At 33.2% G+C, this 72089-nt stretch overlaps 1 long non-coding RNA gene and 1 pseudogene across 1 annotated transcript; both read left to right on the forward strand.

The window, feature by feature from the left end:
• Window positions 1–7531: 7531 nt before the first annotated feature.
• On the forward strand, window positions 7532–17262 carry LOC141521276 (uncharacterized). The gene is made up of 4 exons (XR_012477879.1): window positions 7532–7670; window positions 9131–9237; window positions 16779–16827; window positions 16945–17262. It is a non-coding gene; the product is annotated as an uncharacterized LOC141521276 (long non-coding RNA).
• Window positions 17263–41658: 24396 nt separating this feature from the next.
• LOC141521280 (serine/threonine-protein kinase PAK 1 pseudogene) lies at window positions 41659–43261 on the forward strand (annotated as a pseudogene).
• Window positions 43262–72089: the final 28828 nt, after the last annotated feature.

Below are 72089 nucleotides of genomic sequence, written 5' to 3' on the forward strand. Positions count from 1 at the left end.
ACTTTAGATTTTTCTTCTTCCATCTGGTGTTTAGGGACTTGTTTCCTGAAGGAATATGGCAAAGGTCTGGGCTGGGCATCACTTATCTGCCCCAAAGTAGCTACTTCCATCTGTGTCAGCACAAGGCAGTTTCCATCTCTTTCTTCCAGACTGATCTCTCATCCAAAATGTAGAGAACCTCAGGTACAAAGAGAAGCAACCTTCTTTTTGACTTCAAGACCTCTGTTTCCTTCTCTTTCTCTTAAGGGAAAAGAAGGAGGAAATCCAATGGGAAATGAGATTTCCATTTCCTTCTGTGCTATTTTCTGCCAATTCATCAATCTTCAAAGGGAAGAGGGAAGCAATATCACCCATCTGATTTTTGGACCATACTTACCTTCAATCTCTTATTGCACTTTTCTCTAGAATCCTTTGGGAAGAGGAGTAATCTTGTCTATTCATTTAAGATCATTCCCAGACATAGCCACATCCATTGATTCTGAAGCCCTGTAGGTCTTAATCCAAATTTCATTCCCTACTCCCCAAGAGCTGTTTCCTTATTGTCATCCCTCTCAACCCTCTCATTCAAACGTTCTAAACAAATACCACTCATCTCTTCCACTGTGCTCTATAGAATGTCTATTTCATAGGCAGCAAACTTTCCTTCATTAAAAAAAAATTTCCTTTATCATTTTATCTGAAACCTGACTCTCCCTGCCTTTTGGGCCTAAACTTCTTGGAAATACTATCTTTTTTTTAAAAAAGTGAATAAAATTGAAAAGAGTGAATGTCCTTTCCTTACAATCTAGTTATTGACCTGAAAAAAAATTCCACTGAAGTTGCTCTCACCAAAGTTACTAGTGATCACTCAGTTACCAATTCCAATGACCTTTTCTCAACTCTCATTCTCTCTGACTTCTCTGTGACCTTTGACTCTACTGATCTATTGCTCACCCTCTCCTCCTTAATATTATCTTACCTCTAGTTTTTTAGGACACCACTCTCTCCCAGTTTTCTTTCTACCTATCTGAACTTTCCTTATCAATTTTCTTTGTTGAATTGTCAACTAAGTACATTTCCTCTAATTATGAGTGCTCCACAGATTCTGTCTAACCCTCCTCTCTTCTCTTTTATGTTACTTCAATTATTTATTTCATCAATTCCTATGAATTTTATTGTCATCTCAATGTTGATGATTTTAAAATTTCCCTATTCTATCCAAACCTCTCTATTGACCTTCAATCTCACATCTCCAATAGCCTTTCAAACATTTCAAAGTGGATGCTAGTAGACATCATAAATTTAGCATGTTGAAAGCAAAACTCAATATTTTTTTTCTTTCTCAAAGCTCTTCTGTTCTTACTATTAATGATTATGGCAATATCCCAAGTTTCTCAGGTCTACAACTCTGGAGTCATATTTGACTTAATCACTATCTCTTAACCTGTCAAGTCCAATCTCCTGGCACGATCTATTGATTTTTAACTTTCCATTATCTCTGGAATACATTTCCTTCTCTCCTCTGAAACTGTTACCACTCTGGAAAAGGTCCTCATCAGCTAAGCACAAAGTATTTCAACAGTATAGTTTGCTGATGGGTCTGCCTGCTATAAGTTTCTCCATACTTCAATCCATCTTCCATTCAGTCACCATTTAGAAAAATGCGATTCTCCTAAATTGCAGACCTGACAATGTCATCCTACTCAATATACTCCAGTAGGTTTGAGATTCATGGATTGTTCAGGCAACATTAGTGCCTCTGGTGTGAAAAATTGTTGAGCCCTTTTTGGAGCTGCTAATCCACATTTGGTTTCCATCTGACACTGAATTTTCAGAGGCGACTCCAAGAATCTGGATCAGGATCAATGCCCATAACCTGACATAACAATTTAATAGTTAAGCAGGGTTAAAAGAAACTGGCAGCCATTGTCAAGTTAGAAGGATGTCTATACCAAGCTAGTGAAGAATAATTTATTCCAATGGCTATGAAGGTAGCTTAGGTTAGTGTTGTGGAATACTTAGTAGTACTTACACATCAAAGTAGTCTGTAGCATCCCCTGTCATTATCAGTCATCTCGACTTTATCTTGCCATTGGATTTCCACGACTCTGCAAGACAACTTGAGGCTGATAACTTCATGCATCTCTTCAACACTGAAATCCAGTTCACACACAAGTCAAGTAATTACCCTCTGATGTCATTGTTTCTTATCAAAAACAAAGGATTATCAATAACAAACAAATTGCTTTCAGGATCAAATATAAATTGCCATATATATATATTTGCAATGTTCCTTTCCAGATATATATATATATATATATATATGAATTTATATTTGATTCTGAAAACATACACACACATATATACCCATATATATATATATATATATATATATATATATATATATATATATATATATATATATATGGAAAGGAATATTACAAATGGAATAAGGTTAGAAAGAATATTGTTATTATAAAGAATTATATAGAGCATATATATACATTATATATATCTATCTATATATATATATATATATATATTTACTCTACATAATTGGAACTCCTACTTCTCTTTGAATCAGTGATATTAGTCTCCTAGCATTCCAAGAATGAGGGCATTCAGTATCTCAGCACCAGGTATTTTCTCTAACTTTCTCCAATGCTAGATATTTCTCTTTGTGTTGAACTACTGACTCTCCTATTTCCTTTAAGTCCCAAATAAATCTCATCCTCTATAGAATATCTTTCCTATGCATCCTTGATTCTAGTGCCTTCCTTTCATCTATTTGTTTCTGATATATTCGATTTATAGATTATTTAAACATGTTTGTTTGATTGCTGTGTCCTCCATTAGACTGTGAGCTCATTGATGATAAGAATTGCTTCTTCTCTCTCTTTTTGTAGCCCTATCACTTGGCATAGTTCCTGGTCTATAATGAGCATTAAATTAATTTGTATTGATTGACTTCCTGATTGTTTTGATACTCATGTCAACCCTATCATGTGAACAGATAAGCTATTGTTGTCCTTATTTATTCTTATTTTAGAGGTAAGGAAACAGAGACTTTGAGAGAACAAGTAATTTTTTCCAGATGATATGGTAGAACAAGAAGTAGATACAATGACTTCTGATTCTTGCTCTAAGCCTGTCCTATAAATGTTTATTATACCAACTGAGCACTCTTTTAAGGTGGAATACATGATAAGGATTAATCAAATAAAATCCTTCCTTCTAAAGAAGGTATTTTAAGCCTATTAAAATATATGCATTTTTAAAATAAATTAATTTTGCAATGATTTCCTACAATGCAACTATCAAAACTTCTGGTCTATCATGCTAGGTTTCAAAGTTTTCCTGCATCCTTTTAATCTCCCAAACTCCTTCAAGATGTATCTCTTTTATTCATATTATATCACTGTTCAGAATACTTAAATAATTCTGTTTTGTTTATCTTTATCACCAAATTCCTTCCCCAAATCCCAATTTTACTTTCCAGATTCCACTGACCCCCAGTTACTTCCCTTTATACTCTAACAAAAATAGTCTACTCCCAGTATTGTGAAGTAAGTCTGTGCTTTTCTAGTCCCACACCTTTGGTCACTTCATTCTTTATAATAACTATATTCTTTCTAACCTTTTTCTGTTTGTAATATTCCTTTCCAGATTGACTAGACTAAAATGCCACTTTCTCTTCGAAATACTTCTGGATCTCCCCAACAGGAAGCAATTTCTCCTACCTATGGATTCTCAAACTAGTCTTATCAGTTTACTTTGCCTTATATTAATTTGTGTCTTATCTCTAACACAATATTTATTCATTTATTAAAACAATGGAAAGTTTACTGTATTTGGAATCAGAGGAAGAGAGTTTGAATCCCAAATCGGCCTACTTATCAGTTGAATGATCCTAGGAACATCACTTAACATCTTTAACCCTTAGCTTCCTCATTGGTCCAATGAAGAAGTTGTACTAAAGGATCTTGGAATTTCTTTACAGCATCAAATCTATGATCCTATGCCACCTAATTCTCCAGTTCTATCTTTATACCTTCTCAGCTTCAGTACAGGATGTAAAACTGCTTATAGACATCTTCATCTATATAGCCTTGTCTTACCACAAACACAAAAGTCATTAAACAATTTAATCCATAATCTTTCCTCCAAACATGTTTCTATTTTTGATTTAACTATTTCTGTGATATCACAATTATACTAGTTTAATGTTTTGAATTGTTCAAGCCTTCCTTTACTCCTTTTCCTTCTACTATCCCCACATCATAACTTACTCAAATACTGTTGATTCCTAATGTCTCATGCCACCATATCTTTCTTACTATTTGCATTGTTATCACTCTAGACCAAGCCCAGATGCTTACAATCTTGACTATATCATTAGTTTTATAACCAGTTTCTCCCAAGTCCTTCCTCCTCCAAATTTATATACAATGTTAATACATTTCTCTTCCTAAAACAACAATTCATACATAATATCCTCCCAGCTCAAAACATTTCAGAATCTCCCATTCCCTATACGACTGAATCCAATCCAACAGACATTTATTGATTATTTTTCAATCGCATGCTAAATTAGGGCATGAAATGCACCTGAACAGAGGGAATGGAGGCACAGATCAAAGTGCAAAACTCTTCTCATTAGGTGAATATAATGCATGTTCAGGGAAGAAGACCTAGTCTGGGCAGTTCTGAAGATTAGACTTTAGGGAGTGGTTTATATGGTTTTACAACAAAGTTAGGACATGGGGCATTTTGGGACCTTCTAGGGAGAAAAAGAAACAGAGCAGAGAATAGGAGTGCAGAATATGCAAAAACAGAATTGTCTAAGTTATATCCATTTGGGTCTGGTATGAACCAGTTTGAAACAGTCCTGTGGTTGCATAGCAAAAGCGTTGCAGGTTCACCCAAGGAACTCAAGGATCATAATTATGTAAACTTAAGTAACAGCCATTCCATTTCCTGATTGATGCTCATATTATTTTGATCTCTCCTGGATAATAAGGGAGCTCCAGGAAATCAAGGTAATTAGTAAATCCATTATTCATTCCATATTGACATGCATCAGTATATTTATATTTTGTAAGTTAGTATTCAAGATATCATTTGTACTCTGTTCAACCATGGAAACTTCTTCTAATAATTGCTTAAAGAAAATCTTTAGCATCTATTTCATAAGGATGGCTCAAATATGCAATTTCCATTCTTGCCTTCTTACTGTTGCTCATGCTGTTCCTGTTATTCAACATACTGTTCTTCCCACCACTACATTTGTTGAAGTTCTAATCTTCTTTAAAAAGTCAAAATAAAATTTCAACTCTATCTTGAAGACTTCATCAATCAACTCAGTCTAGGTGAAACATTGATTCACTTCATTATAGATAATTTCTACTATTTAATTTTAAAATTTTACATTATTGATATTAAGATGAAATCTCAGGCTAAATCATTTATACCTTGGTGAGATAACCATAGAACCAAGCAACTGGTACTACAGAAAATTGATTTTTCCTGTTTACCTTAGAATCATCATCTTTGAAGGGAGTAAAACACACAAATCAAGTTCATGGGACAGTGATTGATAACTCAGAATGCCTGCTCATTCATTTATACTGACTGACAAATGGAATTACCAAGCAAATACACACATCAGATGGTCAGCACATTTTGCTTAGAGAATTCTATTTAGTAAATTAAATTAATACATGAAGACTACTTGGGAAATAAAAATTCAAAGTAAAGAGAGTTGGTTTTTCAGAATAGAAAATAACATCAACTATGATAATCTCACTTACCTTACTATAGTGCTATAATTGGCATGAAGTTCACATAAACTCAGATTTATTATAATATATATATATATAATATATATATATATTATATATATATATATATATATAAAATGTAGAGGAAAAGTGGAAAAATTTAATGGCAAGTTCTCAGATTTGGAGTCAAATTCTCTTTCTCCCACTTATTACCTGCATGAACTTGGGCAAGTAAGTCTATCCATATAAATCTCTGGTTGTTCTTCTATAGAATAAAGATTTATACTATATGATCTAAATGGTACTGTCTAGTTCTGTATCTGAGGACATCTTACCCTGGAAGATACCTGAGATACATTGATATATTATTTTTCTTCTATTTTTCCTTTTAAGAATTGTAAAAAACCATCACCCTAGGGTTTATGATGCCTTTTACTTAGAATACTTTCCAATATTCATGTGCTTTTTCATTCATCCACAAATATGCATTAAATTCTTATTTTTATCTAAGGAAAGAAGCAAAAATATAATGACATATATAGATTATAGCTCTACATACAATCTCTAAGCTTTAGATAACTGATAAACATTCTGAAACTTTAAAATAATTCTCTCAAACTTCTATCTTTTATCCTGCAGTTTTCTACTCCCACTAAACTTACTTTATACTACTCTATTCTTGTTTTATTTTGACTTATTCTTTTCTCTGAGTCCACTTTCTCTATCCTTAATGCAGTTGCCTCTATACCTGCCTTTGTGTTCCACTAGTTTCTATCTTGAAATTGCATCTCTGACTTTTCATCTATTTTTCTTTGTGTTCTTTTTTTTTTTTGCAAGTCAATGGGTTTAAGTGACTTGCCCAAGGTCACACAGCTAAGTAAGTATTGTGTCTGAGTCTGGATTTGAATTCAGGTCCTCCTGACTCCAAGTCTAGTGATCTATCCACTGTACCACCTAAATGTTCCTTCTTTGAATTCTTAAATCTGGTTAACCTCTATCTTAATACACATTCCAAAGAAGCCCTTAGGGGAAAAATCAGAAAATGAATTTGACTTACTCACTAAATATTTGCATTGATTATATAAATATAGATTCCTTATAATACTCCTGATTGTATCTGTCTTAAACTTTTCTTCCCTCCTTTCTGCTTCAGCCACCTGCTTTCATTCGATGACATACTTATGATATATGGAGAAGACTGAGGCCATCTGATGTTAACATCCAAAGTGACCCTGTTTCATTTCTCAGAACTTCATAGTATTTTCAGTAATTTTCTTTACCTTCCTCCTGGTCAAGGTCAATCTCTCCCTGTGTTCTTGATCTCATTTTCTACTAATTCTCTTCTAACCACTTATTTTCTCTTTCTCTTTTCCTGACTTCCCAATCTTTATGTAATTTCTTAATGTGGAATTTCTTAAAAGTCTCTTCTTTGACCTCCTTTCCCCATATTTTTTTGGAATCTCTATATATAGATGACTCCTCAAATCTCTCTCTCTCATATATATATATATATATATTTATATTTATATATATATACCTATAGATAGATAGATATAGACATAGACATAGATAGATGTATAGAGATATATTTATATATGAATATATAAATATATCTCTTATGCATATAGATAGATATGTAATATTGTTTTGTTTTGTTCTTTTCATTCTGAAAGAGCACTATGACATCAGAAAGGTGAAGCTATGACTACAAATGAATTTGATTCAAGTAAGTGAGAGTTGTGCAACCAACCTCGTTCTCTCTTCTGGAGTCATCTAAGTGTAATGGCAAAATATAGATCAAGGCAAAAGAAGATAGCCTGGATGTGGTGGGAGATCTTGATCTTTTTAAACTAAGGTCTTTTCCAGCCCTCAGTTTGACTGAGGCAACGTCCATTCAGTGATTAAAGTTAGGTAAGAAATGAAAGAAAGATTGACTTCTTTTATCTAATCAATAAAATCATTCTGGGAGAGAAAAACCCTCAAGATTTCTGTCTAAAACAGAAACAATTACTATTAACACTGAGATAAAGGAACAGATTGCATTCAGGGAGAGGTTGAGTACCTTGTTCTTATTAGTAAATAAGACAAATAACATGCAAACCTATATCTTTATTACTCCAAATCAAGCATAGCATCCATTACACTGCTTTATATTTTTAAATGCTTAAGGTATATTTATCTAATGGTATGTGAGACTAAGGTGAAAAATTAAGAGAGGGTGACTATTTCTTTTGGCTCTCACCCTAAGAGAGTCACTCTCAACTTCACCCATTTCTCCTCCCTATGGGCTAGACATCTCCCCTTAGTCACCACTCTTGAGAGAGGGCAGATATGGAGAGAAAAAAATGGATAATACAGTATGGTTCAATAACACATTCCACCTAACTCACCCTACCCCACCCCCCAGAATGCAATGAAAAACAGCTCCCTTTAGTCTGAGAAATAGGTTGTATGTATGTGTGTATTTATGTTAACATATACACACCCACATAAATGTCTCCAGGTGTTTATATGACATCTTTGTGAATCTCAAACGAGGAATGTTCAAACCTCTCTAAATGTCTTTTCTCTCTGTTCAATCACTTCTTTAAATTTTACTATATGTCTGCCATATTATCATTATCCCTATCTTCATCACTCAAAATCTTAAGTTTTCTTTTCCATTCATCACCTTTTATATTTAACCAATTAAAATGACAAGTTAAAGTTCTTTCCAATGTATCTCTCTAATGCCAGGCTCATAACTTGCAGATTATAACTGGAAATTGGTGCATTGCTCCCTGTTAAGCTTCATAGATAGAAACTATGTCTTATCTCAACTCTATTTTTCAAGTATCATCTAGCAGAGTCCTATGAATGGAGTAGATACTAATAAATTCTTGTTGAATGAATGTTCATTATATTAAAGGAACCAAACATTATAGAGTTGGCACCTGAATCCATAAAAGAGAATAAGATTGCAAAGACAGTGGATATTTGGCACTCTTTGGTAATCTTTATTTTGTTGTTGTTTGCTGTTTTTGATTTTTGCAAGGCAATGGGTTAAGTGATTTGTCCAAGGTCACATAGCTAGGTAATTATTAAGTGTCTGAGACTTGATTGGAACTCAGGTCCTCCTGACTCCAGGGCCATTGCTCTATCTACTCCACCACCTAGTTGCCCACTTTGGTAATATTTAAAAATAAAAGATTTATTGGAAGGGTGGGATCATAAGTTGAGAGCTGTCAAGAATTTGATAACTATTTTACAGATGAGGAAACTGAATCACAGAAAAATTAAATTATTTACTAAATATTATGGAGTAAGTATTTGTGTGTAGAATTTAATCACAATTCTTTTTGACTCCAATTCCATTGCCTTCTACTTTTTAGAGGGAGGAGAGTGTCAAGAGAAGATATTAATACAGATAATGCTGGGGTACTTTGAAGAAATCCAAAGAATTATGTCCAGAGGCAAAATGAGGAGATAACTTGTCTGGGTATGCTTATTGAATGTTGGTCTGAAAGGAGCTCTTAATTCTTCTCTCCAATCAGAAGGGTCTCAGTGGCAGAGGGTACTGATGATGTGAGGTAATTATCAAGGCTGACATTAATGTTCCTGGAAACATGATGGAGAAATCCGAAAGAGTGATGTAGGAAATGGAGTAATGACTGACCTTTAGTGACTAAAAGGCATATAATAACTTATTGTAATTAATTTTTTGAATTGTAATAGGTCTCATACATTGAACTAGATTTTAAGTATTTTACTGATTGGCCCAATGCTTTATATCTCCAACAATGATTTTGGAAAATCATGAAAAATAAGAATGAATTTTATATACATGAAAATGTCTTTACACAATCATAAAATTTTAAATTGAGAAAAGTCCTTAGCATTCATCTAATACAATGTTTCCCCTAATTCATGATGGCAATTTTTTCTTGGTAACATCACAGTATTTTGGAAAAAAATATTTTGACCAAGTTAGGTTTTCATGTCCCTAAAATCTAACCATGTACATCTTTTCACTACTCATACCTAGGTATAATGCCACATAACCAAAGTAAAAAAAAATTAAAGCTGGTAAATATGTTGACAAATAATATCAATATGTCAATAGATATTAGAGGAGAGAATCTAAAATTAGGAAAAATTTTGGAATTCTTCATCAGGGTGGAGGGAAACTATTTTGATGTTGGGTTTCTTCTGACTGTATTTTTATTTGAGGAGGTTGATAGCTGGGATGAAATTTGGGGAAAAAAATCATTAGAAGGAAGATCTCCAACAAACATAGTTGATAAATGCATTCTACATTTATACCAGATAATCTACTTCAGTTATTTCATCTATTATTATTTTGTATCATCATCTGCCAGTTTTAGATGAATCGCATTTTGCAATTAGGGATGGGTGGAAAAAAATACTAAAAACAAACCCACTGGCTGGAGAAACTGGCAGATGATGTCAGAACAATGTAGCCTGCTACACCTGGCCATTAAGTCGGACAATTAACCTGCACTGCTATAATTTTCCATTTTCATATGAACTCAAGTAAGCACACACTGATCTCTTTCTCTGAATTGTCAAAGCAGATGTTGGTATAAAGCTGGCTTGACAGGTATAAAAATATGCTGAATTATCCATCAACTAATTGCAGCAGTTGGCTGGCACAGAGGTCAGTACAGAGTTGCCAAGCAGACAGTCACATAAACAGTTTATCATTTTTAAAAAAGAAAATAGATGGACTTATATCACTAGGTTTAAAAGGAAAATCTACCATGTTGCACACAAAAAAATCTTGGTTCCTTTGCCAGGCTGACAGCAGAGGAATTAAGGGATTCAGTGTCCTGAACCTATTTAATCTATTAATTCCCATACTGAAACCATTAGCTGGGTTACATTTGCTATAATTATAAAATGACTTTTTCTTTCCCCACATGTGCTTAATTTTCAGGGATTTTAGTGCCCATGAAGTCATTCAACTGACAGCCACAGAGCCTGAGACCTGTTTATTGGCAGATTACAAAGGGCAGGGCAATCATCACCTTTACCATACATATTTGTCTTTAGCTAGAAGAGAGCTTGACCCAAGGGAAGTGTTCTTATTTTATAAATTAAATGGTATTCGCAGTGACTGGAAATATTTTCCCCTTGCATATTGTTCCCATATACCCTCGTGTTGATTTATTCTAATTTTCATTTTCATTTTTTTCTTTTTTCATTTGTTCTTTTCAAGGCAGTGGGGTTAAGTGACTTATCCAAGGTCACACAGCTAGGTAATTAAGTGTCTGAGGCCAGATTTGAGCTCAGCTTCTCCTGACTCCAGGGCTAGTGCTCTATCCACTACACCACCTAGCTGCCCATTCCTTTTAAGTTTTTTTTATACCATAATTCATTATGCTGTTGATAGAGTATTTGCCTAATAATTTAAGATATTATATTTTACAATCAGATCAGAAATTGTGTGGGAGAGTAACTTCTACTTTTTTCACACTGCCTGAATACTCTTTCTCAGTGGATTGGATATATTTTACGGAGTATGAAAAGGGGATCTTATAATTTTAAGTCTTTATTCTAAGGCATAACTCCTGAAAATCTTCGAGTCAAATTTCTAAAACAGACAGAGATAATAATGTAAGAATATATGCAAATATACACATAAATCTTGGCAAGTCGATGGTTAGTGGAAAGAAAATTGGTTCTGTTGTCAGGAAAACCTGAGTTCAAATTAAGCTTCATACACTAGATGTGTGGCCTTGGATAAATAATCAACTTTTCTTTGTGTCTGTTTTCTTATCTGTAAAATGGAGGCTTCTTACATCTGGCATATAGTAAATCTTTTACAAATGATAGTAGTAGTAGTAGTAGTAGTAGTAGTAGTAGTAGTAGTAGTAGTAGTAGTAGTAGTAGTAGTAGTAGTAGTAGTAGTAGTAGTAATGGTAGTAGTAGTCATAGTAGTAGTAGTAGTAGCAGATGATATTTATAAATTTTCCATATAATATATATTTGTAAGAAATTTGATTAGTGGAACAGCTAGCTGATGTAGCACATAGGGCACCGACCTTGGAATCAAATCCAGCCTCAGACACAATATTTATTTAACTGTGTGACCTTGGACAAGTCACAACCCCAATGCCTTGCAAAAAGAAATTTTATTAAAGATTTGGATGATACACATATATAAAATCATAGTCAGAGATCTAAGGTCATATGACTTTTTCTTCAATAATCCACTGATAATATTACATCAAAGTTTCATTGGTTTATCTAAGGCATTTTTGACTTAATACTTTCTACTAATATTTAAGTAATCTTACTTTTTCCTCAAATTTCAGCGAGGTCAAAATGGACATTTCCTTTATTTTCTATTATTTCCCCTGGTTTATTATTATCATAGGGATATTGCAGGACTTCAATGAAATTAAGGTCTCTTCCTTTACTATCTTACAATCATTCAGGTATTTCATATAAATAATATCATAAACAGAAAATGTCATGCCAGGAGACCAATCTATTTATGGCAAGTTTTACCATTCTTAGTCATTTCTGGAAAGCAAATTTAATCCATTATTGAAACCATACTTACAAGCTTCCTTGTACAAAAATATGATCAGATCTCATACTCCGTCATTCAGAAATCATGATCAACTCCATACCTTCATGAACTGTTGAACTGCAATATTGGAACTTATAGTAAGGATAGATTTATAAAGTCAGGATAAAAGCCAACCAGCCAATATAATTCTTAGTTTTTATTTATCATGTTATAATTTTGACTTATAATAATTTGACTTGGATAATCAACTGAGATGTCAAGAAACAGAATATGATGATTTCAGATAAAGAATATGCAGAAAAATTCTAGCTGATAACTAAGAGGATTTTTATTATTTTAGTGTAAAGGGTACAATTTTGCTCACTTTGAAGGTGTTTCATACTTTAAAATATAGAAATCCATATCCTTTGGGATTAACAGGCTAACTTAAAATCCAAGAAACATTTAATGATATTAAATATGAAAAAGACAAGACAATGGAATTGTTTTTAGATTAAAACAAGCATTTAGTACTAAGATTTTACTAAGTACTAAGATTTACTAGGATTTAAAGTTATCTAGTATTATCATAGGAAGATAAAGAACTAGAAATAGTAGAGAAATTCTAGGATAGATTTATAACAGTTTCTGAGAGGAAAATAAAATATATATCCTTACAAGAAGAACTTAAATAACATTATATTAAAAATATGGGCATCTAAAAGAAAAGAAAACTCTCATCATGAGGGAAATATTCATTCTATATGCATAAGGAACAACATGATAGAAAAGGGACTAATAATGATCATGATTAAACAATAATACTGTAAAAGGAAGCAAAAGCAGAGTACATCTATGCCACAAGAACTATCGTAAAAGATTTTTAATGATAGTGAAATAAATTTTAGTTAATCCTTCTTCACTGAAGCTTAAATATGGATCCTTATTTTTTCTCTTCAGTCATCTCAGTGGAAATTATTATTTACATTTGTCATCTGTTGTGTTTTGCCTTCAAAGAGAATCTTCATGACTATCATTTTATTCATTCATCATATATTTATCTATATCTATTGTTTTTGAAAAGAAAAAGAAAAAGTCAAAGTGAAGTCTTATTGCCTGGAATCTAAGATTCCTGGCTTCTACTCCTGTAATCTCAGTATGTAATATAGTGAGAATGTTCAGGAATCCTTCTTTCCTAGACCAGGTTTGAAATCTCTGGAAAAATAAAATGTAAAGGCTTCATTTCCCCAGTGAGGAAGTCTTTGTCACGGCACTAACATAAAATTCAGAGGTAGTTTCCACTCACAAACCTTGCCTCTATGCTGAAAATGGAATTATGCATAAACTCAAGAAGACTGAAGAAAAGTCAGACAGAAAAAAATAAAAGCATGAGTGCACGAAGATGAGAACTTTTTCTCCTTGAAAGAAAAGATCCTTGGCATCTCCAAGAATCATGTAACCATAAGTCTGGCAGCAGATAAACACTCTCTACTAGAGATGAAAATGAGGAGTTTTTTGACCAAAACTGGATAGTACAAACATGCAAATTAGTGATAATGAAGTACAGGGTAACATTGAAAAAGAGCATTACCAGCTTTGATATTCATAGAAACTGTGAATTTTCCAGACTTTTCAGGTCTAATGGAAGGAAGCTAATTCTCTATCTATAATGATCATTCCTAGGGGACCTCAACCCCAGATGTTGTTACAACTGAGATCACTATTTAAGGTCTATGGGAAGGTATGGTCAACTATAAGAGGGAGTTGTTTGTCTATTTAATAACTCAAAGTTCTTTCCTCTTGTATAGGATTCTACATTTGATACTTATTATTTTGTGTAGTTTGGTCAACTAGGTGGTTCAATAGTTAGAGTGCTAGACCTGGAGTCAAGAAGATTCATTCTCCTGAGTTCAAACCCAACCTCAGACTCTGACTAGCTTTGTGATCCTGGGAAAATCACTCAACCCTGTTTGCCTCAGTTTCTTCATCTGTAAAATGAGCTGGAGAAGGAAATGGAAAAATCACTATAAGATATTTGAAAAGAAAACTACAAATAGGCTCATGAAGAGTAAGATATGATTGAGCAACACGATTTGGGGCTATAATTTGAAAGTTAACATCTGGGGCTGGGAAGAAGGTTCATCAGAGGAGAAGGAGAATTGAATTCAGTCTTGAATAAAAGCCATTTTTAAAAAATTTTCTCTTCAGTAAAATTGATTCTATCTTATATTCAATGATCTTGATTTGTTTTTCTTTTTAGCCTGAGCACTCGCAAGGGAGCTAAGGCCTCTCTTAGATATATGCCAAATTTTTGTCTCCCTCCCCTCCAGGAAAAACTCTGGAAGATATAGTCTGATATTCTTGGGTAGGACAAAATCAAAGAGACTAGAGATGAGCTTCTAAGATTGAACCCACTCAATGTCAGTCAACAAAAATTTATTAAATGCTCTCTATGCACTAGTGAATCTAGAACACTAGGCCATTTAGCATTAGGTCATTGGTCATAATTATAATACATTCCTTTCCAAAGTTGCATCAAATAACATCTGTTTTGGGAGGGTAAGGGTAGAGGTGGGGACTTAAACAGTATTTTACCAATACATTGCTAGAATGCCAAGGAACAAGGAAACTATTTCAATTCCTAAATATTAAAACTAAATCTGATTCCAGGTAACTTTTCCAATATGCTATCATATTTGGAGGAGCATAAATCAAATTTCTTAATGGTGGCTACTTTCAAACTAACAGTTATTTATAAATATTCCCCTTTGAAATACTTATTCTTGCATATATTGTGTATAGTATATGCTTTGTGTTTATTTATGTGAATAAAGATGGAATCCAAAAATATAATTTAAGCTGATTGAAGGCAAGGACTATTTCATTTTGGGGATTGAATGTATAGTATTTAGCAGAGTGACAGACATAAGCTAGGTTCTTATTAAATGTTTATTTAATGACTGACTTTTATGAAATAATGAATTGAATGTCTTGGATAACTTCAAGCTTTATGTAAAATGATTATCAGCTGCTCAAAGGATTAAAAAGAAGAGCAGATTGGACTAGAGAAGCATGACCAGAAATCACATTGGAAAAAATACTGTGTGGTAACTACTATACACATCTTTTAACAAAGTGCTGCAGTGACATATTGTCTCTTGCAAATCCTGTCAAATCATCATAATCTTCTCACCTTCACTGGCATAAGGAGTGTGAACCCTTTTATCTATTTTGCATGTATTTTATTTCAGTTTCACCATTCTGTGACGCATGTAATACTATCAATATTATAATCCTCATTTAAAATATGTGGAAAATGACTCCCAAGGGGATTATAGGGTTTATCCATGATAATATAGCTACCAAGTGTTGGAAAAAAGAATTCAAACCAAGATCTAGCTGATTCCAGAGTCAAAGCTCTATCCACTATAGATTAAAAAGCAGCCAGAGATCATAATTTCTATTCAAGATCCCTGATCAGAGATAATATTTATTGAGATAGTGTATGCCCATGATTTTAATACAGAAAAGAATTCAAAAGTTGCTGATATACCTTATATAATAAAGCATCTCTTAAGGTACTTGACTTATACTCAGATTTTCTTTGTTGACAATATGAAAATCCAAGTTTACACTTAAGTGAGAATAGATATCATACTCCCATTTCCCATGACCAAAACTTTAGAGTTTCAGATTCAGGCCTAAATAACTATATCTTACTTTTTGAGAATCATATTCCATCCTACTTCACAGCTATCACACTTTCCTAAAATGAATTCCATATCAGAAAAAGAGAACAGATAACTGTGACTCTCTCAGTCATATGAGAGTCCTTAATCATGGGTAGACCTCTATCCAAGCTAAAAATCTATCATTTATATAGATAACCATATCTTTCAATCTATATACGTATATGTTACATATACAGGACTCCAGATATATAGAAATATATAAGTACATATGTATTTTATATGTGTGTACATTATAGGCATGCAGAAGTATAAGCATATTTGTTTAGGTATATGTCTATAAAGTATAAATGAATATGTTTATATGTGTATATATTTGTTGCACAAAATTGGAAAATAATATATTGCATATTATGTTGTAATTTATAGATAAGCTTATAGAAGACTTACCAGAATCAAGGATTCCTTAATAAAAATGGATGTATTTTATATTTACATGCAAGGCATATAATACCACATATATAAACAATATAGGAGATGCATATTGACATATGTGTATGTTTCTATATGTTATCTATCTTTCTCTATATTACACCCGTATAAAACCTGCGGTAAATTCTGTTTGGTCTCCCTAAAGTTTACTGACAGATAGTAGTCAAAATTCAATTCTTTCAAAGATTCCAGTTGAGAAAGCCCTCTTTATACCAATTCATGGAGCAAATAACACTGACCAGAACTTTTTGTTGCTTGAGTAAGTGTTATTAAGGCTTCATGTCAACTTTACCCCTCTTTCCTCTATCATTTGCTCCCCAGGAGTGTGCATCAGAGCCTGAGGTGGATAGTCTTGGTGCAGTGAGGCAAGGTGGGTTGATTTACCCTAGCATTTGGTTAATAGTCTGTTTTTATTTCTGTAGTCTTGTCTCTGTCTGTTTCCTGGTGCTTAGTTCTATAATTTGATTTGGTATTCTATTTCTTTCAGTTTACAGAAAGAAATCTTGGGTGACTCCAGAAAATAAAAACAACAGGAGTGTGGATTCCTGGTGTGAGAAATGATCTGCCACTAGGCCTCCTGAGTATTATTCCACTCCTAGCTCTGTCACTGACTTACATTAATACATATGGGAAAACTTGAGGAAAAGAAAAAAAATTCCATTTCTAGATTCTTCAAGTACTTCTGGAACCATTGTAATAGCACATTTCACATCATTACCTAGTACTTCTGCAAGTGTTGGATTGATTATAAGATAGAAAGCATGCTGTTATGTTCAAGATGTATGATTAATTTTTAACTGTAGAAGATACTCTCATAAGACTGTCTGTCATGAGCTTTTCAGTCAATAGCTAATAATTAAATGTCTTCTTCCTCATAATAAATTCTCAATGCACCATTACTCTTTCTTGACAAAAAAAATGGACTGGCAAGTAAGAAAGATTCTCTCTCCCTCTGCAAATGATATCCATATAATTATTAACATAATCTCTGTACCATTTATTATTGACTTAAAAATATGAAAAATGAAGCTACAAAACCATATTTACTATTTACTAATTCTGTTGCAGTATATCTTCTTTAAAATCAGATATTGTTTTAAGTACTACCAGCCTTGCTTGAGTTTGTTTAAGGATTGAATTCACCTGATCATTGAAATTTACATCCATTAATCCCACTATTTTACAAATGGAGTATATGGACTATAGACTGAAATAAGCAATTGTTCACTTTTGTCTAATTTCAGGTAATGTACTAGAGAAAGTTGAATTTGTCTGCTTGGTTTTTGGAAAGTGGTTGTCAGGGTCAATGTAAAAGTTATCAAAATAATATTTAAAAACTGAGAATCATAGTTCTGAAATATATTAGAAAGTACTAGAATATGTTAGGAAAGGCTTGACATAGAGAAGATTTACCTGGAAAAAATACCCTGTTGAAGACCCATCCTCTTCCCAGACAGAAAAGTTTACTCCAGTTCAATGTTTGTCCTTGTTTGTAGAACTGTCCCTTGAGGAAATTTTGATTTTGAAGAAGATCTAAATTTTTCATTGCCCCTGGGACTGGGAGAGCTTTCTAGGTTTGATATTTTTTTAGGTTTGATTCAAATTTCAAACCACCCAATACTATACTAAGCAATAGTTCACAGAAATAGCCATTTTATTGAAATTCTGCATATATATATTTTCTTCCAGTCTAATCTTTACTTGTGAGTACCAGGACAATATGCCAACAACAATTACTTTAATTCAATGGTACCATAACCCAAACCACATGAGCACCATAAAAACTTAGTTTTGCCAGCTGCCACCTCTTATCCTACCCCCATCAAGTATATATTCACAAATCATAAAGAAGGTATTTCAGTAAATTGTGGGATTTTTTGTTTACTGATTTTATTGTTCAGGTAACAAATATCTTAAATTTGTAAGTACTTTGCACTACTCCCTCCTTTTGGGGCAAATTTTTTAAAGAAGAAAAAAGAAAAATAATTTTTGAATATATATTTTCATAGTCAAATAAAAGAAATTCTCATATTAATCAAGTCTAACTTTTGCATTTTAAGTCATTGTCTGCATTTTAAGTTAATTGTCTTTCAGGAGACAAATGGTTTGTTGAAATTTCATTCTTTTGAACTAATAGTTTTTTATTGTATTGATCATATTTTAAAAACCTTTCAAAAATGTATTTATAAAATGTTATTATTGCAGAAATTATTCTCTTAGAGTTTCTCATTTTTGTATCAGTTGATGTCATTCTGTATCAATTGATTAAGATTTTGTTCCTGTTTATTCTAAAATTGTTTATTTCCTGATTTCTCATGGAACAATAATATTCCAATTCACATTTATACACTACATTTGCTTAGTCATCATAAAAAAGGAGAACAATTGCTGAATTTCTTGATTTGACTAGCATGAAAAATACTGTAATACTTAATTTTGTAATATAGATTCTTTTCCTCTATCTTTGATTTCTTTGGGATAAAGGCCTAGTACTGGTAACTGGACCAAAGGCCATGGACAATTTGATAACATTTTGGACATGGTTCCAAATTGCTTTTCAGAATGTTTGCATGAATTCTTAGCTCCATCCACAGTGCACTAATATACCTGTTTTTTCACAAATGTTCTAATATTTATCATTTCCTAGGTTTCTCATCTTTGTCAATCTCATATGATGGCGGCTTTTATATCTAGGTCATATTTCCATTTGAAGCATATTTGGTGTGAAGTGTCATTCTAAATCTTATAAATCTATAAAATACCTGAAATTGTATAAGATTTCTCCAGAAACTAAGTAAATCTAAGTATAAAATTCTCTTTTTATGAATATAGGTCTTAATGAGTTAAAGAAATATTAATTGTTCATGGGTATATGAAGTCATGGTAAAAATCATTTTCAAAACTTCTATTAATCTTATTCAAAGCAAAACTAATCATACTTCCAAAATAATGCTTTTAGAGTAAGAAAAAATTTAAAAATTCATATGGAGTTAGAATTTCAAGAGTAATAATAGATTATAATGAAGAGATCTGTCAGTACCAGATCTCAAACTGTAATGCAAAACAGTAATTATTAAACATTTTTGGAGAGAAGGGGGAGGGGTGAGCGAGAGAGAGAGGGGGGGGGGGGAGAGAGAGAGAGAGAGAGAGAGAGAGAGAGAGAGAGAGAGGAAATCTATCTGTGAAACGGAATACATAGATAATGTACAAAAGTTAACTTAAACAATTGAAATGTATTTGATAAGACAAAGTTCAATTCAGGAGGAAGGGTTAATTATTTGACAAATACTATTGGAAACCTAGATAGTCATCTGCCTATCACATTGTTAAACTATTTCATCAGTTAATATGTCATGGACTTACTCTTTAAAACCCATACTGATGGCATATGTGCCACTTTTCTTGCCCTCTATGTGTCACCAAATTAAGAGGCATTTTTATATTTGTCAACACACATTCATACCTAGCATATCTATTTTCAGAGATTGCTTCCATTATCACATTAGTTCAATTCTTTGCCACAAGCCCTCTCCTGCCAAAAATATTTCCAAATGTAAGGGTCCTTTATTTCGTAGCCCTGTGACCTCTTCATTCTAAGGTGACATCATGCCATGTAAACATTATAATCAACCAAATATGTACCAGGTTTGCATGGAAATGATAGTGAAATAGCAGAAAATAAAATCTAAATTACTTGTTAGGATAAATAGCCATCAGTTCTTCTAAATTATCTTCCATACGGGAAAAAGGAGGAAATAGATAATTATCATTTGCAGATTTCATGTTATTATTTGAATTTCACTTTATTAGTTGGGCAAAAGGTAGATGAAAAATTTAGCCAAACCACCCCCCCCTCTGTATTTATGTGTGTGTGTGTGTGTGTGTGTGTGTGTGTGTGTGTGTGTGTGTGTAAATTTTAAATGCAATACTTAGGCATACTGAACAATTCACACAGTAGATTTCCAGTGAACATTATCTTGGATTTAAGGTACTCTGTGTGCCTGCTCCAACTCAAAGACATACTCTCATTTGAAATAAAATAAGCATTTGTTACATGACTACTATGTGCCAGGCACTATTCTAAGTACTTTTCAAATATTATCTCATTTGTTCTTCTCAACAATCCTATGAAGTAGTGCTATTCTTATTCTTATTTTATAGTTGAACAAACTGAGACAGAAAAAGGTTGCATTCCTTGCCCAAGGTCTCATAGCTAATAGATGTCTGAGGCCAAATTTGAATTTAGGTCTTCCTGATTCCAGGCCCAGTACTCTAACCACACTGTCTACTGATGTTTTTAATTTAAATTTTTTAAATACTGGTGTTTTTGATTTTACCAGTCATCCAGAAGATGCAATTAATTCAAAATAAAGGCATTAAAATGTGAGCACATGGTAAGAAAAGTTACTATAAAACATTTTACACATAAACTTGTAACATTGCCAAAAATGAATGTATTTCCAGTCAAAAGGGTATTTATACAAATGAAGAGAAATGGACATAATTAGCATTTATAGAACATATATGGCCAAATTGTCTTTGAAGAAATTCATAAGATACATCACCACGGTAACATAGATTGGTGAAACCATGACCCTATGCTTTAGAATCAATATATTTGCCAGTTATTTCATAAGACTAACTCACATTGGTATTTCTCCCCATTCATCTCAGTTATCATGCAGCCTTTTGCGAGCATTTAATCTTTGTTAGATATATAGGTTATTGTATCTATCCTTTATCAAATATTTACCCCTCTTAGATTTGTGTAGCCCTTGCTTAAAAGTGTTCTGCTTTGCTTCCAGTAATTATCTCAGTGAAATACCAGTTTCTCTTTCAAGAGAGTTTCTCTTTCTCATTTTTTTAAAGTTATTGCCCAGGAGCTTTTTGCCACCTTTTAAAAAAGGAAAGCCAGATCCTAGTTTCTTAATAGATGTTCTGCCATTAGGGGAGTCTGTTTCTCTCACACTTGACTAGAATGGTTTGCTTCCAAGTCATTTTTCTACCTTTAATGTGGCAGAAATTTGTGACCAGAAACAGACTTCCTTATGTGCATATTGTCACATATCTTTAACTATGCAACTATAGTAGAATAAGTTATCTGGAAAAAGTTTAAGTACATACATAGTCATGAAATACACCTTTACATTTTTCCATTCTTAAAACACAAGACATTCTTCTGTTGCTATCACTTGTGTTTCATGATTACTTTTTGAGTTCTCAAGATTTTGACACATATCCTTTAATTTTTTTAAAAATGGGATCACAACACTTTGACAGTAAACATACCTTTTGATTGAATGAAAAGTCCATTCTTCCAATTATAGAAATGATTATAGCCCATAGATTTTCAATTGTATTTAAACCATGTGAGTTTTCATGCATATATATGTGTATATGCATATATATGTGGGTGTGTATACATATGTTTGTTAACATTATAAATGAATGACTTGTTACAAGACTGTCTTGAAACTTTCCCTTTCTCTTTGGGAATTTCCATAACTGTAGAACATTTCTGATTCTCAGTAGGTCAATATTGATTATCAAAGTTTAATATGCTTTCAACAAAGGAAGAAACACATCCAGGTTAACTGAAATAAACAAATCACTGAAATATTTTTTCCCTGGGTATTGTACAATATTGTGAATAAGCCTAGATCTTACAGGTTCATGTAGACTTGTTTGGGGCATATTTAATGAAAAAATATTTTGATCAATAAAGCTTTCTCAATATTTAGTACTCCAGTCTTTTTTTGTACTGTTCATGACCAGTTTTTTCCTCATAGGGATATTTAGCAACTGTTATTTTTTGAATGGTTTTATTATTCCAAGTTCAAGGCTACTGGGCCCTGGGGAGGACTCCATAGAAGTCTCTCCAGCTACTATATTTTCTGAGGATTATTAGACTATTTTGAAGTAAGAGTTTGCCAGTTCTAGATTTTATATTTTTATTTATTTTCAACACCCTTTCAATGCAACTGATCCTATTTTATTGTGTACTTGAATATGCTTGAATTGCTTCATTTCTTCCTATCAAAAGCCAGTGCCATAATATCTCTTAAAGAGTCAATGAAGCAAGTTCTTTAAAGGCTAAAAACTTTTGTAAGTTTCCTTGATGTAATATTCATTTTAGGGCAACTAGGTAATACAATGAATAGAGCACAGGCCATGGAGTGAGGAGGACCTGAGTTCAAAACTGACCTCAGACAGTTACTAATTACCTACCTATGTGACCTTGGGCAAGTCACTTAAACCCATTGGCTTGCAAAAAACTAAAAAAAAAGGAATAATATCCATTTTAAAAAGCTATATAATTAAAGAATATACATGTGGTAGAAAATCCAGTACTCAAATGACAGAAAACTAATGAAAGGTAAGGGAACAAGCTGACTTTGTCTTAATCTGGTTAAGATAAAGATATTTTGAACTATGCAAGTATCATTAGATTCAGACATTTGAACACTGCTGTCACAAAATGAAACCATAACAAAATTATTGCTTGTCCTAAGTAATGCACACATTATTGTATATACAATTTTTTTTTCATATAAATATATAAAAGCATTGGTATAATTGTCATCAAAGGGCCTCAAAGTCAAGTGAAGCTATTTAAATGGTATAAATCATGTATTTTATTTGCAGAATTAACCTTTTCATGTTTTTAGATAATCATTAAGGATTGGACTCTTCTAGTACTATATCAAAACAAATGTTTTTCACTTGAAATACTTATCTATAGACCCCTTAAAACAAAATGAGGTAGTGGGAAGTGGACTGGATTTGGAATCTGATGATTTACAATTGAATTCCAGATCCATCACACTTTAGCTGCCTCAGTTTGGGCAAGTCATTTTGGGTCTCACTCTTTTCAATTGCAAAATGAGTACTTCAATTGTAATGAGTTCTAATTAAGATCCTTTTGAGCTCTAGACCCATGCACAGTGTTTGAAAGTGGATCATTTTGAGACAATACCTATTTATAGATTCTGTTACCTATTCAAAGATATTTTCATAAGTGAATGAAAAGGGGAAGCTAGGTATTATAATGGATAGATCACAGGTCCTAGAGTCAGGAGGACCCAAGTTCAAATTCAGCATCAGTCATTTGATACTTATTAGCTATATGACCTTGGGCAAGTCACTTAACCCCACTGCTTTGAAAAGAAGAAAAGAAAAGAAAAAATAAGTGGATAAAAGCAAATGTTAAATGCTTACTATATACCAAACAATAGGCTAAGCACTTGGACTCAAATGCACTTATGAAGCTTATTTTCCTGGCAGAAGGAGATTCTTTATAAGAGAGTGGTAGCCAAGGAAGGATGTTTTAGTTTAAGAAGTCATAGGATAATAATTAGAGCTATAGGAGAGTCAATTGACATATTTTCCCAAAAAGTGATGAAATTTTTTTATTTGATTTCTGGTACCAGATTAAGTGATAGGAAAGGAAATGGAGGGGAAGAAGAGGAAAAGAAGTTGTGAGCACTTGCCAATGATAAGGCAAATGAGTTTGGTTCTGTGGTGGGCCAACAAATGGGATGTGAAATCTTGTCTGTGGTCTGGGATTAGATAGATTTAAGACTCTTCGGGCATCTGCACAGGGTGACTCACTGATGAAGATAACACAGGACCAGAGTGGTGTTTTACAAATGCTAAGTGGATTGTGTCACCCAGAGCCAGGCTCAAAAAAGGTTCCAGAATCTGGATGGAGAAGCTACAGAGAGGAAGGCAAAGAAATGGTTCCAATACCATCCAAAATGGTTGGATGGAATGTGAAACAGGATCTGTGATCTGGACCAGTTAGATTTAGAAAAAATAAGTACATAAGAGAAAAAACAAGTATCATTGTCAATATGTAATATACAATAGAGGGCACATTTAAAAGCACTTGTATCCCATAGCCTGAAAGAATGTACTCTTCACAATACCTCAAGTGTTTATAGTTAATTATGAAAAATGCATTTCAATGTATTAGATAAAATATATTTATAGTTTGGGAAGTTAGAATTACAAATTAAAGAACAATCAGAGGTATATTTCAAGTTTCAAAATTCTTGATATAACTCTATAACTACTAAATTTGACTTATCTACATGAATTGCTTCTTAAAAAACTGCTATTTATGAAAGGATTTAAAGTTTGCCAAGAAATTATTTCATTTGATCTGCTTGATAGCTCCATGAAATAATTGCTTCCTTATGTCTGTTTTGCATATGAAGAAACTAAAACTCAGAGAGGTTATGTGGTATACCAAAGATCACATATCTAGTAAACATCAGTAAAAAAGTCAGTACCTGTTATGTACTGGTTCTTTGCTAAACACTGTCAATAGAAATATAAAAGTGAAAATATCCATACCCTTTAGAAATTTGTTTTAATAGGAGAAAAACATCCCACCACAACATAGAGAGCAGACTACCAGGGAAGAAAATTTGAGTCTAGGCAGAAAAGGGATTATGAGTGGCAGTAGGTTATCAGTAGTTTTGGTAGTATTGATTGGATTACTGTTCCCAGATCAAGAGTAATGAGGGAAGGGAAGGAAAGATTGTGAGGGGGAGAAGCAGGGTACAGCATAAGACAGAGAAGATGGCAAGATACTTACAATGGTAAGTCCCTGGTGCCCCATGGGAGAGCTGAAGAGGATGTGAATCACTTCTCTTGAAACTAGCCAGATTTAATGGGTTAGATGAGTTTTTACTCACTTGTGAATCAGGACAGGTTAACTCAAGGAAGAGTTCTAAAGCAGAATCAATTAACTCTCCAAGTCAGAAAAATCCTTAATTCTTCTGGGGAAAACTGCAGCCTACCATTCTAGTTGAATTTTATGTATTCTTAGAAAGCACTGGAATCCATTTAAACTTTCCTTACATCACAATTAACATGCAGACATGTATCACAAGGCAGGTATGAATGATCATAGTTTTTATATGTAGAGAAAATTATTTCAAAGATAAGAATTAAATCAGAAGTAAACAGAAGTAGTTATAAACAGAAACCCAAGGATAAATCCTTATTATCTAAAGACAGAGGTATACTGCAAAGGGTGTGGTGAGGGAAGGTGTTGAGAGGGGGATGGTCACAAGCATTTAAATAAATATGTAAAGCAGTCATTAAATTCTTACAATCCACCAGATTCAGTGGTGTATTGACAATTCAAATAAAAGCAAAGAAGACAATTTCTGCTCTCATGAAGTTATATTCTAATGTTAAAGATAACATGCAAAATAGATTTGGAAAGCAAAAGTGAGGGAAAGGTATCTATGTAGTAGCAAGGCTGCTGGTGAAGAAAAAGGAAAGTTGGGAAGCATATCCAGGAAAGAAACAAATATGAGTGGTACTAATATTTTATGAAACATTGGTCCCAATGAAACCATACAGCTCTTAAAATGGAGGGCCGCCAGGGTTGGAGGTGTTTTCAGAATGAAAATAATACTAGCAAGAGGGCAGAAGCATCTTAATAACTAGAAATGGAAGCAGGAGACAAAGGAGACTGGAGGATCTAGGCACTAAGCATCTCATTGCTGTCCTCAATCTTTCAGAGAAGAACCATTCCATTACATCTCAGAAAAGGATCTGTGTAAAGTGAGGAGACTTGGCTATCAACATAATGATCTTAATTCATTCAAAATAATCATTTTCCACATGTTTCATGTTGCTTTATCTCTCCTATTCTAAGTTATCTTCTTGCTACTCTCTCCAAAATCAAAAGCAAAAGTTGGTGTTTTTTCTGTTTTGTCTCAGTTAAAAGAAAAAAAAAAGATCTAGTGTGACAGTTCCTGGCTACTAGCTAAGAGCTCCCAATAGACCACGCCTCTCCTAGGTCAGAAAGAGAATGCTACTCTCAGGGACTGCAAAGGCCAGAATTGACCATTACTCTTCAGAATACTTTGTTATTGTTTTCATAAGACTCAGGTCTTTTCTAGGGCAGGTAGAAAATAGCTGTCTCTTGGTTATGGCCTAGACAAAGAAGGTCTAATCTGACCTGATTTGATTTGACAAACTTCTAAATTGCTATGTACCTTCTTGGTCATGGACCAATAACAAACATTGGTATCTAGGTTACTGACAATTCTACTACTTCTTTTCTAATTCATCCTTCATATAATTGTCTGATTAATCATTCTCACAATACAGAAATCTGCTTATGTTCCTAACTCTTCTATTAAAACTCAATATGTAAAGCATTCATTAAATTCTTACATTCCATCAGACACAGTGTTGTGTTGACAATTCAAATAAAAGTGAAAAAGACAATCTCTACTGTTAAAGATAACATGTAAAATAGAGTTGGAAAGCAAAAGTGAGAGAAAGGTATCTATGTAGTGGCAAGGCTGCTGGGGAAGAAAAAGGGAGCTCCTTATTATTAAAGTTTAAAGAAAAACTTAGCTTATCATTCAAGCCCCTCTACAATCTGACATTACTCTGTGCTTATAGTTTTAACTCACATTGTTTCCATAAAAAATTCAAAACTATAATATTTCCCTCCCCTCTCCTCATTTATGACACATTTTTCTGGTCTATTCCTTTGTTTCCATTGCTCCTTATAAAAAGAATGGCTTATTCCCTCCCCAATTCTATGCTTGCTGAATAGCTACCCAATTCTTAACACTCTACTCAGAGACTAATTCTGAAATAAATTATTGTGTGATCCCTTCAGTATAGCATTTCTAACTGACCTCATACTGAGCTATATTTCACTTTTCTTGTGCAAGTATATATTACTTCATATTTTAGATATTATTGCTTATGTCATGTCCCATCACTCAATTGAAAACCCTACAAAGATGAGAAGTGTCACATTTCAAAGCTCTATAAATTTCTAGGGACTTGCTAATGCTTGTTGAAATGTCTTGCTATTGATTATATTGATAAAAAAAGTAGTAGTGAATATGGCACTATTGATTATTGGATAAAGAACTGGCCTCAGAATCCAGGAAATCTTGGATTCAAGTTTCCTTTCTTTCCTCCAGCTCTGTGACTCAGAGAAAGTACCTTCATCTCCGCTTGTCAGGGATTCCTCCAAGACTCTAAATAGCAGAGTATTTGCTGATGTACTCTGACAGAAGGACATTCTTCAGTGAATGTTCCTATATCAATATAATCTGAGGTCTGGTCCAATGGAAATGGAGAAAGGGGGGGGGGGGACAAAGAATGAAGCAAAACAAAAATTTAAAAAAGAGATGAAAAAACTCAGAGGCCAATATTTGCTCCATAATTTTGCCTGGAATGAGTCATGGCATTGAAGGACATTCATGGATCTTTGCTAATAAACTTCAATGGGGCAGTTACGTGGCATGGTGGATGGAATGTCAGGCCTAAATTCAGGATGATCTGAATTCAAATTTGACCTCAGACACTTATTAGCTATGTGGCCTTCGGCAAGTTATTTCAACCTGTTTGTCTCAGTTTCCTAATCTGTAAAATGAGCTGGAAAAAGAAATGGCAAAACACTCCAGTATCTTTGCCAAGAAAATCCCAACTGGGATCATGAAGAATAAGACACAACTGGACTTTAATGTTTCCTAACCCTTTAAATAATCTATGTCCAGATGATTTTTAATTTGACTTTATTGAGAGAAAATGATCCCGATGGTCAAATGAGGATAACTAGTCCCTTCACATCTAAAACAAGGTGTGGTGGTTTGTAGATACTATATGAAAAAGAAAGAACAAAAGGTCACAAGTAAGGAAAGAGGTGCTACAGCAAAGAACAGAAGGTTCAGACAGAAGGGGAGATCACAGCTGGGCTTTTCTGTGTTATTCATAAAAGAGAAGAGTAAGGCCTTTGGCTGCTTCTGGTGTTGTGTTTTTCAGAAGCCCTCCCTGCTGTGCTAATGAGGTGAAAAGTGACCTGCCCGCTTATTTCCTAGCTACATACTTGGTAATGGTGTGACAAGCTGCAAAGAAGATTGCGTGTGCTGGGTTATAGATTAGATTATGCAATACCTACCAGATGCTCTTAAAATCTTTAAACAATGTATTTAAAGTTTTGAGACTGCATTTGCTTTCTATTTAAAAAGAAAATTATCAGTGCAGTCTTAGGGTGCTGTTGTTAATTCTATATGCATTTACATGTTAGTGACTTTATAAATATGTGTTGCCAGTTACAGAAATACAAATTATTCAATTTTCCACTCTGATCAGATTATGAGATAGAAAGGATCTAAAGTCTCTAATTACAGACATATGCAGCATATTTCATTAAGGTGTACACCAGAGACTTTTATATTATTATTGAAAATGAAATTTTATTGAATATTCAACCATTGGAATAGGGAATGGATCTGTAATTTCATTGATACAAAAAATTCCTGAACTGGAAGCACTTTTTTCTGCAGTTCTGGTCTCAGACACAGTTGCTTAAAGTTCTGAGAGGCTTAAGCAGGATCATACAACTATATATTGGATGTGGAACTTGAACCTAGATCTTCTTGACTTTTTGATATCCTCATAGTGTCCAGTTAGGTGGTATTTTAGATAGAATCATTGACCTCAAATCAGAAAGACCCAAGTTTAAATACAGATTCTCAGAAAGACCCAAGTTTAAATACAGATTCAGAAGCTTACTAGTTTTGTGATCCTGGGCAAGATTTGTGAAGATCAGTTGACAAAATATTTGTAAAATGCTTTGATATTCTTACTGTTACTATTTTTATTATTTGCCATAACTGCCCCTTAATGAAAATGACACTATTCCTATATTTTAAAGGAAATAAAACGTAACTGACTTTAAAAATCTATTAATTTAAAAGTTTTAAAAACAAGAGAGAATATTATAGTATAATGTAGCATAATATCAAAATATAACAACATGAAATAATATAAAATATACATATATATAATATGCATGTACATATGCATATCCTATACCTATACATATAAATATATACCCACACATATTAGGAGAGTACAATGCCTGGGCACACCTGAAACAAGTTGTTTCTACATTTTGTTCCTTCTATAAAGAGAAAGTAATTTATGAAGTATTTGGGGGTTTTTTAAGGTCTTTTAAAAACTTTGGTTATTTTGCCATAAGTTGACGTATAAAACCTGAGTTATTGACTTGTGGTCCAAAGAACTAGATTCCAGCAATAAGTGTGGCTGATCAAAAGGAAGATGTCATATTTTCATGCTTAATTTTCATCAAACAAAAATAGCTAACCCTTTGTTAAAAATTGAAAAACATAAGTACACTAGAGGAAGAAAATATTTTACAGATATTTACAGATATTACAGAAAATATTTAACAGATAATGCATAATTAGCATAAGATACAAAAGTAGGGATCTCTTCTCTCCCTTCCTCCAGAGTTATAGAGCATGAAATAAGTAGAGAGGTAAGTAGGTATTGGGAAACCAACAGGAACAAAACTTTTACTGGGAACCTCTGATACCTTAAATAACTTCTCACTGCCACATAACCTCAACAGATAGATTTATAAAAGTGTAAAATGACACTGTTGTTTAGTACCTCATTTTTGTTGTCTGATTGACTTTTGTTTAGGAAGAGAACCAATGACACTACAGGTTGTCGTTCTGAAGTTTTCTTCTTTCTTCTTATCCCCAAGCACAGCCATGCTCCTCCCACTTGAAAAAGTTAACTTAGAACAATGGAATGAGAATTAAAGATGACACTGTGAAAATTTGCATTTTGCTCAGTTTACCAAACCTGTGTTGTTCATGATCATCTAAGAAATATATGACTAAATTATCATTAGAAAATCCAAGAAAGAGGCACTGTGAGTCATTTTTCTAGCCCAGAAAAGTTTAGAAAGATAGAAAGAAATGTCTGCTCTTTAAAACAGGGACTGGTCAAGAATTCATCTTAATAGAAATAACAATTAGGACTGTTTCAGGGCCCAGGATCACTAAGGAGATTGACACTAAACATAAAGGAAGAATTTACTAGGACAGAAAGATAACTGAAGGGACCCCTCAACCTTCTCTGAAAGCAGGAACTTTTACCAGCTTACAAGTCTGCTGTCTCAGTCATAGTTCCAGAGTGCAAAGAATTAATTAAGAGGGAAAGGGGCTCAAGCTGTATATTGGGCAAAGAATATGTTCCCGAAATGTAGCTCTGTGGCACTAAGCTCATGAGAAGAGCTACAACTCAACTCAAATCTTTAACTCTTCATTTGCAATGTAATAACCAGGCCCAGAGACTAAGATCCAAGAGGAACGTGTTGTTTGCATGCTCTGAATTTGCAGAAACTTCTAGTGGCCTAATAGTGATTGAGTATAGTGGTTCTCTACTATAACTCAGACAAAATCCAAAAGAGTCAAATTTGGGACAAAAAATTCCAGATCTTAGGCCAGGAGAACAGTGAACAGAAATGTCCCCATATCATAACACTTGAAGAGCATTGAAAACTTTCAGATTGCCAAAGTTGTAAAACAAGATATAAAAGCAGGAAATTAAAAAAAACAATCCTCAGGCTAGACATTTTCCTCCTTCAGAATTGGGTAAGCTCAACACTAACATAAGGTACAAAATTAAAAAGCAGTCTGGAAGGATTAGCAAACAATAAGAAAAATCAGAAACTGTCAATAAAAAGCTACTATAATAACAACTCAAGATAAATATAGAAAAGACAACATCTCCCTGCAAAGTCTCAAAGAAAAATTCAGATTGAACATAGTAATCTTAAAAGAGCTAGAACAAAAAAAATTCAGAAAACAAAAATTATAGAAGAAAATTGTGAAAAGAAGATTTAAAAAATTATGCAGGAAAGAGGAGAAAGAATAATAATAATACTGGAAAAAAACTCCTTAAAAATAGAGTGACCTGAATGTAAAAAAAGGAATAAAGTATTACTTAAGAAAATAAATCCTTAAATGACTATAGTAATCTGCTATTTGATAAATCTAGAGACTCCAGGTTCTAGGATAAAAACTCACTATTTGACAAAAACTTCTGGGAAAACTGGGAAAATTTTAATCAGAAACTAAGCATAGACTAATATCTCACACCCTTTACTAAGATAAGGTTGAAATGGATATGGGATAGACATAAAGGGTGAGAAAATAAGTTAATAAGGAAACAAGGAATAGTTTATCTGTCAGATCTATGGAGAGGGAAGGTGTTTAATACCAAACAAGAGACAGAGAACATTAGAAAATACAAACTGGGCAAATTTCATTGCATTAAATTCAAAAGGTTTCACAGAAATAAAACCAATGCAACCAAAATTTCAAAAAAAGAATAGGGAAAGTTTGGAAACAATTTTTATAGCTAGTGTTTCTGATAATGAACTCATTTCCCAAATATTTGGAAAACTGAGTCAAATTTATAAGAATACAAGTCATTTCCCACTTTATAAATGGTGAAAGTTTTAAGTTGTAGAAATTAAAGTTATCTATAGTCATAAAAAATTGCTCCAAATCATTATTGAATAAAGAAATGCAAATTAAAACAACTGTGAAGTACCACCTCACATCTAATAGATTGATCAATATAACAAAAAAAAAGGAAATGATCAATGATGGAGAGGATTTGAGAAAACTAGGACATTAATTCATTGCTGTGAATTGATCCAACCATTCTGGAGAACAATTTAGAATTATACCCAAATGTCAATAAAAGTGCATTTCCTTTGATTCAGCAATTCCAATACTAGGTCTCTATCCCAAAGAAATCATTATAAAAGGGGAAAGGACCCACATATATATGTATATTCATATCAACTCTTTTTGTGGTGGCAAGCAATTGGAAAATGAGCAGATGGCCATCAATTGTGAAACAAATTGTTATATATGAATGTAATAACGTACTATTGTTCTGTAAGAAATCAATGAATGGACTTGGAAAGACATACAAGAATTGATACTGAGTAAAGTGAGCAAAATCAGGAAAATACTGTACACATTAACTGCAACATTGCAACATTGTGTAGCTATGATAGACAGCATTCTTAAGCAGTACAGTGATCAAAGACAATTCTAAAGAACTTGGGATGAAAAAATGCCATTCACATCCAGATAAAGAACTATGGAGTCTGTATGCATATCAAAACATACTATTTTCCATTTTTAAAAATTTTTATGCTTTATTTTTTCCTATTTTAGTCTGATTCTTCTTTAACAATATGACTAATATGGAACTATGTTTAATATTTTAATACATATTTAATTTATATCAGATTACTTGATGCCAACAATTTGGGGAAGAGAAGGGAAGGTGGGAGAAAAATGTGGAACTTAACAAATCTTAATGAAAAAAATGAATGGTGTGAAAACTATCTTTGCATGTATTTGGGAAAAAAAACCAAATATTTAAATTTATATTTAAAAAAGAAAACAAATTCTTAAAAATTGGAATTGTCCTTATGGAAATTAATGACTATATATGCAAGATTAAAAATAATACAACAAAGTTTAAAAAACTGAACAAAAAGGAGAAAATGTGAAATGTCTCATAGAAAGAAACAATTGGTCTGGGAATTGAATAAAGAAGAGAGAGTTTTAGAATAATTGAACTACAAGGAAACCATGATTTAAAAAATAAAGAGCTTACACATCATTTTCAAGATGTCATAAAGGCAAATTGTTCAGATATCTTACAGCCAGAGGGTAAATTTGAAATTAAAAGAATAGGTCACCTCCTGTAACTGCAAAATTAAAACTCCAGAAATATCATAACCAGAGTTCAGAACTCTCAGGTCAAAGAGCAACTATTTTTTTTTCTGAGAAATAAAAAGCATTGGTTTGCATTTATTTCTAACACCAGTTTTTCCAACTGGTAGTGACAAAAGAAGCAGCAATTTCCTCTCAGAAACAGGTTAAAGATTTCAGGTGTTGATTTAAGAAGTGCTTTTCTTAATGAGGAAAGTCAGATCAGAACTCAATATGAGAATTCAGCTTGCAGCATCAAAAGTCATTATGATGTCATAATGTATTATCTCGTATGGAACCTTCACCTCAGAATGCCAAAACAGCAAAGTAATTCAAAAATTCAAAGCTTGGGTTTCATTTAATTTAAGATTAGACCATCAGACAGATTGGTAGTAAAAAAACTGTGATTTTCATTATAAAAATAGGTTCCAGAATATAGGTTTTCCCTTTAGTAGTGGTTTATCTTTACAGAATTCTAAATGACAATTTGTTTTACTGAACCAAATTCATCCTGACTTCTTGTATGCCTGAGTATGCCATTTACAGAAAGAAAATTTCAAAATTAAGTCAAAGAGCAACTATTACAAGCAACAAAAAAAGAAAGGATTCAAGAATGGTAGTGCCTCAGTCAGGATCACACAAGTTTTATCTACCAAATCTAGTAGTACAAATGAACCAGAGGGCTTTAGTATGATGGTTTGGAAGGCCAAGTATCTATGATTAAAACCAAGAATAACCTATTCAGCAAATCTGACTATAATCCTGTAAAGTAAATGGATATTTTAAAAACTAGAGGATTTTTAAACATTTTATATGAAAAGATAAAAATGTGATATTCAAACATAGAACTCAAGAGAATCATAGTTATAGTTGTGTGAAAATTCAAATATGTTTACATTCATATATGAAGAAAAGATACCTGAAATGCATCAAAACTTTATTATTACCCACAGTCTTACAGGAAGTCTAATTAGATAGAGACCTGTAGATGTGATTCAGTTTTGTTGAGATGATCGCAAAAGAAAAAAATGCCTGGGTGGGGTGGAGGAATGTATTGGGAGGAGGTAGGGAAAGGAAGAATGAGGAAATTATTTCACATAACTTGGATTCATTTGGAAAAGTTAATACAATGCAGAGGCAGGAAAGATGGGGAAGGGACAGATCACATTTGAGCCTACTCTCATCTGAACTGGTTCAAGAAAGGAACAACACACACACATACACACATAAAGTTGTGTACAGAAATTTATCTCAACAAAGAACCAAGTAAGAAAAAACAGTTAAGAGAAAAGGAAGAGAGGAATAAAAGGGAGGGTAAGTAAAGTGAGTTAGTGATCAGGAAAAAAATAGACTCTTGAGAATACTACAGGGGGAAAAGAATATGGATAATTCAAGAGAATTAGATGAAGGGAAATGAATGATTAGTAACCATAACTGCAAATACTAATAGGGTGAACACATCCATAAAAAAGATGTAGAAAAAAATAGATTCAAAATCAGAATAAAAGGAACTTGAAAGGGTAGAGCAAGATGGTGGAAGAGAGGAAATGGTTATGCTCTCCCAAGATTCCCCCATCAAACAATTTTTAAATAATGCTTGAAATCAAATTCTGGAGTAACAGATTCAATGAAAGTTGGAGTGAGCTCAAGATAACTAAAAAAGTCAGAAAGATAGGTCTGTGATACTGAGTGGGGGCTGTCCTATAGTCAAATGGTGCTACCACCAACTGTAGGCCTTAAAAGAGACAAAAGCAGAATCAGTTTGAGGAGCTTTAAAATGCAGAATTAATAAAGGGATTTGACAATTGCAGTCAGAAAATGACTACAGAAGCTCCCTATGCGACCACTGGACATATGACAGAGCACTGTTTGTAGACCCAGAGATTTATACCTTCTTCTAAGTAATAGATTGAGAGAAGAAAATAAGAAGTAGAATTGGAAAGAAAAAAGATGCAAAAGAATGGAAAGAAAAGAATTCCTTAAAAATTAGAATTAGATGAATGGAATCTAATGACTTCATGACTTATCATGGAGTTATAAAACAAAGGCAAAAGAATGAAAAAAAGAAAATGTGAAATATCAAATAAAAATGAACTCAAAAACAGATCAAAGAAAGATGATTATAGGAATTATTAGACTGCCTAAAGCCATAGTCAAAGAAAGAGCCTAACCATCATAATTCAAGAAATTATAAGGGAAAATTGTCTGATATACTAGATACAGAAAATAAGCTAGAAATGAAATGAATAAGCCATTACCTAAAAAAAGATTCCAAAATGAAATTTCATAAGGATTGATAGTCAAATTCCAATGCTGCCAGGTAGATGAGAAAATACTTCAAGGAACTAGAAAGGAACCATTTAAATAGCATTGGGCCGCAGTCAGGATAACATAAGTTTTATCATCATTTGCCAAAATTTGTTGGGAAAATTGGAGAGCAGTCAAGGCATATACCAGATTCTCACATCACTTATCAAGGTAAGGTCAAAATGAGTACATTATTTAGACATTAAGGGTAATATTATAATCAGGTTAGGAAAGCTTGGAATTTTTTTTGTCTGTCACATCTGTGTATTAGAGAAGAAAATGTCAGAGAATGATAGACTCATGAGAAGAAAAATGAATAACTTTGATTAAATGAAATAAAAATATTTTGCATAACCAATGTAATCAAAATTAGAAGGAAAGTGGGAAACCTAGAAAAATGATAGCAAATTTCTCTTGTAAAGATCCCATTTGGCATACAGATAATTGTCAAATTTATAAAAATGAATCATTCTTCAATTCATAAATTGTAAGGAATATGAATAGCCAATTTTCAAAAGAAGTCAAAGCTATCAACAATCACATAAAAAAGTTTTCAATGATTAAAGAAAAAGCAAATTAAAGCAACTCTGAGTTATCACCTTACACCTATCTGATTGGCTAACTTGATAGAAAAAGAAAATGATAAATACTGCAAAGGATGAGGAAAAATTGCATTAAAGTTATGCTTATCCTTTACCTCATCAATACCATTAGGAGATTTGTATCCTGAAAAGATTTAAACAAAAAAAGGAGGGGAGAAGACCTATTAGTAACAGGGTCTTTATAGCAACTCCTTTTGTGATAGTTAAGAATTGGAAATTGAGGGAATCTCCATCAATTGAGGAATGGCAGAACAAGTTGTGATATATGATTGTGTTGTAATACTATTGTGATATAAGAAATTAGATGTGGGAAAGACTTAAATGAACCCCTGTGGAAAATGGCCAAATATGGCTACTCTGATCAATATAATGACCCAAGTCAATTCCAAAGGAACCGTAATGAAAATTGTTTTCCACTTCCAATGAGAGATTCTGAATACTGATTAAAATATACTTTTTTCACTTTCTTTAGTTTTCTTGGTTTTTGTTTCATATTATTTTTTGCAATGTGGCTAGCATTAATTTTTTTCACATACAACTAATATATTACATAACTATCAAATCAGTAATAGAGCAGAGAAAGGGAAGAAAAGAATATAGAACTCAGTTTTTTAAATCAATGCTAAAATAAACAAATATATCAATCATAAAGAAAAGAATACATGTTTACATGAAGTAGACTTGAAACAAAATATTCACAGCATTAAAATAAGGGACTGGACTCAAATCTATTATGCTTCAGGTGAAGGAATAAAGGCAGATGTGGTGATCATAGTTTCAAAGTAAAAGCAAAAATAAAATGACTTTATTAAAACAATCAAACAGGGAAATTATTTTACTAAAAAAACAGAAATAGTATCAATTCCAAGTTTTAATTTATATGTACCACATGGCATAATAAATTCTTAAAGCAAAATAAAATGATTTACAGGAAGAAATAGTAAAACTATATTTTTTGAAGAACTCCATTTAGTCATTTAAGTCCTAGATGAATCTAATCAGAAAATAAACAAGAATGAACTTTAGGAGAAGGAAGAATTTTATAATAGTTAGCTATAATAGATGTATTTGGAATATTGAATGGGAATAGAAAAGAATATACATTTTTAGGTCATATGAGTCACTTTCACAAAATTGAGCAGACATTACAGCATAAAATATCATGAATGTGGGACAGTGGATAGAGCATCAGCCCTGGAGTCTGGAGAACCTAAGTTCAAATCCAGCTTCAGATACTTAAAAATGTCCTGTCTGACTTTGGGCAGGTCACTTAACCCCATTACCTTGTTAAAAAGGCAAACAAAAATACACAAATGTAGAATAGCAAAACTATAAAGACACTCTTTTACTGTAGTGGAATACAAATTGTTCAATAAAGGGAAGCATAGATTAAATATTTATTGGAAATTAAATCATCTAATCCTAAATAATGACTAGGTAAAAGAAAAAGATCGGGGAATAATCAATAATTTTATTAAATAGAATTGCAAAATAATTTGTGGGATGAAAACAAATAATTGAAATTATATATATATATATATATATATATATATATAAATGCTTATATCAGAAAAAGAGAGAATGAAAAGATCTATGAATTGGTCATGCAACTAAAATAATTAAAAACAGCAAATTAAAATTCCTTAGACAACAATAAAATTGAAATCCTTAAATATCAAAGCAAGTTAAAATATTGATGTATTAAATAAAGGAAGGAATATTTTTGAAAGAAAGATAGAGATCATTTGATAATTTAGTTTTAAAAAGAAATAAAAAGCAGCCTAATTGTTAGTATCAACAAATGATAAAAGAGAATTTCTAGTCAGTGAATAGGCATTCAAAAAATTATCAAGATCCATTTTGCCAATCCATAGACCTATAAAGCTGACAATCTAATTTAAATAGAAGAATATTTACAAAAAAAATAGCTTAGATTAAAAGAACAGACTATAGAATACTTATCCCTATTTTACTGGAAAATAAATTTAGCAAATCTTAAATGATTTTCCCCCCCAAAAAATGAAAAAATATGAATTTACAAAGTAATTCTACCAACCATTTAAAGAACAAGTAATTCCAATAAAAACAAGTAAAGAAGTACTACCAATTTTCTTTATGGATTTGATATCCAAACCAGGTACAGTAGAAACAGATAAATAAAACTACAGACCAATTTCCCTAATGAATATTGATGGGAAAGCTTAAATAAAATACTAGCAAAGAGACTACAGCAATATATCACAAGAATCAGACAATAAAGCTAGATTTATAGGAGGATTTCAGGACTAATTCAACATTAGGAAGACTATAAGCCTAATTGACTATTTTAATAATGAGACAACAAAATTATATGAATATTTAAATACTATAGAAAAAGATTTTGACAAAATCCAATACCCATTCTTTTTAAAAAATTACCTAATATAAGAACAAATAGTCCTTTCCTTAAACTATACTATTAAGTAGGAGCTATCTAAAACACACAGCAAGCAATATATATATATATATATATATATATATATATATATATATATATATATATGTATATATACATATATATATATATGATGCATGTAACCTAGAAGTTTTCCCACCAAGATAAGGGATGAAGTAAGTACTTTTGCTCTTCTATGCCACATTGGAAGAACTAGCTATGTCAACAGGACAAGAAAAAAAGAAATTGAAGAAAGAAGTGTAAATATGGGGAAACAAAACTATCACTTTTTTGGAATGGAAAGATAGTTTCATAGTGAACCCAAGTAAATTAATTATAATATTAATTGAAATAATTAACTTCTTCATCAGAATTTCTATGTAGAAAAGATAGAAAATGAAATTCAATTCAAAATAATTGCAGACAGTTTAAAATATATGGGACTCTACCTTCCAAGACATACATAGGCATAATTATTACAGAACAATCTTCATGCAAATAAAGACAGATCTAAATATATAAATATTAATTCCTTGAGGATAAGCTAAAGAAATATAAAAAAATGAAAATACTATCTGAATTAAGCTACTTATTCTGTGTTAAACCAAACTAAAAAAGAATTACTTTATATAGCAAGAAAAAATAATATAAAAATTAAATTGCAGGGGGGGGGGCAGCTAGGTAGCACAGTGGATAGAGCACCTGCCCTGGAGTCAGGAGTACCTGGATTTAAATCCCGTCTCAGACATTTAATAATTACCTAGCTATGTGGCCTTGGGCAAGCCACTTAACGCCATTAACCTTGAAAAAAGTAAAAAAAAATTAAATTGCAGGAAGAAAAGGTCAGCAATATCAGGGAAATATTTTTAATAGAAAGGAAATTTAATATACCTGATATCAACCTGCAAAGTCTAGTCATCAAAATGATGTGATACAGGTTACAAAATAGAGTGTTTGATCATTAGAATAAATTAGGTACACAAAATATAGAGGATAATCAAGTGTTTATTAAACTGTGTTTATAAGCCTGAAAATTTCAGATACTGGAACAAAATCTCACTCTTTGAGAAACACTGTTGGGAAACTTGAAGGCTCCCATGTGGAAATTGGACATATACCACTATCTCACACTGGATACCAAAATGAAATCAAAATTACTTCATGATTTAATTCTAAAGAATATTTAAATGGATCAAGGAAGGCTCCTCTCAGTTCTATGGGGGAAGAGAGTTCATGACCACATAAGAGAGAGAGAGGTTCACAGGTGTTAAAAATGAATAATATTGATAACATATCTTTTTAAAGTTTTTTGCACTAACAATAACAATACACCATAGTTAAAAGAAAAACAGGAAACTGGTAAAAATTATCTGCTGTTTCTCTGATAAAGGTTTCATTTCTCAATCTTATATAGGAGTAAGCTAAATTTACAAGAGTAAGAGTCATCCCCCTGATAAAAATGATCAAAGAATGTGAATAGAGAATTTTCAGAAGAAGAAATGAAAACTCTTAATAATCTTAAAAAGAAATATCCCAAATCACTAATAATTAGAGAAATGTGATTGAAAACTCTGAGGTATCATACTGTGCCCATCAGATTGCTTAGTTAATAAAAAAAGGAAAATACCAAAGGCTGGAGGGATGCCACATGATAAGCATTCTACTGCTCTGTATGTTTGCATAAATTTATATAAAGTGAAATAACAGTACCAGAGAATAAAAGAAAGAGTAATAGAAACATTATAAAGATAAACCATGAAATACAGTGATTTTCATCAACACTGTGACCATCCATATTTCCAAAAGATTCATGATGAAATAAATTATATAACTCAGAAAAAGAACTAATGGACTCAGAGCATATTGAAGCACTTTGTTTTGCAAGTGTATACATATTTGTAAGAGCTAAATACAGGCCACAAAAATCATTTGTATTTTAATGTCTCTTTGGTCTTGCCCACATTGTCATCAATACCTAATATGCCATCTTAAATCCCTAGCACTCAATTAATTTTAAATTCATCTTTTAAAGACCAAGAAAACTGCCACCACTTTCTAAAAAAAATTTCTATTACCTCATTAATGAACTTTTCTATCAGACATTTATTTTATAGTCCTCTAACATACATACATATGTAGATTTATAACATTATTGCAATATAGTTGGTCTACTTTGTAGTACTTTGCATTTTGTTTTATACATTTAAAAACATTTACTGAGAGGGGTCCATAAACTTTACCAGAATGCCAAAGGAATACATGAAGCAAAAAAGATTAAGAAATCCTGTAGTAAACTGAATATTTCTTATATTCAAAGAACTTGCATTTTCCAAGCATAGTACTTAACTCAGTGCCCAGCATAGTGCTCTGTACAGATTTGGCATTTAATAAATGTTTGTTTTCTCTCTCATCACATTCAACTTGGATCAAAATATACCATGTAAACAGCGTAAAGACTAACAGACTGCCTTCTGTGGGGTGTGGGGGGAGGGAAGTGAGATTAGGGGAAAAATTGCAAAATTCAAAATAAATAAATAAATTTTAACAAAAAATAAATGTTTGTTAAACACTGTTGTATTGCACCATGTATTCAGTGTACCATCAATCAACAACAAATATCTTTAGTTATTTATTATGTTTCAGATGGGAAACTAGGTAGGGGAACACTGTGACTTCAATACCTGGTCTGGAGTCAAGAAGACCTGAGATCAAATCCAGCTAAATATACTTACTATATCTAGGCAATTTTTTTTTAGTTTTTTGCAAGGCAATGGGGTTAAGTGACTTGCCAAAGGTTACACAGCTAGGTAATTATTAAGAGTCTGATGCAAAATTTGACATCAGGTCCTCTTGACTTTAAGGTTGGTGCTCTATCCACAGTGGTACCTAGCTGCCCCTCTAGGCAAGTTTCTTAAAAAGTTTTGCTTTAGTTTCCTCAACTGTCAAATGACCTAGAGAAGGAAATGACAAATTACTTCAGTACATTTTTGGCCAAGAAAATCCCAAAAAGAGTCACAGAGAGTAGGACATTACTAAAAATGATTGAATGGTTTTGTGGTTCATTATCATATTTTTTATGAAATAGGGGAGATACATTTCTGCTATATATTGGAGTGTTTGTCCCAAGTTTCTGGAGGAAAACTTTTGAAGCTACTACTAAAATATCAATTTAGCTCTTTGGTCCCAGGACTCCCTTTACTCTCTTGAAACTTATGGAAGACCTCACCCTTAAAAGACTGTGTAGAAGGAATGACCTGAGATTTCGCTTCCTTCTGATTTTGAACACATAATTCATGTTGGGTTTGATGCTGTTACTGGGGAGTTCACGGGGATGCCAGAACAGTGGGCTCGCTTGTTGCAGACATCCAACATCACCAAATCTGAGCAGAAGAAAAACCCCCAGGCTGTGCTCGACATGTTGGAATTCTACAACTCCAAGAAAACCTCCAACAGTCAAAAGTATATGAGTTTTACAGATAAGTCGACGGAAGATTACAACTCATCCAACACTTTGAATGTGAAGAGTGTGTCTGAGACACCTGCTGTCCCTCCAGTTTCAGAGGACGAAGATGATAAGGATGATGCTGCGCCCCCTCCAGTGATAGCACCTCGGCCAGAGCACACAAAATCGGTGTACACATGATCAGTGATTGATCCCATTCCTGTTACTCTTGACTCGTGATGTGGCCACATCTCCAATCTCCCCCACAGAGAATAACAACATTACTCCTCCAGACACCCTGACCCGCAATGCTGAGAAGCAGAAGCAGAAGCTTAAAATGTCAGATGAAGAGATCTTGGAGAAATTAAGAAGCATTGTGAGTGTGGGTGACCCCAAGAAGAAGTTCACTCGGTTTAAGAAGATTGGACAAGGAGCTTCAGGCACAGTATACACAGCAATGGATGTGGCTACTGGACAGGAGGTGGCCATCAAACAGATGAACCTACAACAGCAACCCAAGAAGGAGCTAATCATTAATGAGATCCTGGTCATGAGGGAAAACAAGAACCCCAACATTGTGACCTACCTGGACAGTTACCTAGTGGGAGATGAGCTGTGGGTTGTCATGGAATACTTGACTGGTGGCTCCTTAACAGACGTCGTGACTGAAACCTGCATGGATGAAGGACAGATCGCAGCTGTGTGCCAGGAGTGTCTTCAGGTCTCGGAGTTTCTGCATTCCAGCCAGGTCATTCACAGGGACATTAAGAGCGACAACATTCATGGATGATTCCGTCAAAGCTAACCGACTTTGGTTTCTGTGCTCAGATCACTCCAGAACAGAGCAAGCGAAGCACCATGGTTGGGACCCCATACTGGATGGCCCCAGAGGTTGTGACTCAGAAAGCCTATGGGCCAAAGGTGGACATCTGGTCCCTGGGCATCACGGCCATAGAGATGATTGAGGGGGAGCCCCCATACCTCAATGAAAACTCTTTGAGAGCACTATACCTCATTGCTACTAATGGTACTCCTGAGCTTCAGAATCCAGAGAAGTTGTCTGCCATCTTCCAGGATTTCCTGAACTGCTGTCTTGAGATGGATGTGGAAAAGAGAGGGTCAGCCAAAGAGCTGTTACAGCATCAGTTCTTGAAACTCGCCAAGCCCCTCTCCAGCCTCACACCCCTGTTTGCCGCTGCAAAAGAGGCCACCAAAAACAACGATTAGGACCCCCAACCAGCCCCAGCATCCTCCTGCCAAGCCTGCTGTGAAACATTCCCACAGAGACCTTTGATCCCCGGTGCGCTCCTGGTCCTCACCTCCTCGTCGTCCTCCTCTTCCTGCTCACCTAGAGCTCTCGAGACTGGGAACCTTGAATAAAGGTTGGCAGAAATAGCTTTGGTCCAACATCAGTCAACAAGAGATCTGTGATGGAGTCACCAATTCATCTGTTGCTGCTCCTAAACCAAGAACCTGCCATTAGCCTGGAGGTAAAGGTTGCATATGGATGGTCTGACATCTTCATGGAGAACTGTTGAACCTGATTTCCACATAGCAGAATATTCTCTTTCTTTCCCAATCACTTTTATTGTCATGCCACAAAGAAATCAGAATTGTTGGATGGCCTAATCCTGTAGTAGCCCATCTCTCCTAGTGATGGAGGCTTCCATATTTCTTTGCCTTTCTAATCCCAAGCCATATATATCAACCTCATTTTAACTAGAAGAATGAAACAGCTGGAGGAATGGTGAGCAGCTTTATCCAACAGGGGATGAGATGGCTTTGCTTCTTGGAGCTGAATTGGGCCTTTCTGCCCATTGGTGGGCAAGAGCTGAACTCTACAGTGTTGTTTGCTACTTTCAAGGACTTGGCCCAAAAAAGGTCCCTGTGCTTTTTTCATGAATCAGCCTTGCCTAATGTAACAGTTTTCCATTTTTTTGCTCCTGTACCAGCCCCCTTTTCCTCCTAAAGCTCACTCCCTCTCAGCATTATTTTCTACCTGTTTTGTGCCACTGAGAAGTTTCCAAGGACACATATTAGGCAAGGGGTAACATAAGAGAAAGCTGGGGGTGGGAAAATTTGTTGAGTCATTTTTTTCCTTCTTATAAGGTGGTTATTCCTCTGCCAAGAGAACTCAACTTGGTTTCAAAAATTGGTTTTAAAAATTCTTAGAGAATTTTTAGCAGGATGAGGAAGTTGACTCTTCATAGCAGATGAGCCAAGTAGGAGAATTCAAGCCTCACTGGGTGTAGGACAGGCTTGGTAACAAGGAGGATTGGTTTTTCCAATGCAAGAGGAATAGCAAGAGAACATGTCTTTGGCAGCTGTGAAGGAGATGCTGTTTCATGAGATATGTGTCTTGGCTGTTGGCTTGCCACATGCAGTTGGAATGGTTGACTAACATCCACCCTTCTGTAGTCTGTTCTCACAACCTTGACAGGACCTGGGCTGACATTGTTAGCCTTGGCCTTCTGTCAGGGTCACTGAGTCCTACTCCGAAGGTGTCCCAGACTCCGTAGCACAAGTTTCTATTTCCTTCAATAAAAGGATATGAAAATAAAAAAAATAACAACTTAATAAATAATTCTTATTTTTCTTTACCATTTTATTTTCCCAATTATACACAAAATATTTTTAACATTTTGTAAAAAAATTTAGAAGTCCAAATTCTCTTCCTAACTCACTCAGTCCTTTCAATGAAAATGTAACCAATTATAAATATAAATAAATATATATATATATATATATATATATATATATATATATATATATATATATATATAAAGTTTTTTGGATAATTATATTGCCAAGAACAGTTAAATCATTCACAGTTATCATTATACAATATTGCTATTTCTGTAAATAATTTTCCCTAGGTTTTGCTCATTTCACTTTGCATATGTCTAAGTTTTTATGAGAACATCCCACTCATCATTTTTATATAATCACAATCTTCTACCACAGTTTGTTCAGTTAGTCCCAAATTGTTGAGCATCCCTCAATTTCCAATTCTTTTCCACCACAAAAATAAGTGATATAAATATTTTTGTACATATAGGTCATTTTACCTTTTTTTAAAAAAAAAGAACACTTCTGCAGTACAGATCTAATAGTGCTATTTCTGGGTAAAGTGGTATGCAGTTTTAAATTCTTTTATATATAATTACAAATTGCTCCAACAGTGGTACATTAATGTCTCATTTTTCCCATATCTCTCCTCTAAGACTTCTTATATTTCTTTTCTGTCATATTAGCTAATCTGATAGGTATGGAATGGTACCTGAGATTTATCTTTTTTATTTCTCTAATCAACACTCATTTAGAACATTTTTCATGACTTTAACTTTGATTACTTCATCTGAAAGCTGTCTTTTCATATCCTTTGAAGATTTATCAATTGGGGAATGACTATCCTCCTAAATTTGATCCAGTTATCTCTATATTTGAGAATGGACCTTTATAAGTGATGTTTCCTGAAAAAAAATTTTCAGGACTACTAATTTTGTATTTCATTCCATTCTAGCTTTCTGTTTGTTAATGCTTCTCTCTTGTCTTTCAACCTGTTCATCCACAAAAGTGTTTTGCTTCTGAAAACTGTTTTCTCCAGTCAAGCCTCATCTATCAGTAACCCATTTTTTTTCTTTTCTCTTTCTCTCCTACCTTTCCATGGAATAAAATAGATTTCTAAACCCACTTCAGTGCAATTCCTATGAGAATGAGGTTTAAGTATTTCCTTCTACTTCTCCCATCTTCCCCTCCCTTGTAAAAGGGTGTTTTTGTGCCTCTTATGGGATAAAATTTACTATTTTCTGCCTCTCTTTTCCTTCTCTCAATCCATTCTTCCTTCTCATCCCTTAATTTTAATTTTTTAAACATGATCCCATTATATTCAACTTTCATTTATATATACCTCTTCAAAATTATTCTAAAATGAGTAATGTTTATTAGTAGTTACAAATATCATCTTCCCATATAGGAATGTAAGAAGTTAAACTTTATTGAATCCTTTTTAATTTTTCTTTTATTTTTACTTTTATATGCTCTTCTCTTGAGTCATATATTTAAAAATCATTTTTTCCTCCTCAGTTCTGTTAAATTGCTCAGGAATTCTTGGAAGTTCCTTATTTTGTTGAATATCAATATTTTTTTTCTCCTGAAGAAATATATTCAGTTTTGCTGGGTAGATGACTCATAGTTTCAATCATATCTGGTTTTGCTTTCTGGAATATCATCTTGCAAGTGCTTTGATCCTTTAATGGAGAAGTTATTAAGTCTTGAATTAGTCTTACTGTAGCTCCATGATGGTCGAATTGTTTCTTTTGGAGTGCTTGCAATATTTTTTCCTTGACCTGGGAGCTCTGGAATTTGGCTATGATATCCCTTAGGATTTTCATTTTAGGAAAACTCTTTTAGGAGGTGATCAGTGCATTCTTTCAATTTTGATTTTACCCTCTGATTCTAGATTCTCAGTGAAATTTTCTTTGATAACTTCTTGAAAGATGGTATATAGTGTAGTTTTATGACCATAGTTTCAGGTTGTTCAATAATTCTTAAATTGCCTCTACTGAATCTATATTCCAGGTCAGTTGTATTTTTCTAATGAGCTATTTCACATTTTTTCTAATTTTTTTCATTCTTTTGGCTTTCTTGATTTCTCATAAATTAATTCCCTTCCATTTACCCAATTCTAATTTTTAAGAAATTATGTTCTTCAGTTTTTAATTTGGCCAATTCTGTTTTTCAAGGAGTTATTTTTAATACATTTTTGCCTCTCTTTCCATTTGACAAGCTGTTGTTGCTTTTTCAACTTTTGTTTTTTTGGTATGGCAATGGGGTTAAGTGACTAGCCCAAGGTCACACAGGTAGGTAATTACTGTCTGAGGCTGGATTTGAACTCAGGTCCTCCTTACTCCAAGTTCTGCACTCTATTCATTGCACCACCTAGCTGCCTCTGCTTTTTCAACTTTTAATGCAATTTATCCCTTTAAATTTTAATACAAAATAAGAAAAATAGCATTGCCATGTGCCCAGCAGAACATGAGAGTATTCAGAATATAAATCAATAAATTTCCATTTCAACAATGTCAATGTTATAAACACTACACATTGTGTTCAAAATTGACCCTCTTTGCTACCTCGTAGGTTTTTTTTTGTTCACTTCTGTGAGTTTTTTACTTTATGTTTTCCCCTTCCTCTCCCAAGAAGGCTACAGTTAAGCATGGAAAGATAGCTAGCTAGCTAGACAGACACAAATATGCACATTTATTTGTACAGATGTGTGCATATATGCATTCATGTACAATAGAAACACATCTATTCAAATGAACACAAATTTATGCAAATATATACATATAGACAATACATATCAATAATTTCTATAATCGTATGCATATATACATATTCATTTCTATATGTCAGACTTTACTATCCTTGTTTCTATTTTTCTTGTTTCTCTTAAGGAGAATAGCATTTTCCATCATATGTTTGTCTTATTCCATTTTTCTAAATCATCCAAATCATCATTTTTATTTTTATCACAGTGATAGCTCTACCATAAACAATCTAGTTATTTTAAATAGTATAAAATATTGATTAATGTTGCCAATATATATTTTAATTTTCCTGTTTTTCTCTTTTGATTGTTGTGTTTTTAATGGACTATTTTCTTCAACATTTTTGTGTCTCCTTTACCATTTTGTTGAATCTTTCTTCTCAGGATTTTCTTGCATCATTTTCATTTATTTTCTTAAATTTTCTTCAACTCTCTCATTTGATTTTTATGCTACTTTCTTAGTTCTTCTAGGAATTCATTCTGGGTCTGAGACCAATTCACAATTTTCTTTGAAGCATTGGATATCACAGTTTTGAATTTATTGTATTTTGAACTTTCCTGTCACCATAGAAGTTTTCTATGATTAAATTTATTTTTGTTGTTGTTTGTTCAATTTCTCAATTTTCCCTTTCAGATTTATGCTAAAATATGGCTCTGTTTCCTGAATGAGAGGGCTACTATCTTAAGTTTCAGATTTTTGTTTTCTTTTTTAATCATGTTTTTTAAAAATAGTATCTTAATTTTTTCCCAATTAAATGTAAAGACAACATTTTTCCCCTCTCACCTTTCCTTTCTTTCTAAAAGAGCAAGAAATTTGATATAGGTTATATATGTACAATCATGTAAAGCATAATTCTTATTAGAAATATTGTGAAAGAAGGAACAAACTAAAAGAAGAAAAGCACACACAAAAGTGAAAAGTATTATATATGTTAATATGTATTCATATTTCATCAGTTCTTTCTCAGGATATGGATATCATTTTTCAACATGAGTCCTTTGGAATTATCTTGACTCATTTAATTGCAGAAGCATTGTCATTCAGAGTTGATCATTGCACAATGGTCCTGATACTATGTACAATATTCTCCTGATTCTGTTCATTTCACTTTGCTTCAGTTCATTTAAGTCTTTCCAGGAATACCTTTGAAATCTGCCTGCTTATCATTTCTTATATCACAATAATTTTCTGTTACATTCATATATATCACAATGTGCTCAAACATTCCTCAGTGCATGGATCCCCTCAGTTTTTATTTTTTTGCCACCACAAAAAGAGCAACTATAAGTATTTTCAAACATATAAGTCCATTTCCCTTTTAATGATCTTTTTGGAATATTGATGTGGTAGAATAATTGCTGGACCAAAAAGTATGCACAGTTTTATTATCCTTTGGGAGTGGTTCTAAATTGCTCTCCAGAATGGTTGAATCAGTTCACAACCCCACCAACAGTATATTAAATGTTCTAATATTCCCTCATCCTTTCTAACATTTAACACTTTCATTCTCTTTATTTTTAGGTAACCTGTTAACTGAAGGTAATATCTCATAGTTGTTTTAAAATGAATTTATCTAATCAGTGGTGATTTAGAGCATTTTATATGACTACATAGATAGTTTTGATTTCTTCATCTGAAAACTGCCTGTTCATATTCCTTGAACATTTATCAATTGGAAATGACTTGTAATCTTATAAATTTGACTCACATATTTGAATATATATTTCAGAAGAAAGTTTTAACAAAAATACTTCCTATAAAATTGTTTCCCAGCTTTATGCTCTCCTAATTTTGTTTGCATTGGTTTTGTTGATGTGCACATGGATTCAAAGTTAGTTCTAGGGTCTGTTAGTTTTCAGTTCTTCCAAGATGATGTGAACTAAGGAAAGATAAATTGACTACTTTCTTGACCTGTATTCTGGTCTATGAGTGACCATAAGCACTATTCTCTAACCTGGATCTATAATCAGAGTGCTCACTGCACTCTGGCTCTGATGTGCTCATGCTCCTCCTCACATTGGGACTGTGACTCAGGATAGAGGACTGAGACCTGAATTCAGAAATGGGCAATACAAAGAATTCTGCCAGTGTCATCAAGGGGAACTTTGTATTCTTCTGACTAGTCCTCTAACCTCACAGTCTATGTGCTGAGATCTTAGGAAGCTCCTGCTCCTGATCCAGGCCTGCTGTTGATTTTCCAGGGTATTGCCTATGATATGTCAATATCTACAGTCATCCTGGTTTTCCAAATTTTTCCTGGGGACCTAAGTGAACTCAGATTGGAAAATTGTTTCAATCTTTCCTTTTGTTGGTTCTGCTATTTCCAGAATTTGTTTTGAGGTGTTGTTGAAGTTATCTGTAGGGGAATATAAGAGACCTTAGATATATCTGCTTTTCTCTTCCATATTTTCTCCACTACCAATAAAAATCTTTCTAAGAGCAAATCATATCTAGCATCTACTTGTTAATGGGAGGCACAAAGTAGAGGCACCTGATAAAGCTTTAGTAGATCAATTTGAGCTGCCACATTTTAGAGACATGACCCATGAGTTTGTTCAAAGTGGGAAAATTACCTGGGACAGGGTGGGGGGGGCTGTTAGAAAAATTTTAACTTTAAAAAAATCAATAATTAATTAGAATTTTAAATTAAAAGAAAATTTTTAAATGGAATTTTTTTAATTTAAAAATAAAAAATAAAAACTGAGTGGATTAAGTTAGGTTTTGAACAAGGGTTTATCTATAGACTTTTAGGAAGTTTACATTGCAATTTTTACAACATATTTCTAAATCCTCTGCAGTTTTTCAACTGGGATCTTTGTGAAAAAGTTATTGTCTGGGGTGGGTAGGTGGTACAGTGGATAGAGCACTGGCCTTGGAGTCAGGAATACTTGAGTTCAAATCTGGCCTCAGGCACTTAATAATTACCTAGCTGTGTGGTCTTGGGCAAGCCACTTAACCCTATTTGTCTTGCAAAAACCTAAATAAAAGTTATTGGCTGTTGAAAAAAATTTGAACTTAAATTATCTGAGCTAACCCTCTTTACCTTTATCTTTCCAGGAGCTTGGCAAGATGAGGTTTTAGATTTCTCTTTAAGCAACTGGAGGTGGGAGTGGAGGGGAACACCTTGTGTTTTCCTCTTTCAAAGTACAGATTTCAAGTCAGGTGGGATATGGTTTGTTTTTTGTTTGTTTGTTTGTTTGTTTTTGCCTACAGGTCTTGATCTCTTGTTATCAATATCACTCACTCTTCTCTCTGACATCATAGCAATAGCAGTTTTTTTTTCACTTTGCCTCTAGTTTGGACAATGGGAAATGGCATTGTATAGTTATAGAACAAGCTGAGAAAAGAATATAGGCAGATCTTTAGTTTGAAATTGATTGATGTCATTCAGTGAGTGGTGGGCTTATCTATATGATTCAGATAATGCAAGTAGTCCAGTAATCTTCAGTAAAATTTTCCAACATCAATGCTTATGTAAAAATCAAAAAACCTATTTACACATGAAATTATTTATGTAAATGAGTATTCAATATGCAAAATACTAGTCAAAAACACTCAATTGGGCATGAAATTACTATACATATATATATAAAGCATTTTGTGATCACAGAAGTTTGAAGTCTGAAATTATTTAAAATTAAAAGTATAGTTCCTAATAAAGTTATAAAAAATTAGTAGAACAGAGAACTACAAGTTTTTGTTCAATTTTTAATCATTCTAATCTTGTCTATTTTATAATTCAGGGACATGAGGCTCAAAGATATTAGGGAATTTGCTCAAAATTTGTGAAGGTAAGAAGTGGTTTTGAAACTAAGTTTTTGAAAATGGAATTCAATTTATATTTTCTGTAATTCAGTCAAAATACTAGTTATCAAACTGGCCTAACTACCAAAATACTAGTTTATTACATATTGAACTTGACTTTATGTGTGAGTATTAGAAAATGAAAAATTGGACATATCCAAGTGATTGATATTTCCAGATACCAATCCATCAAAATAATAATGACTACATTTTATATGTGTTTTTAAGGTTCATAAAATGCCTTATTTATGTCATTTCATTTGAACTTTATAGACAGTTCCTTGAGGAAAGTACTATTATCTTAATTTCACAGACCAAGAAACTGTAGTTTAGATAGGTTAAGTGACTTGGCCAAGAGCAGAATCTTTCTGAGAAGAATTCAAACCAAAGTCATACTAATCTAAAACTTAGTTCTCTAATTTCCTTTGTGCCACTTAGTTTCCCCTTATTTTTTCTTAACAGTATTTCTTAAGTGTTTACTATGTAGCAGGCATTATGCTAAATCTTAGGGATGCAAAGACAAAAATGAAAGAATACACTTTCTGAAGAAGATTGCAATCTAGTAAAACAGTATCAACATAATAAGGGCTTATAAAATGTACACAAATCAGAAATAAGAAAAATTTGGGAAGGAAGTATTGTCACTAGCAAAGATCAGAAAAAAAAAAAGATCCATGCAGGAGGTAACACTATAGTTCAGCTTTGAAGAAAGAGAACCTAAGACACAGTGCTAATTGAATTAATGAATTTCAGGCATGGAAGACAGCTAAGGCATACAAGAGATAAAGGGTCCTGTGTGAGAAGCCTTATGAGGACCAATTTAGCTGGACCCTCAAATAAGTAGAAGGGTGTTGGTCTGTCATTTTTCATTCATGTCTATCTCTTTCTGACTCTGTTTGAAGTCACATTTCTTGTGAAAGTTACTTGGAGTCCTTTTCAGATGAGGAAACCGAAGCAAATAGGATAAAGTGACTTGCCCAAGGTTACAGAGGCAGCAAGTTTCTGAAGCCAGATTTGAACTCAGGTAGAGGAGTCTTCCTGCCTCCAAAGTCAACTTTATCCATTCAATAACCTAGCTGCCCTTAGGAGAGAATAGTATATTTTAAAACTGAAAAGGTAGTATAGGGCCAAGTCAAAACAAGTTTTAAATGTCAAAAAGAAGAACTGACATTTGATTCTAGTGGTAATAGGGAGCCATTAGAGAATGACTGTGAGGAAGTGAGATGAATGAATCTATACTTTTGGGGAAAAATCATTTTAGATGCTATATGAAGTCAGAATTGTATCCAGAAGAGAATTGAAACAAGCAAATCAATTAGAAGTTTATGGAAAGAGATCTTAAATCCACCATGAAAAGTCATTCAGAGTCTTGATGTTATCAAGTGTTATATAATACAAAGTTTTCTGAGGTTAATAACACACTTTTATTGCATTCTATGAAGTCCCTCTATTTTGGTATCTAACATCCCAAAATCCTATGTGAATCATTTTTTTAAAGACCTGAAAGCAAATCAAGTTCAACAGGGTTCTGTTCACTTTCTAGCAGTATTCTTTTGTTCTCACCATGAAAGAGAATCTTTCCAATCAAGAATTCTGAAGGCATGCCAAGCTATGTTATGGAAAACTACCATTTTTTTCTTCCTTTTTCAATTCAATATGATTCATTTCTAATCACTTTTTGCTGCTTTTATACTAGGAGTTGAGCCTCCCATTAGTGTTTTCATTCCTTTTCTGTTCTCAAAGTTGAATGTTGCATCTATTTCAAGAGTGAGGTTAAGGAAGTAATCCTTGTTTGTTTGCTTTGTTTTATAGCATTAAAATTCTTTCATGTGAAGATATTTTCATCTCTTCTTTATCTATTGTTCTTCAACAAGAACTTTTACTATCAAGAAATGTGCAGCCTTTAAGATTCTGACAGTTATAGACATTATAATTCATAATTCATTCTCAACTACTCTTAGAAATCAAGCAAATGTGCCTTACTCTAGAACCCTAAAAAGATCTTTTAAATAAGTGATTGTTTTGGTACAAATTGAAAGATTTCATGTCATTATTCCCTTTCTAGAATTCTTATGTAGAGAGAGTTATCATCTATCTCAAAATAATCAGAAAAGAGGACCTGAAGCAGATCCTGAATTCCAATATTAATTCCTTTATCTTTTATGAAGTACTGAAGTAAATAACCAACCCAAAGAAATTTCTTATAGAAGTATTGAATTATTTAAATAAGAGGTTTTCTAAGACATTGATAGAACTTAAAATGTATATGAGAAAATCAAAATAGTCATTGTTGGAGGAGTTTTGCTATTTATAGTCACAACCTTTACCCATTTATTTCCCTTGTTGGTCTCTTTGCATCTTCCTCTCACCACTCTCATTTCTTACCTCTGAGGCCATAAAGAGTACATCTAATCAACATAAAGATTGAGATTTCTTTCTAGGAGAGTCAGTGGAACAGGAGAAATAAACATGCCGCAATATCTACAAAATTATTTTGAAATGCCAACTCCTACTCAGTCTGTGGAGGGTTATAGATAATTTGTTTCACAAATGGAGACATTTCTACACCTAAACCATTCATAATCTATATGAAATAATATGGGTATCTGCCATAGTAGCTTGTATTACCTGGTATCAAATGATCTTGATTTGTTAATATGGATGGACAGCCTCCAGAGGGAACCATATTAAAAGAATCAATGCCAAGATGATCCAGATTACTATAAGATTTGGAATAGTATTCATAAATGTCTGTGGTATATCAATTAACAATAAAGACATTATGTAAAATATCTGCCTACAATAATTTGTGATGTCACCGTAGATTCTTTAAAACATCAATGAAAATCAAGTCATTACTACAGGGTTGGTGGGGAGGAAGAGAGGGAAGGGAAAGGAATGTGATCATGCATATTTAAGAGCAACTACTAAGCAGTAAAATTCCCACAACAAACTCATCATTAAAAGCTGTGTCTCTAATCTGGCTTTATTGCTATTGTTACCTTTTGTGCATTCTGGCCTACTGACTGGGGTTAACACTATGGCAATCATTGTTATGACTACTTATTCTTTTCTCCCTCCCCCACATATAACCCTATGTTTATTTGGTTAAGAACTCATAATTGTCCCATTGGAAACTTTTGAATAGTTTGAACTATTGTCTGTTTACTGAATTTATATGTGCAATCTATTCCTGTGAATCCATTCTAATAATAATAATAATGATAGTCTATATTTAGGGAATGCCATAAATTCTATAACTGAGGAAGTACGAGGAAGTCTATTTAACTATGTTTCTATTAGTATATCTACACACATCTATTTGTATATACACTCACGTACATATATATATATATATATATATATATATATATATATATATACACACATACGTATATGGGAACACATATGTAGAAATATATATATATATAATATATATATATGAATACACATGAAAAATGATGACTCTTGAACTTATATGTATTTATATTGATCCCCAAAGATCCTTCCTCATTACTATACTGATAATAACCTGCATTGATGTGTGTGTGTGTGTGTGTGTGTGTGTGTGTGTGTGTGTGTGTGTTTGTGTGTGTAATCTTTTACTTTTAGGGGAGGAAGGGGAGGAAAAGCTAAAGCATCTAAACAATTAAAACTTTGTGTTGTTTCATACCTTCAATCAGTTTTTTATATAGTGCTTTCAGTAAGCATTCATGATTATTTTTCCCCTTTTCAGTTTGCATTGAGATATAGAAAGGAGTGAAGAACAGATCTGTCTTAAGGTGATCTGTGAATTGAATTTTTGAACTAATTTTACTTAGATTTTTTTTCATTTGAGATCAGAGGAAAGTAAATCCTGGAGAGGTACAATGATCACTTCAAGTTGACACAGTAAGTTGAAGGCACAGAATACTTTATTTCCTGGACTCCATTAATATCTGATAATGTACTGCCAGAGATGGCCAAAAACATGCAATTCTCATTTATTGTCATTCCTAATTAATAGCTATCAATAAAGACTTTCTTTTACCCATGGAGCTTTTCAGTGTTTCATGGAAAACCTACTTTCTCTAACTCCAGGGATAGTTTGCTATCTTGAAGATGTCTTCATTATAGTATAAATTAGTCATTGGACAGAAAGACTTTAGTAAATACTAAATGACCTATCTTAATCTTAATATCTTAATGATATGCTTATCATACAAGGAAGCTATAGATATTGAATTCCTAATATGCAATTACTTGGTATTCTTATTATTCCTCTAGTTTTATGAGCCTGAGTTTTTATTGTTTGGTTGGTTGGCTTACTGAATATTGGATTCTATTCAGATCTTCTGTTACCTGCTCATTTGTGTTTGGGCTCCTCTGTCATCTAATTTCCTCCCAACTCATTTTTTCATACTTTTCCATACAATTTCCATTCTTTCATTCTTTTTCAGTTATAATGTTTTCCGATTTAAGTCCCTACTGTGCCTCTGATCATAATTCATATTGACTTTTCCTCTGTCTTTCCAGGGAAAGGATTCTAATTTGCCCCAGCCACTGAAACTGTAGTTTCTGCCTATCATCTTTTCAATTTTCCTTAAATAACAAAGTCTAGAAAGAAACAAGTCCTGATGAATCAATTTCACTTAACTTTCTCCATCCAGACTTCTAGAGGATTTATAACACGAAAAAGAGCATTTTCTCTGATTCCATATCTTTTATACTTCAATCTTTTCCTACCATAAAAAACTCTCTCTCTCTATGTATATATATATGTATATATATATATATATATATACCTATATATATATATATCTTGCATAAGTTTCACAGTAGAGATAAGTTGTTACAACAACCACCATCATGTTGTTAACTATAAAAGTATTACTACTTAGGTGATTTAATGAAAGCAGAACAACTAATGTTGATACTTTGACTCACTTCTTCTGGACTTGCTAAAACCATGAATTGTTATTTTCTGGTCACTTTAAAACCCATTTTTTATGCCAATGAGAGTAATATAGAAAAAAGATGAAAGATTATGTAACTTGGGCAGTTTAGTGGCATAGTGAACTATAAAGCATAGACCTTGGAGTCACAAGGACCTGATTTCAAATGTGACTCAGACATTTACCAAAGTGATGCAAAGTAAGAAGGTAGGAAGGACTAAATGTAATCTGAAAGATAAACTGAATAATGTTAAATATATATTCAGGGACTCTGAAATGTAATGTTACCATTTTTATTCCCTTTGTTCTCTTATTATTGGTTGTTATTGTTATTTAATTTGAACACCCATAGTTTTTGCCTTTTGATTTATAGAATTAATCTAGATATTTAGTTCTTTGTTTGTTTTTCACAAATGATGCATGATTCAAAAACCTGTACATCTTTTGTTTATTTTCTGGCCCCTGCCACAGAAAATTTGAAATTAATTTAGCAGGTTGACCTACCTTCAAGATGAAGTTTTTCTCACTATTCTCACATCAATACATTGTGTTCTTTTTCCAGTCAGAGTGTTCCTTATTTCACAATTACTAACAATGGTCTTTCTTCTGATGAGCTCAGAGTGCTTTGTAAATGTCTCATTAATCAGAAAAACCTATGAATGAAAGGGCACACATGCTGTATCTCCTTTTGCAGTTAGTGAAGGTTAGTGTGCACTTAAGAAAGGATTTTCCAAAGTCACAGTAAAACAGCTTGCTCACAAAAATACAAGTGTTCTTGATGTTGAGGTCAAACTTCTTGCCTACTAGACAATATTACTCTTCCCACATTATTATTTCCTTTTAAAGAGAATAAAAGAAAGTTAGATATCATCATACCCATCAGTTTGATATCTTCCCATTTGTATAGAAAGTACAGTATGGTAGATATAGGGCTGGTCTTGAAATATTTGACTCACACCCTGCCTCTTCTTCAAGCTAGCTGTATGACCATAGATAAGTTATTTAGCAGCTCAGTGGCTCTGAGACTATAAATTACAGACAAGCTATTGATCTGAATTGGGAGTTTGCAACCTTTATAGAAATGAAATTGCAAGATTAAACAAAATCTACTATGCATCTCAACAAACTGTTGATGAGAAAATGCATTGCCAGTTGATGATAGATCCCAGCAGATTATCTATTAAACATAAATTCCACGGTAATCTCAACGTATTTGTTTAATTTGCAGGACTGCACTTTGACAAGACACTAGTTGTTCTTTCCTATTTAGGAGGGGTATTATGCAATATAGATTCTAAATTACCAATCTGGATTCTATGGGAGATGACCTGAGATTTGCCATTGGTAGATGAAACTTTAAAACCATGATCATTAGTATGCAGCTTAGTAATGGAAACTTGGAGAAGGCTGTGTGTGTTGAAAGGAAAGAACACCTGGTATAGAATACTGATTGTTCTGGAGTCCACTATGAGGCCAGGATAATTCAGTAATCAGAGTGGAATGACTTGACTGCTATTCAGCACATCACATATGATAGGTCACATCAAGTCAAGCTTTGTATCCTGCCTGAATAATGGCACTGTTTTCCTTTCTGATGGCATCCTCCATTGAGTGGCAGGGATACTACCTGAAGAAACTAATCAAAATGAAAATCAAAATATTTTAGCTATGCCTAAGGAGAATACCTAATAACAACATACATGCTTGCAATACTTTGAATTCTAAAATGTTTTTTATTAAATTATCTCATTTTAAACCTCTAACAAAATAAATGTTTTTATTTTATTTAATAGATGAGAAACTGAGATTAATAACTGAGAAACCAGATTAATAATTTTCTGATGATATTACAGCTACTGCTTGTCTAAAGGAGTTCTCTTTTAATTCCAACTACTTTTCTAATGAAAAAGAAAGGGCAAATGACTTTCTTAACTATGTCAAATCATATATTTTATTCATTTGTGTCTGGACATGGTCATATGTGCATGCCCATAGGATACTTGTGTGTATATGTGTGCATATATATATATATATATATATATATATATATATATATATATATATATTTATATATATTTAGTCCAGATTTGTGATTTGATTGTACATGGACTATATAGTTATATGACCTCTTCTACTAAAGCAAATACACATATCTACTAAATTCACAATTGTATACAGTTTCAAGTAGAGGGAGGGAGAGCCTGGACTGAGAAGTTAAGTGATTAGACCAGGTCAAACCTCCAATATGTATGAAAGGTAGAATTTGAAATCAGATTTTCCTAACTCTAAAGCCAAGTCTCTATCCACTATAGATCCACTGTCTCTATCCTCTATATATTTCTATCTACTATTTTTCATTTAACAGAGAATAAGAAAGAAGGTAAACATTTTACCTCAATTACTCAAGACACTTTCCACCCTAAGTTGTATTTTTAAAGTTGTAATGATTTCTCCCACTCTTTTTTTTTTTAGGTTTTTGCAAGGCGAATGGGTTAATTGGCTTGCCCAAGGACACACAGCTAGGTAATTATTAAGTGCCTGAGACTGGATTTGAACCCAGGTACTCATGACTCCAGGGCCAGGGCTTTATCCACTGAGCCACCTAGCTGCCCTGATTTCTCCCACTCTTGATGAATTCTTCAGTACTTCTGGTCACAGTAGCATAATCTTAGCCTTCTTCTCTTCCTCCCCTTTTTGATTCTGTAGTCAGAAAAAAAGCATAGTCAGCAAACAAAACAACATAAAATTTTGACATTCTCATTAGATGGAAAAACAGAAAAGGTTATTCACTTTTGACAAGAGAATTATTTTTTAACATTTATTTTAATAGTAGCAAAAACAAAATTTAAAAAATATGTTTCATCCTTTATGTATAATTCTTCAACTTCAGTACAAACCTAAGTCTTGACATTCTCTAAGCTCTACTCAAATTTAAGAAATCCCTAAATAGTCTGGCACTATTAAATGACAGATGCCAGACCCAACCTAAGTAATTTACAACATTTAAAACACAAGAAGTACAGTCAACAACTTTGTAGAATTGCTTTTATAGTTTAATAGAGGGTATTCTTCCATGAAGTGCTGCAATAATATAGATGAACCATTTCTACTTCTCAATTAGAGTGTTTTCCAGTGAAGTAGAGTTCTATATTTTGAATTTAATCTTTGAGAAATTGATGTTCTCCTTAGGAACCACAATTTACCTTGGCATTCTGTAATATCTGTACTTTCTTGGAAATTGAAAATAAAATAAAATTTGACCTGTTTTCTTCAATCAGCCCTCAATTATTCCATCATAGATGATTCAATAGCCTATTGTTTTATCGCAATGTTATTTGTACCTTCCTATCTTCACTTGATTGCAAATTTAATATAGTGACATTATTTAATGAAGATCTAGTAATATTATCAGCAAGTTTTTACTGAGTCCTCCCTGATGAATTTCATTATAATATTTCAAACAGTGGTTAGAATGGTGAACCTGGATTCAGGAAGTCTCAACTTTTTGAATTCAAATTTGAAACCCTAGTTGCCTACTCTCTTTGTGACATTAGTCAAGTCACTTAACCTTGTTTACCCTAGTTCCACACCCATAAAATGAGCTGGAGATGGAAATGGGATACCACTCCAGTATCTTTATCATAATAATCTGAAAAGAGACATGATGAGTAAAAAAAGTGACTGAAAAAAAGCAACAGTAACAAAAAGCAAAGTGATGTTTTATAAGTCAACCTGAAATCTAAATTATTCCTGCTTGTTATTCCCAGTTCTGCTTAAAGATCTTATACTAAAATGAGAAATCATGCAATCACAAAGATGTCTTTGGACACCAAGAATAGACTAGCCATTAAAATAAATTTCTCCATTACAGACGAAGAGCTATAAAGATAAGTAGTGATGATAGTAATTGTTAGTGATAGTACTTTTATAAAGGTGTAAACAATGAAAAGAGTATCAATGCAAAATTAAGATAGGTATAGAAGTAAGTTTTGAACAGACTGCAGGAAAGCTGGGTAATTTCATTTCTGTCAAGTTAAATTTAATATGCATTTAAAAAATCAAATTATATTTAGGAGAAATAAATAGTCTCATATATATAATCCTTTTCCATTTAGTTTGTATTGAAATTTTTATGATTGTTTAAGATTGTCAAGTTCATCATAAAATTCAAATATCATGGAGCCATCATCAGAATTGCACAAGATTTAGCAGCCCCCATTTTAAATAAACAGAGGACTATGAATATGATATTTTGTAAGGAAAAGGTATTAGTATTACAACAAACAGTAACCTGATTATTTGGATTAATCAAATGTAAAGAATTCATAAAAAATGTCATCCAATGTCACATAGAAAGTATAATGAACTCTTGAGTACAAAATGAAGTATAATTTTCTCACTTCATTCTTTTCTCGAATTTTTGAAATATGGATAATATGGAAGGAACTGTTTTGCACAAGTTGACATGTATAGATGTAGCATATTGACTGCCTTCTGAGTTATTGTGGGAGGGACTGGATACAAGGGAGATAATTTGGAATTAAAATCTTAAAAAGAATAGAATGACAAAATTAAATGAGCAAAAAACTGAAGTTCTTTGAAATAGCATAAAAGAGCATTATTCATAAGGTACAGACTCCTAGATCCCTTTTGCTAAAGTCTGTTTCTACTAAATAAGGTTAAGGACCATATAAATTTTCACCAGAATTAGCTATTTTGGTTATCCTTTATTCCAGGACCCCAAAGACTGACCCAATTTCATTTCTATCTAACTGGCCATGAAATATTTCCACTATTTTTCTGGCTGCACTTTATCTAAGTGTCCACCTTCAATAAAGTTAGATTGCTTTATTGTCTTATGTATTCTATTAAAAAATTTAGTTCTGAACCTTGGTATCACAAACCTTCCTAAGTGCACACAGGGTTCAACATCCTTGTTGAATATTTTTTTTGTTAAGAAGAAAATTATTTTCTCATTCTCCTGATCTTCCTTAGATTGGAAAAAAAATAAAGATTCAATCAAGACAAATTCTGACATTTTCCATGTCCAAAATAAATGTCTCATTATTCCTCTTTCACCCATTGCCTCTTTGTAAGCACACAAAATAGTCCCTTGAAAATAAGGTCATATGAAACTGTTATTCCCAGACAAGATGGTGAAGAGAAGACACTGTGCTAAGGTATTCTGGTTTCCCCTCAGAAATAATATGAAAGAAACCTCTTTGCAGAAATCTGATTGACAAGACCAAGAAAGAGAAACTAGAAGCAGAACATCTAACTCAAGGTCTGTCTCCTGGGATCATGAGAGAGCCAGAGGTAGAGAGCAGAGAGCCAGTGGGGGCATAGTAAGAACCAGACAAACCTAAGATCAGCCATGGTGAGGCTTTAACTCTGAGATTATGGAGTCTTTGACCTTCGGAGTGGAAGTCTTGGGAGCCCCAGTGGGCCTGGAGGGTGAATCCAGCACAGAGAGTTGCAGAGTGCCACTGGACATTGATCCCCTCAGCTCTGGCCATGAGCTCCATACTTTCATCAGAACCCTCTTACCAGAACAAACACAGTAACAGCCTCCCTCCCTGGAGAAATACTTAGAAGAAACAGATTCTAATACATATAGATCTAGTACTTTTTTTGCAAGGTAATGGGGCTAAGTGGCTTGCCCAAGGTCACACAGCTAGGTAATTATTAAGTGTCTGAGGCCAGATTTGAACTAAGGTACTCCTGACTCCAGGGCCAGTACTCTATCCACTATGCCACCTAGCTACCCCAGATCTAGCATGTCTGAGGGGAATATGAATTGGTCTCCAGTCCAGAAAAACTTGCTAGAAGAAGTCAGGAAGGAGTTTAAAAGTCAATTGGAAAAAGAGAGAATTAACACCTTGAAAGAGAAAATTAATATCTTGCAACAAGAAAACAAATCCTTGGAAAATAAAATTGGACAAATCCAAAACTAAAATAATTCTCTCAAACCTTCAATTGGGAAAATGCAAAAAGAAAATAATTCTCTCAAAACTACACTTGTGCAAATGAAAAACTCTTTCAAAAATAGAATTGACCACTTGACAAAGGAGTTGCAAAAGAGAAAAGAAGAAAATTCTTCTCTAAAAAAAATAATGGAGTCTTTGGAAACTAATGACTTCATGAGAAAACAAGAATCTTTTCAACAAAACTAAAAGATCAAAAGAATAGAAGAAAATGTAAAATACCTCATTGGCACAACCACTAATCTCAAGAATAGAACCACTAGAGACAACCTATGAAGCACTGAACTTCCTGAAAATATTGGAAAGAAAAAAAGCCTGGACTTGATATTACAGGATTTCATGATGGAAAATTTCCCTGACATCATGGAACCAGAGGGCAAAATAATTACTGAAAGAATACATCAATCCCTTCCAGAAAAGTATCCCAAAATGAAAACACCAAGGATAGTGCAGCTAAATTCCAGATAAAAGAGGAAATCCTGCAAGTATCCAGAAAGAAACAATTTAGATACCAAGGAGCACAGTAAGGATTGTATGGGACCTGGCTGCATCAACATTAAGGGATGAAAGGAAATGGAATGCAATATTCTGAAGAGCAAGTGAGCTTGGAATGCAGCCAACAATATACTATCTTGCAAAACATAATGAAATAGGAGACTTCTGACTTTTCCTGATGAAAAGACCAGAGCTAAATAGAAAATTTAGACTTCAAACAGACTCAAGAGAGACATAAGAAAAGGTAATAAAAAGGGGGGGTAAAGAAAAAAAATATCTTATAAGACAAATTGACTATATACCCACCTGGGAAAAAGATTCTTATAATTCTTGAGAATAGTAACTCTATTAGAGAATATACTTGGCCAGCTGTGATGGACACCCATGACTTATCCATGACTTAGATAGAATGATTGTTTTAAAAATCTACTTTAGGGGCAGCTAGGTGGTGCAAAGAATAGAGAACCGGCCTTGGAGTCAGGAGCACCTGAGTTCAAATCCAGCCTCAGACACTTAATAATGACCTAGCTGTGTGTCCTTGATCAAGTCACTTAATCCCATTGCCTTGCAAAAAAAAAATCTTAAAAAATCTACTTTAAAAGGTGGGGATAAAGAGATAGGAGGCTGGAGGAGATTGAATGATATGAATCACATTACATAAAGAGCTACAAAGGACCTATTGCAATAGAGGGGAAGAAAAAGGGAAGTAAGAACCACTGAATCTTACTCTGCTCACATTAGGCCTAAAGTTAACATACACACACTCAGTTAAGTTGAGAAACTTATCTTACCTTTCGAGTATTAAAAGGGGAAAGGGGGAGGAGGAGGAAAATCAGAACTAACAGAAGAAAGGAGGGGCAAAGGGAAAGGGGAAAAAAGAGGAGTGGGACTGGATACAAGGGGGAAGACACACTGAAGGTGGTGATATTCAAAAACAAAATACTTGTGAATATGGATGAAAAGAAAAAAGGGGAAAAATATAACCCTAAGCTAGATAGGATGGAGGACAATAAAGAGGTAGTAATTATAACTTTGAATGTGAATGGGATGAACTCTCCCATAAAATATAAGTGAATAGCAGACTGGATTAAAAATCAGAATCCTACAATATGCTGCTTACAAGAAACTCATTTGAAGCAGAGAGACATTCAGAGAAAAGCAAAATATATTTTCCTTCAACTAAAGTGAAAAAAGTAGGGGGTAGCAATCCTTATCTCAGACAAAACAGCTGCAAAAATAGATCTCATTAAAAGAGATAAGTAAACTATATCCTCCTAAAAGGCACCATAGACAGTGAATTAATATAAATGTTAAATATGTATGTACTGAGTGATATAGCATACAAATTTTTAGAAGAGAAGTTGAATGAGTTATCGGAAGACATAGACAGCAAAACTGTATTGGTGGGAAACCACAACCTACTGCTCTAAAATTTAGATAAATATAACCATAAAATAAAGAAGAAGGAAATTAAGGAGGTAAATGTTAGAAAACCTAGACATGATAGACCTTTGGAGAAAGTTAAATGGGACAGAAAAAATACACTTTTTTTTCTTCAGTACATAGCACTTGCACAAAAATTGACCATGTACCAGTGCATAAAAACATAATAATCAAATGCAGAAAGGCATAAATAATGAATACATCCTTCTCAGATCATAATGCAATAAAAATTACACGCATAAATGGGCCAGGGACAGTTAGATCTAAAACTAATTGGAAACCAAATAACATCATTTTGAAGAATGGATGGATCAAACAACAAATTATAGAAAGAATTAATGATTTCATTCCAGATAATGATAATAACAAGACAACATACCAAAACTTATGGGATACAGCCAACACTGTTGTCAGGGATTATAGTATATCTTTAAATGCTTACATGAATAAATTAGAGAAAGAGGAAATCAATGAACTAAACATGCAACTAAAAAATTAGAGAAAAAGAAATTAAAAACCCCCAATTACAAACCAATTTAGAAATTCTAAAAATTAAAGGGGAAATTAATAAAATTGAAAGCAAGAAAACTAATAAAAAGAGTTGCTTTATGAAAAAACCAATGGAATTAATGAAACTCTGATTAATTTGATTTATAAAAAAAGAAAGTAGAAAACCAAATTACCAGTATCATAAATGAAAAAAGTGAACTCGCCTCTAATGAGGAAGAAATTAAAATAATAATTTGGAATTATTTTTCCCAACTCTATGCCAATAAATTTGACAATCTAAATGAAATGGACAAATATTTACAGAAATATAAGTTGCCCAGATTAAATGAAGAGGAAATTAATTACCTAAATAACTCTATCTCAGAAAAAAAATCAACAAGCCATTATTGAATTCCCTAAGAAAAACTTCAGGGCCAGACAGATTCACAAGTGAATTCTATCAAACATTTAAAGAACAATTGGTTCCAATTCAATATAAACTCTTTGGCAAAATAGCTGAGGACAGAATTCTGTCAAACTCTTTCTATGAGACCAATATAGGGCTGATACATAAACCAGGAAGAGTCAAAATAGAGAAAGAAAATTATAGACCTCTCTCCCTAATGAATAGATGTGAAAGTCTTACATAAAATCTTAGCAAAACTGTTACAGCAATTAAGATACACTATGACCAAGCAGGATTTATTACAAGAATGCAGGGTTGGTTCAATATTTGGAAAACTATTAGTTTAATTACTATATCATTAACAAAACTATCAGAAATCAAATAGATGTTGAAAAAGTCTTTGACAAAATGCAGCACCCATTCCTACTAAAAAGATTAGCAAGTTTAGAAATAAAACGGATTGTTCCTTAGAATGGTAAGTAATACCTATCTGAATCCATAATCAAGCATTATAGCAATGGGGATAAGCTAGAGGCATTCCTACTAAATTAATGGTTGAAACAAGGAAGCCCATTATCACCACTACTATTCAATATTGTATTAGAAATGTTAGCTTCAGTAATAAAAGAAGAAAAAGAAATTGAAGGAATTAGAATTGGTAAGGAAGAAACAAAGCTCTCACTCTTTGCTTATGACATGATGATATAATAAAATAAACCCTCATAAATGCTCAGCATTTCTTTATGTTACTAGCAAGACACAGCAGTAAGACCTAGAAAGAGAAATCCCATTCAAAATAACGCCAGACAAGTAAAATACTTGGGAGTATAACTGCCAAGGCAGACTCAGAAACTCTATAAAAACAACTATAAAACACTTCTCTCATAAATAAAATCAGATTTAGAAAACTGGGCAAGTTATCAACTGCTCATGGATAGACTGAACTAATATATTAAAAATGCCAATTCTACTCAAATCAACTACTTATTTAGTGCCCTACCAATCAAAATTCCAAAAAAAATTGCTTTCTGTTAGAAAAAAAGGGAAGGTAAGTTCATAAAGAGAAATAAAAAGTCAAGAATTTCCAGGGATTTAATGAAAAATTGTGCAAAAGATGGTGGCTTAGCCCTACCAGATCTAAAATAATAACATAAAGTATCAGTCATCATGACTGTCTATTATTGGCTAAGAAACAGAGTGGTGGATCAGTGGAATAGACTAGGTGCATTAGCAGTAAATGATTATACTAATCTGCTGTTTGATAGACCCAAAGAGTCCAATTTGGGGGATAAAAACTCTCTTCAATAAAAACTGTTGGGAAAATTGGAAGTTAGTATGGAAGAAACTTGGATTAGACAAACACCTCACATCCTATACCAAGATAAGATCAAAATGGATACAGGATTTAGAAATAAAAAACAATATTATAAGCAAACTAGAAGATCAAGGAGTAGTTTACCTGTCTGATCTATGGAAAGGGATGAAGTTTATGACCAAGGAAGAGATGGAAAACATCATTAAAAGCAAACTAGATAATTTTGATTACATTAAATTTAAAAACTTTTGCACAGACAAAACCACTGTAACTAAGATCAAAAGAAATGTAGTAATTTGGGAAACAATTTTTGCATCTAGTATTTCTGACAAAGGACTCATTTCTAAAATGTACAAAGAACTGAATTAAATTTATGAAAACAACAAGCCATTCCCCAATTTACAAATGGTCAAAGGATTTGCAAAGGCAATTTACAGATGAGGAAATTAAAGTGATCCATAGTCATTTGAAAAATTACTCTAAATCAGTACTTACTAAAGAAATGCTAATTAAAACATCTCTGAGGTACCTCTTCACACCTCTCAGTCTGGTCCAATATACCCAGAAAGTATGATGATCAGTGTCAGAAGGGATGTGGTAAATCTGGGACACTAATGCATTGTTGGTGAAGCTATGAACTCATTCCAACCTTTCTGGAGAGCAATTTGGAATTGTGCCCAAAGAGCAATAAAAATGTGCATACCCTTTGATCCGGCAGTACTACTAAAGGGTAAAATCATCACTTGTACAAAAATATTCATAGCAGCTCTGTTTGTGGTAGCAAAGAATTGGAAATTGAGTGCATGCCCATCAATTGGAGAATGGCTGAGCAAATTGTGGTAATTGTACATAATAGAACACTATTGTTCTATTCGAAACTAAGAGGGATGGGAATTCAGAGAAGCCAGGAAGGATCTGCTTGAACTGATGCTGAACAAGATGAGAAGAACCAGAAGAACATTGTATACCATAGAAGCAACATGGGGTTGATAATCAGTCTTAATGGACTTGCTTATTTCATAAGTACAACAATCGGGGACTATTCTGGGGTATCTGTGATGGTGAATGCCGTCTGTATCCAGAGAAATAATTGTGGAGTTTGAACAAAGACTAAAGTTTATTATCTTTAATTTTAAAAATTGTTAGCTTGTTATTTTATTTTGCTATCTCTTTTATTTTATTTTTTTCCCTCAAGGATATGATTTCTCTCTCAATACATTCAGTTTAGATCAATGTGCAGTATGGAAACAATGTAAAGACTAACAGACTGCCTAATGGGCGTTTGCGAGGAGGGAAGCAAGATTAAGGGGAAAATTGTAAAATTCAAAAATAAATAAAATTTTTAAAAAGAAAATTAGGTCAAATGTTATTTCTCATAACACTATTCATTTTTATATCACTTTCTCTAAATCCATTCTCTGCATTTATCTCACCTCTTACATTCAGGCTATTTATGTGCATGCCTTTCTCCCCTTATTAGAGTATAAACTCCTTGAGAATGAAGTCTCTGTCATATATCTTTTCACATGTCCAGAACCTAATACAGTACTCTATAATTATTAGTTATTTAATAAATTTATATTGAATGAATAAATGATTTGGTGCCTAAAGATAAACTTTTTATAAAGCCAAGACAATCAATGTCTTGCCCAAGTATGAATTACAGTAGACTAAGGTATAGTATTAAAGAGGAAAAAGAATGGGAAAAGAATTGGGAAAAAGAATAGCACATGGAGTCAGAAAGACCTGGATTTGAGTTCAACAGCAGACATTCTGTGCATGCAATATAACCTTTTCTGGGCTTTAGTTTTCTCAGTTATGAAATGAGCTTGCTGGACTTGAAGACCTCTAAGGAGGTTTTAACTCTAAATACAAGAGCCAATTGTCCTTTGTCACTAAAATTGGGAGAAATGAGATGTCTAGTTGTTCAATACAGGAGATTACACATATCACATATCCATAGAATAGGTATGTAATCTCAGGTGAATGGTCCAAAGTCAAAACATTTTGCTAGGTAGTGGGGACAATTATAATTTTAAAAAAGTACTGAGGTTTTTAGAACTTGATATTGTAATTTGAGTATTCATTTCACAATGCTAATTCACATGAAAATATAATTCACTGTGTAATTATACAAAGTTGTCTGCTTTAGATTAGTTTTAAAGATGTTTCCATGAACGAAATGAGGTCCAAGAAATTGGAATATATAGTGAAATAATAAGTTCAAGGATGTCCTTAGTTGTTCTTGCTTGGACCAATTAAAAAAAAAAGAAAGAAGCACACATAACTGAATTCCAGAAATTATTCATTATATTAGTCAAGACCAGGGCCCCATCTCTCATTTTGTATATCTTTTGAATTTTCTATTTCTATTGTTGATGCTTTAGCTTTTTAGAATAAGCAGTGAATAAGTTGGAACCTCTTCCATTTTGTCCCTATGACAACATTTTTGCTTAAATTTCATTTTCCTCATATTTCTACCTTTGTCCTCAGTTTACACATTATAATTATCCAGCCATCTTCAGGGCTTTCAGTTTTGGGAAAGGAAAAAAAAATATATATATATATACACTATTTTAGGAAAGTTTATAGGACAGTAGCAAAACTCCCTTCAGAAGTTTTAGGAAAATCTGGTAACATGCTAAGGGAATGAGAGAAAAGAAAAGACTCTTAAGTATATTTATTTGTCACTAGACCTCTCATTTTCAGGCTAAATTAATTTTAGCAATGATTCTTTAACATATATATGAAACTGTCTCCTGAAGCATGAGGGGTTGATCATATACAATTAATGGGATACTTGAATTATTAACTTTCCTAAAAGTTGTGCTCAAATATTACCTCCTATAGGTGTAGCATTATGAGAATGGTGTTGAACAGTATAATGAAAACTGACCTCATATTTCCTTAAGTAGGTTTCACCTATCTGAAAATACTTTGTCTAGTCCTAATGTATTCCCAAAGCGCTGTAAAACCATTCTCTGATGCCCAACTTTCATTTGTTCCAAAGAGTTGTATCTCCAGTAAAAGACTGCTACTTCCCTTTAAGTCTCTAGGGCTAGCACTGAATGGTTGGGAGGTATACCAAACACCATAATTCATAAATTACTACTGCTCTGTTTCTTTACATGATTTTCATTTGATTATCACATAGTCAACCAGCATTAGTTGTATTTTTAAAGGAGTATTCTATGACAGCAGTATGATTGGTACAGTTGAGACAATCACCCCTTAATTCTGTGATACATTCTCCCCAAAATAGACTCAATCTCAAAGTACATATGGCAAGAGTCATTTATGGACCTTGAAGTCCTTTTACTATAATTTTTCAAGGTGTTTCTGATATATATGGTGTACTTTTTTCTGCTAGTTTCTTATGGAGCCTGGAAACTACACCCAGTCTATCCTTGGATACCATAAAGAAATTTCCATCATCTCTTTCTGGGATGTTATTAGAAGCCAAATGGGAAAAAAGGAGATCAAAAACACTCTGGCCTCTTTAATTGCTTACAAGGAAACTAGAACGAAGATCAAAGTCACTTCAAGTCCTGCTACTCTTCATAAATGGCTTTCTTCCTTGGGGTTTAACAAGAAACTCTCTCTTTTCCTTTGCTAGACACCTGAAATTCCTTCCTGAACCAGAGCTCACTGATATTTTGTAGATTACCCATAGTACCCATTCAATTGCCCATTGAATCTGAACATATTTCATCTGCAACATTACTTAATGAAGGATTTTTAGATGTAATCTAAAGCTTATTAATTATTCACTGTGTTCAAACTGTATTAAAGTAACAAGGCTTAGTATATTGGTTAATGTTTTGCACAAAGTAGGTGATTGGATTTATTGATCAATACTCAACTGAACCTCAATATGACAAATAGATTCTATCTATGCATATAAGTGGTCATTGTCTCCTTCTCCTTCTTCCTCTTCTCTGACCTTCTCCTCCTCCTCCCTTTTTCTTCTTTTTCCTCTTTTCTTCTTCTTCTTCTTCCTCTCTCCTCCTTCTTCTTCTTCTTCTTCTCCTCCTCCTCCTTCTCCTTTTTTCTTCTTCTCCTATTCCTATTTGTTTTACTATTCATATTGATGATTGACTTCTTAGAGTGGCACATAATAGAAATTTAGTAATGAATGACTTGTTATTGTCTCTAAACCAAAGTTTTAGTCATATACAATTTTTTCAGGTAATAGTTGAGGGTTCAAGATAAGACAGAATGTTATTGAGTAAAATAATAACATTTCCAATTTATATGGTATGTTCCAGTTACATATTTTGCTCACAATAATGAAGTCAATCAAATATTATTGGAATTGTATGGTTGAGGAACCTTAGAATCAGATTCATCATTTTTCCTGGATTAATAATAGTGAAGAGCAGTAACTTGAACTTGTCCTCTTTCTCCAAACCATGAGTTTTGCAAACTATTCATATTCTTTCTTAGATAGAAATGAATGATATCCATTTTATTTCAATATTACAAACTCTGAAATTGAACCCACTTGAATGATGCTAGACTTTTAGAAATCCATTGTTTAATTTTGACCCATTTTCTTTATTTTTTACTTTCTCTAATGCTTTCTAAGTAAAATTAAATAAATTCTCCCAAGATTATAATAGTCAATCATTTTTATTAAATCAAGGCAATACTAAAATAAAAACAAGTAAAAAATCCAAAATAAAGCTCTATAATCTGTTAAAACTTAATGTGTTATTGCAGTGTTTCCAGTGCCACATAAAACACATGGGAAAACTAGGACATCTCTGTCTCCTAGGAGTAGAACCAAATTTTAACTGTCAAAATGTTATGTTTTATTGACTAAAATGAAGATTAGATTTATCACAATTTAGAACAATGAATGATTTCATTATTAAAATGAATAATAACTGATAATTTCTACTCTATTAAATCTCAAAAAGATTTTTAATTATCAATTGATATTAAATTAACTCTTTAGAAACTACATGTGTGTGTGTATCCTCTGTTACATGAACCAAGCAAAATGAATAAATCATAGCACTAAGAAATTCCATCCTCAAGTATGACTAAACAAATATAATGTTCAAATATCATCATTTCTGAGCTGTGCAAAGTGCTAAAATCAGAGTTCAGATAAAGTATTTCACAGTTTTCTACAGTTAAGAGTGTTTTTCACATCAAAGTGAAAACTGAAAACCTTCAATTCTTAAGATCACACACACACACACACACACACACACACACACACACACACACACACACACACACACACACACACACACACAGCAGCAGAAGCAACAGCATAGTGGGCCAAGTCATGATTCTGTAGTCAACTGACCTAGGTTCAGTTCTCAGTGCTTCTATTTATTACTTGGGCATCCCTGAACAAACCAGTTAAATTTGCTGAATCTCAGTTTTAACAACTAATAAAAAAGAGAAGAGACTTCTGACCAAGATGGCAAAGAGAAGGCAGACACTGTGCTAAGTACTCCTGACTTCCCATCAAATGAAACGTGAAGGAAACCTCTTAACAGAAATTCAATAGACAAAACCCAGAAAAAGAAGCTAAGAGAACAACATCTACCTTAAGATCTGTCTCAAGGGACTGTTGGTGAACTGGGAGGGAAGAGCACTCAGCCAGCACAGGGGCAGGGGTGGGGTGAAACCAGAGGATCAGCTTTTAGTCCCAGAGACTTTGATGATTGGCAGTCAGAAGACCAGCTTTAGCTGCTGAATCTTTGGTGGGGGAGAGGAGGTCTGGTGAGTCCCAGTCAACTGGAGAGTGAGTTCCAGCACAGAGAGTTGTAAAGCACACCTGGAAATCGACCAGCTGGGCATGGGACCTGAGTTCCATAATTTTTGTGGCACATTCTTCCCAGAATGAAAGATAACAGCACACACCCCCACCCCCTCAGGCTCAGGTGTGGGCAACATAGTTCACAGCTGAAAGGGAGACTAACTAACTCCCCCAGGATCCAGTCCATTGTTCAAGGCCAACTCACTCCCTCCAGGAATAGGGAGAGGGCTTTCAAACACTCCAGAGAAAGCAACC

This window comes from Macrotis lagotis, chromosome 1, assembly GCF_037893015.1.
Source record: "Macrotis lagotis isolate mMagLag1 chromosome 1, bilby.v1.9.chrom.fasta, whole genome shotgun sequence".
Classification (NCBI taxonomy): domain Eukaryota; kingdom Metazoa; phylum Chordata; class Mammalia; order Peramelemorphia; family Peramelidae; genus Macrotis; species Macrotis lagotis.